Genomic DNA, 72089 nt, shown 5'->3' with positions numbered 1-72089 from the left:
ATGTGACTCACTGCCGCTTTCAGTACTTGGCATATGTTGGGTATAAAATCGTAATATTAAACTGTGAATACGTGCAGAGAGCCAGAATTTGGCTCCCAAATATTGCTCAGGCCTCGAAATTGGGATATTTGGGATATTTTGAAAACTGCAGTGCAGTTTGTGTGAAATGTGTCTCACTGCCGCTTTCAGGACTTGGCATATGTTGGGTATAAAATATCGTAATTTCAAACCGCGAATACGTGCATAGAGCCAGAATTTGGCTCCAAAATAAGGCTCAGGCCTCGAAATTGGGATGTTTGGGATATTTCGAAAACTACAGGGGAGTTTGTGCAAAATGTGACTCACTGCCGCTTTCAGTACTTGGCATATGTTGGGTATAAAATCGTAATATTAAACTGCGAATACTTGGAGAGAGCCAGAATTTGGCTCCATAATATGGCTCAGGCCTCGATATTGGGATATTTGGGATATTTCGAAAACTGCAGGGGAGTTTGTACAAAATTTGACTCACTGCCGCTTTCAGGACTTGGCATATGTTGGGTATAAAAAGTCGTAATTTCAAACTGCGAATACGTGCATAAAGCCAGAATTTGGCTGAAAAATATTGCTCTGTCCTCGAAATTGGGATGTTTGGGATATTTTGAAAACTGCAGGGGGGTTTGGGACCAAAGAGACGAAACGCCGCTTTCAGAACTTGGCATATGTTGCGTATAAAAAGTTGTAATTTCAAACTGCGAATACGTGCAGAGAGCTTGAATTTGGCTCCAAAATATGGCTCAGGCCTCGAAAGTGGGATGTTTGGGATATTTTGAAAACTGCAGGGGAGTTTGTGCAAAATGTGACTCACTGCTGCTTTCAGTACTTGGCATATGTTGGGTATAAAAAGTCGTAATTTCAAACTGCGAATACGTGCAGAGAGCCAGAATTTGGCTCGAAAATATTGCTCAGGCCTCGAAATTGGGATATTTGGGATATTTCGAAAACTGGAAGGAAGTTTGTGCAAAATGTGACTTACTGCCGCTTTCAGGAATTGGCATATGTTGGGTATAAAAAGTCGTAATTTCAATCTGCGAATACGTGCATAGAGCCAGAATTTGGCTCCAAAATATGGCTCAGGCCTCGAAATTTGGATATTTGGGATATTTCGAAAACTGCAGGGGAGTTTGTGCGAAATGTGACTCACTGCCGGTTTCAGGACTTGGCATATGTTGGGTATAAAATATCGTAATTTCAAGCCTCGAATACGTGCATAGAGCCAGAATTTGGCTCCAAAATATGGCTCAGGCCTCGAAATTGCGATGTTTGAGATATTTTGAAAACTGCAGGAGGGTTTGGGACAAAGGTTACCAAACGGCGCTTTCAGTACTTGGCATAAATTGGGTATAAAAAAGTCGTAATTTCAAACTGCGAATACGTGCAGAGAGCCAGAATTTGGCTCAAAAATATGGCTCAGGCCTCAAAATTTGGATATTTATGATATTTCGAAAATTGCAGGGGAGTTTGTGCAAAATGTGACTCACTGCCGCTTTCAGTACTTGGCATATGTTGGGTATAAAAATCCTAATATCAAACTGCGAATACGTGCAGAGAGCCAGAATTTGGCTCCAAAATATGGCTGAGGCCTCGATATTGTGATGTTTGGGATATTTTGAAAACTGCAGGGTGGTTTGGGACAAATGTAACCAAACGCCGCTTTCAGTACTTGACATATATTGGGTATAAAAAAGTCGTAGTTTCAAACTGCGTATACGTGCAGAGAGCCAGAATTTGGCTCCAAAATATGGCTCAGTCCTCGAAATTGGGATATTTGGGATATTTCGAAAACTGCAGGGGAGTTTGTGCGAAATGTGACTCACTGCCGCTTTCAGGGCTTGGCATATGTTGGGTATAAAATGTCGTCATTTCAAACCACGAATACATGCATAGAGCCAGAATTTGGCTCCAAAATTTGGCTCAGGCCTCGAAATAGGGATGTTTGGGATATTTTGAAAACTACAGTGGGGGGATTGGGACAAATGTGACCAAATGCCGCGTTCAGTACTTGGCATATGTTAGGCATAAAAAAGTCGTAATTTCAAACTGCGAATACGTGCAGAGAGCCAGCATTTGGCTCCAAAATATGGCTCAGTCCTCGAAATTGGGATATTTGGGATATTTCGAAAACTGCAGGGGAGTTTGTGCGAAATGTGACTCACTGCCGCTTTCAAGATTTGGCATATGTTGGGTATAAAATGTCGTAATTTCAAACCGCGAATACGTGCATAGAGCCAGAATTAGGCTCCAAAATATGGCTCAGGCCTCAAAATTGGGATGTTTGGGATATTTTGAAAACTGCTGGGAGGTTTGGGACAGATATAACCAAACGCCACTTTCAACACTTGGCATATGTTGGGTATAAAAAATTCGTAATTTCATACTGCGAATACGTGCATAGAGCCAGAATTTGGCTCCAAAATATTGCTCAGTCCTCGAAATTGGGTAGTTTGGGATATTTTGAAAACTGCAGGGGGGTTTGGGACAAATATGACCAAACGCTGCTTACAGAACTTGGCATATGTTGGTTATAAAAAGTAGGAATTTCAAACTGCGAATACGTGCAGAGAGCTTGAATTTGGCTCCAAAATATGGCTCAGGCCTTGAAAGTGGGATGTTTGGGATATTTTGAAAACTGCAGGGGAGTTTGAGCAAAATGTGACTCACTGCCGCTTTCAGTATTTGGCATATGTTGGGTATAAAAAGTCGTAATTTCATACTGCGAATACGTGCAGAGAGCCAGAATTTGGCTCCAAAATATTGCTCAGTCCTTGAAATTGGGATGTTTGGGATATTTTGAAAACTTCACGGACGGTTTGGGAAAAATGTGACCAAACGCCGCATTCAGTACTTGGCATATGTTGGGCATAAAAAAGGTCGTAATTTCAAACTGCGAATACGTACAATGAGCCAGAATTTGGCTCCAAAATATTGCTCAAGCCTCGAAATTGGGATATTTGGGATATTTCGAAAACTGCAGGGGAATTTGTGCGAAATGTGACTCACTGCCACTTTCAGTACTTGACATATGTTGGGTATAAAAAAGTCGTAATTTCAAACTGTGAATACGTGCAGAGAGCCTGAGTTTGGCTCCAAAATATGGCTCTCGCCTCGAAATTGGGATTTTTGGGGTATTTCGAAAACTGCAGGGGAATTTGTGCAAAATGTGACTCACTGGCGCTTTCAGTACTTGGCATATGTTGGGTATAAAAATCGTAATATCAAACTGCGAATACGTGCAGAGAGCCAGAATTTGGCTCCAAAATATGGCTCAGGCCTCGATATTGTGATGTTTGGGATATTTTGAAAACTGCAGGGAGGTTTGGGACAAATATAACCAAACGCCACTTTCAACACTTGGCATATGTTGGGTATAAAAAGTCGTAATTTCAAACTGCGAATACGTGCATAGAGCCAGAATTTGGCACCAAAATATTGCTCAGTCCTCGAAATTGGGTAGTTTGGGATATTTCGAAAACTGCAGGGGAGTTTGTGGGAAATGTGACTCACTGCCGCTTTCAGGACTTGGCATATGTTGGGTATAAAAATCGTAATTTTATTCTGCGAATACGTGCATAGAGCCAGAATTTGACTCCAAAATATGGCTCAGGCCTTGAAATTGGGATGTTTGGGATATTCTAAACTGCAGGGAGGTTTGGGACAAAAGTGACGAAACGCCGCTTTCAGTACTTGGCATATGATGGGTATATAAATTCATAATTTCAAACTGCGAATACGTGCAGAGAGCCAGAATTAGGCTCCAAAATATGGCTCAGGCCTCAAAATTGGGATGTTTGGGATATTTTGAAAACTGCTGGGAGGTTTGGGACAGATATAACCAAACGCCACTTTCAACACTTGGCATATGTTGGGTATAAAAAATTCGTAATTTCATACTGCGAATATGTGCATAGAGCCAGAATTTGGCTCCAAAATATTGCTCAGTCCTCGAAATTGGGTAGTTTGGGATATTTTGAAAACTGCAGGGGGGTTTGGGACAAATATGACCAAACGCTGCTTACAGAACTTGGCATATGTTGGTTATAAAAAGTAGGAATTTCAAACTGCGAATACGTGCAGAGAGCTTGAATTTGGCTCCAAAATATGGCTCAGGCCTTGAAAGTGGGATGTTTGGGATATTTTGAAAACTGCAGGGGAGTTTGAGCAAAATGTGACTCACTGCCGCTTTCAGTATTTGGCATATGTTGGGTATAAAAAGTCGTAATTTCATACTGCGAATACGTGCAGAGAGCCAGAATTTGGCTCCAAAATATGGCTCAGGCCTCAAAATTGGGATGTTTGGGATATTTTGAAAACTGCAGGGGGGTTTGGGACAAATGTGACCAAACGCCGCTTTCAGTACTTGGCATACGTTGGGTATAAAAAAGTCGTAATTTCAAACTGCGAATACGTGCAGAGAGCCAGAGTTTGGCTCAAAAATATGGCTCACACCTCGATATTGGGATGTTTGGGATATTTCGAAAACTGCAGGGGAGTTTGTGCAAAATGTGACTCACTGCCCCTTGCAGTACTTGGCATATGTTGGGTATAAAAATCGTAATATTAAACTGCGAATACGTGCAGAGAGCCAGAATTTGGCTCCAAAATATGGCTCAGGCCTTGATATGTGATGTTTGGGATATTTTGAAAACTGCTGGGAGGTTTGGGACAAATGTTACCAAACGCCGCTTTCAGTACTTGGCATATGTTGGGTATAAAAAATTCGTAATTTCATACTGCGAATACGTGCAGAGAGCCAGAATTTGGCTCCAAAATATTGCTCAGTCCTTGAAATTGGGATGTTTGGGATATTTTGAAAACTTCACGGACGGTTTGGGAAAAATGTGACCAAACGCCGCATTCAGTACTTGGCATATGTTGGGCATAAAAAAGGTCGTAATTTCAAACTGCGAATACGTACAATGAGCCAGAATTTGGCTCCAAAATATTGCTCAAGCCTCGAAATTGGGATATTTGGGATATTTCGAAAACTGCAGGGGAATTTGTGCGAAATGTGACTCACTGCCACTTTCAGTACTTGACATATGTTGGGTATAAAAAAGTCGTAATTTCAAACTGTGAATACGTGCAGAGAGCCTGAGTTTGGCTCCAAAATATGGCTCTCGCCTCGAAATTGGGATTTTTGGGGTATTTCGAAAACTGCAGGGGAATTTGTGCAAAATGTGACTCACTGGCGCTTTCAGTACTTGGCATATGTTGGGTATAAAAATCGTAATATCAAACTGCGAATACGTGCAGAGAGCCAGAATTTGGCTCCAAAATATGGCTCAGGCCTCGATATTGTGATGTTTGGGATATTTTGAAAACTGCAGGGAGGTTTGGGACAAATATAACCAAACGCCACTTTCAACACTTGGCATATGTTGGGTATAAAAAGTCGTAATTTCAAACTGCGAATACGTGCATAGAGCCAGAATTTGGCACCAAAATATTGCTCAGTCCTCGAAATTGGGTAGTTTGGGATATTTCGAAAACTGCAGGGGAGTTTGTGGGAAATGTGACTCACTGCCGCTTTCAGGACTTGGCATATGTTGGGTATAAAAATCGTAATTTTAATCTGCGAATACGTGCATAGAGCCAGAATTTGACTCCAAAATATGGCTCAGGCCTTGAAATTGGGATGTTTGGGATATTCTAAACTGCAGGGAGGTTTGGGACAAAAGTGACGAAACGCCGCTTTCAGTACTTGGCATATGATGGGTATATAAATTCATAATTTCAAACTGCGAATACGTGCAGAGAGCCAGAATTTGGCTCCAAAATATAGCTCAGGCCTCGAAATTAGGATATTTGGGATATTTCGAAAACTGCAGGGGAGTTTGTGCAAAATGTGACTCACTGCCGCTTTCAGTACTTGGCATATGTTGGGTATAAAAAACGTAATATCAAACTGCGAATACGTGCATAGAGCCAGAATTTGGCTCCAAAATATGGCTCATGCCGCGAAATTGGGATGTTTGGGATATTTTGAAAACTGCAATGAGGTTTGGGACAAATGTGACCAAACGCCACTTTCAGTACTTGGCATATGTTGGGTATAAAAAGTCGTAATTTCAAACTGTGTATACGTGCAGAGAGCCAGAATTTGGCTCCAAAATATGGCTCAGGCCTCAAAATAGGGATATTTAGTATATTTCGAAAAATGCAGTGGAGTTTGTGCGAAATGTGACTCACTGCCGCTTTCAGGGCTTGGCATATGTTGGGTATAAAATATCGTAATTTCAAACCTCGAATACGTGCATAGAGCCAGAATTTGGCTCCAAAATATGGCTCAGGCCTCGAAATTGGGATGTTTGGGATATTTCGAAAACTGCTGGGGAGTTTGCGAATACGTGCAGAGAGCCAGAATTTGGCTCAAAAATATGGCTCAGGCCTCAAAATTGGGATATTTATGATATTTCGAAAATTGCAGGGGAGTTTTTGCAAAATGTGACTCACTGCCGCTTTCAGTACTTGGCATATGTTGGGTATAAAAATCGTAATATCAAACTGCGAATACGTGCAGAGAGCCAGAATTTGGCTCCAAAATATGGCTGAGGCCTCGATATTGTGATGTTTGGGATATTTTGAAAACTGCAAAGAGGTTTGGGACAAATGTAACCAAACGCCGCTTTCAGTACTTGGCATATGTTGGGTATAAAAAAGTTGTAGTTTCAAACTGCGAATACGTGCAGAGAGCCAGAATTTGGCTCCAAAATATAGCTCAGGCCTCGAAATTAGGATATTTGGGATATTTCGAAAACTGCAGGGGAGTTTGTGCAAAATGTGACTCACTGCCGCTTTCAGTACTTGGCATATGTTGGGTATAAAAATCGTAATATCAAACTGCGAATACGTGCATAGAGCCAGAATTTGGCTCCAAAATATGGCTCATGCCTCGAAATTGGGATGTTTGGGATATTTTGAAAACTGCAGGGGGGTTTGGGACAAATGTGACCAAACGCCACTTTCAGTACTTGGCATATGTTGGGTATAAAAAAATCGTAATTTCAAACTGTGTATACGTGCAGAGAGCCAGAATTTGGCTCCAAAATATGGCTCCAAAATATGGCTCAGGCCTCAAAATAGGGATATTTAGTATATTTCGAAAAATGCAGTGGAGTTTGTGCGAAATGTGACTCACTGCCGCTTTCAGGGCTTGGCATATGTTGGGTATAAAATGTCGTAATTTCAAACCGCGAATACGTGCATAGAGCCAGAATTTGGCTCCAAAATATGGCTCAGTCCTCGAAATTGGGATATTTGGGATATTTCGAAAACTGCAGGGGAGTTTGTGCGAAATGTGACTCTCTGCCGCTTTCAAGACTTGGCATATGTTGGGTATAAAATGTCGTAATTTCAAACCGCGAATACGTGCATAGAGCCAGAATTTGGCTCCAAAATATGGCTCAGGCCTTGAAATTGGGATGTTTGGGATATTTTGAAAACTGCAGGGGGGTTTGGGACAAATGTTACCAAACGCCGCTTTCAGTACTTGGCATATGTTGGGTATAAAAAGTCCTAATTTCAAACTGCGAATACGTGCAGAGTGCTTGAATTTGGCTCCAAAATATGGCTCAGGTGTCGAAATTGAGATATTTGGGATATTTCGAAAACTGCAAGGGAGTTTGTGCAAAATGTGACTCACTGCCGCTTTCAGGACTTGGCATATGTTTGAATAAATAGTCGTAATTTCAAACTGCGAATACGTGCAGAGAGCCAGAATTTGGCTCCAAAATATGGCTCAGGCGTCGAAATTGGGATGTTTGAGATATTTTGAAAACTGCAGTGAGGTTTGGGACAAATATGACCAAACGTCGCTTACAGTACTTGGCATATGTTGGGTATATAAAGTCGTAATTTCAATCTGCGAATACGTGTAGAGAGCCAGAATTTGGCTCCCAAATATTGCTCAGGCCTCGAAATTGGGATATTTGGGATATTTTGAAAACTGCAGTGCAGTTTGTGTGAAATGTGACTCACTGCCGCTTTCAGGACTTGGCATATGTTGGGCATAAAATGTCGTAATTTCAAACCGCGAATACATGCATAGAGCCAGAATTTGGCTCCAAAATATGGCTCAGGCCTCAAAATTGGGATGTTTGGGATATTTTGAAACTGCAGGGAGGTTTGGGACAAATGTAACCAAACGCCACTTTCAGGACTTGGCATATGTTGCGTATAAAAAGTCGTAATTTCAAACTGCGAATACGTGCAGAGAGCCAGAATTTGGCTCGAAAATATTGCTCAGGCCTCGAAATTGGGATATTTGGGATATTTCGAAAACTGGAAGGAAGTTTGTGCAAAATGTGACTTACTGCCGCTTTCAGGAATTGGCATATGTTGGGTATAAAAAGTCGTAATTTCAATCTGCGAATACGTGCATAGAGCCAGAATTTGGCTCCAAAATATGGCTCAGGCCTCGAAATTTGGATATTTGGGATATTTCGAAAACTGCAGGGGAGTTTGTGCGAAATGTGACTCACTGCCGGTTTCAGGACTTGGCATATGTTGGGTATAAAATATCGTAATTTCAAGCCTCGAATACGTGCATAGAGCCAGAATTTGGCTCCAAAATATGGCTCAGGCCTCGAAATTGCGATGTTTGGGATATTTTGAAAACTGCAGGGAGGTTTGGGACAAAGGTTACCAAACGCCGCTTTCAGTACTTGGCATAAATTGGGTATAAAAAAGTCGTAATTTCAAACTGCGAATACGTGCAGAGAGCCAGAATTTGGCTCAAAAATATGGCTCAGGCCTCAAAATAGGGATATTTAGTATATTTCGAAAAATGCAGTGGAGTTTGTGCGAAATGTGACTCACTGCCGCTTTCAGGGCTTGGCATATGTTGGGTATAAAATATCGTAATTTCAAACCTCGAATACGTGCATAGAGCCAGAATTTGGCTCCAAAATATGGCTCAGGCCTCGAAATTGGGATGTTTGGGATATTTCGAAAACTGCTGGGGAGTTTGCGAATACGTGCAGAGAGCCAGAATTTGGCTCAAAAATATGGCTCAGGCCTCAAAATTGGGATATTTATGATATTTCGAAAATTGCAGGGGAGTTTTTGCAAAATGTGACTCACTGCCGCTTTCAGTACTTGGCATATGTTGGGTATAAAAATCGTAATATCAAACTGCGAATACGTGCAGAGAGCCAGAATTTGGCTCCAAAATATGGCTGAGGCCTCGATATTGTGATGTTTGGGATATTTTGAAAACTGCAAAGAGGTTTGGGACAAATGTAACCAAACGCCGCTTTCAGTACTTGGCATATGTTGGGTATAAAAAAGTTGTAGTTTCAAACTGCGAATACGTGCAGAGAGCCAGAATTTGGCTCCAAAATATAGCTCAGGCCTCGAAATTAGGATATTTGGGATATTTCGAAAACTGCAGGGGAGTTTGTGCAAAATGTGACTCACTGCCGCTTTCAGTACTTGGCATATGTTGGGTATAAAAATCGTAATATCAAACTGCGAATACGTGCATAGAGCCAGAATTTGGCTCCAAAATATGGCTCATGCCTCGAAATTGGGATGTTTGGGATATTTTGAAAACTGCAGGGGGGTTTGGGACAAATGTGACCAAACGCCACTTTCAGTACTTGGCATATGTTGGGTATAAAAAAATCGTAATTTCAAACTGTGTATACGTGCAGAGAGCCAGAATTTGGCTCCAAAATATGGCTCCAAAATATGGCTCAGGCCTCAAAATAGGGATATTTAGTATATTTCGAAAAATGCAGTGGAGTTTGTGCGAAATGTGACTCACTGCCGCTTTCAGGGCTTGGCATATGTTGGGTATAAAATGTCGTAATTTCAAACCGCGAATACGTGCATAGAGCCAGAATTTGGCTCCAAAATATGGCTCAGTCCTCGAAATTGGGATATTTGGGATATTTCGAAAACTGCAGGGGAGTTTGTGCGAAATGTGACTCTCTGCCGCTTTCAAGACTTGGCATATGTTGGGTATAAAATGTCGTAATTTCAAACCGCGAATACGTGCATAGAGCCAGAATTTGGCTCCAAAATATGGCTCAGGCCTTGAAATTGGGATGTTTGGGATATTTTGAAAACTGCAGGGGGGTTTGGGACAAATGTTACCAAACGCCGCTTTCAGTACTTGGCATATGTTGGGTATAAAAAAGTCGTAATTTCAAACTGCGAATACGTGCAGAGAGCCAGAATTTGGCTCAAAAATATGGCTCAGGCCTCAAAATTGGGATATTTATGATATTTCGAAAATTGCAGGGGAGTTTGTGCAAAATGTGACTCACTGGCGTTTTCAGTACTTGGCATATGTTGGGTATAAAAATCCTAATATCAAACTGCGAATACGTGCAGAGAGCCAGAATTTGGCTCCAAAATATGGCTGAGGCCTCGATATTGTGATGTTTGGGATATTTTGAAAACTGCAGGGAGGTTTGGGACAAATGTAACCTAACGGCGCTTTCAGTACTTGGCATATGTTGGGTATAAAAAAGTCGTAGTTTCAAACTGCGTATACGTGCAGAGAGCCAGAATTTGGCTCCAAAATATGGCTCAGTCCTCGAAATTGGGATATTTGGGATATTTCGAAAACTGCAGGGGAGTTTGTGCGAAATGTGACTCACTGCCGCTTTCAAGACTTGGCATATGTTGGGTATAAAATGTCGTAATTTCAAACCGCGAATACGTGCATAGAGCCAGAATTTGGCTCCAAAATATGGCTCAGGCCTCGAAATTGGGATGTTTGGGATATTTTGAAAACTGCAGGGGGGTTAGGGACAAATGTTACCAAACGCCGCTTTCAGTACTTGGCATATATTGGGTATAAAAAAATCGTAATTTCAAACTGCAAATACGTGCAGAGAGCCAGAGTTTGGCCCAAAATATGGCTCAGGTCTCGAAATTGGGATATTTGGGATATTTTGAAAACTGCAGGGGGGTTTGGGACAAATTTGACCAAAAGCCGCTTTCAGAACTTTGCATATGTTGGGTATAAAAAGTCCTAATTTCAAACTGCGAATACGTGCAGAGTGCTTGAATTTGGCTCCAAAATATGGCTCAGGTGTCGAAATTGAGATATTTGTTATATTTCGAAAACTGCAAGGGAGTTTGTTCAAAATGTGACTTACTGCCGCTTTCAGGACTTGGCATATGTTTGGATAAATAGTCGTAATTTCAAACTGCGAATACGTGCAGAGAGCCAGAATTTGGCTCCAAAATATGGCTCAGGCGTCGAAATTGGGATGTTGGAGATACTTTGAAAACTGCAGTGAGGTTTGGGACAAATATGACCAAACGTCGCTTACAGTACTTGGCATATGTTGGGTATATAAAGTCGTAATTTCAATCTGCGAATACGTGCAGAGAGCCAGAATTTGGCTCCCAAATATTGCTCAGGCCTCGAAATAGGGATATTTGGGATATTTTGAAAACTGCAGTGCAGTTTGTGTGAAATGTGACTCACTGCCGCTTTCAGGACTTGGCATATGTTGGGCATAAAATGTCGTAATTTCAAACCGCGAATACATGCATAGAGCCAGAATTTGGCTCCAAAATATGGCTCAGGCCTCGAAATTGGGATGTTTGGGATATTTTGAAACTGCAGGGAGGTTTGGGACAAATGTAACCAAACGCCACGTTCAGTACTTGGCATATGTTGGGTATATAAAGACGTAATTTCAAACTGCGAATACGTGCAGAGAGCCAGAATTTTGCTCCAAAATACGGATCAGGCCTCAAAATTGGGATATATGGGATATTTCGAAAACTGCAGGGGAGTTTGTGTGAAATGTGACTCACTGCCGCTTTCAGGGCTTGGCATATGTTATGTATAAAATATCGTAATTTCAAACCGCGAATACGTGCATAGAGCCAGAATTTGGCTCCATAATATTGCTCAGGCCTCGAAATTGGGATGTTTGGGATATTTTGAAAACTGCAGGGGGGGGGGGGGGGTTTGGGACAAATGTGACCAAACACCGCTTTCAGTACGTGGCATATGTTGGGCATAAAAAAGTCGTAATTTCAAACTGTGAATACTTGCAGAGAGCCAGAATTTGGCTCCCAAATATTGCTCAGGCCTCGAAATTGGGATATTTGGGATATTTTGAAAACTGCAGTGCAGGTTGTGTGAAATGTGTCTCACTGCCGCTTTCAGAACTTGGCATATGTTGGGTATAAAATATCGTAATTTCAAACCGCGAATACATGCATAGAGCCAGAATTTGGCTCCAAAATAAGGCTCAGGCCTCGAAATTGGGATGTTTGGGATATTTCGAAAACTACAGGGGAGTTTGTGCAAAATGTGACTCACTGCCGCTTTCAGTACTTGGCATATGTTGGGTATAAAATCGTAATATTAAACTGCGAATACTTGGAGAGAGCCAGAATTTGTCTCCATAATATGGCTCAGGCCTCGATATTGGGATATTTGGGATATTTCGAAAACTGCAGGGGAGTTTGTACAAAATTTGACTCACTGCCGCTTTCAGGACTTGGCATATGTTGGGTATAAAAAGTCGTAATTTCAAACTGCGAATACGTGCATAAAGCCAGAATTTGGCTGAAAAATATTGCTCTGTCCTCGAAATTGGGATGTTTGGGATATTTTGAAAACTGCAGGGGGGTTTGGGACCAAAGAGACGAAACGCCGCTTTCAGAACTTGGCATATGTTGCGTATAAAAAGTTGTAATTTCAAACTGCGAATACGTGCAGAGAGCTTGAATTTGGCTCCAAAATATGGCTCAGGCCTCGAAAGTGGGATGTTTGGGATATTTTGAAAACTGCAGGGGAGTTTGTGCAAAATGTGACTCACTGCTGCTTTCAGTACTTGGCATATGTTGGGTATAAAAAGTCGTAATTTCAAACTGCGAATACGTGCAGAGAGCCAGAATTTGGCTCGAAAATATTGCTCAGGCCTCGAAATTGGGATATTTGGGATATTTCGAAAACTGGAAGGAAGTTTGTGCAAAATGTGACTTAGTGCCGCTTTCAGGAATTGGCATATGTTGGGTATAAAAAGTCGTAATTTCAATCTGCGAATACGTGCATAGAGCCAGAATTTGGCTCCAAAATATGGCTCAGGCCTCGAAATTTGGATATTTGGGATATTTCGAAAACTGCAGGGGAGTTTGTGCGAAATGTGACTCACTGCCGGTTTCAGGACTTGGCATATGTTGGGTATAAAATATCGTAATTTCAAGCCTCGAATACGTGCATAGAGCCAGAATTTGGCTCCAAAATATGGCTCAGGCCTCGAAATTGCGATGTTTGAGATATTTTGAAAACTGCAGGAGGGTTTGGGACAAAGGTTACCAAACGCCGCTTTCAGTACTTGGCATAAATTGGGTATAAAAAAGTCGTAATTTCAAACTGCGAATACGTGCAGAGAGCCTGAATTTGGCTCAAAAATATGGCTCAGGCCTCAAAATTGGGATATTTATGATATTTCGAAAATTGCAGGGGAGTTTGTGCAAAATGTGACTTACTGCCGCTTTCAGTACTTGGCATATGTTGGGTATAAAAATTCTAATATCAAACTGCGAATACGTGCCGAGAGCCAGCATTTGGCTCCAAAATTTGGCTCAGGGCTCGAAATAGGGATGTTTGGGATATTTTGAAAACTACAGTGGGGGGATTGGGACAAATGTGACCAAATGCCGCGTTCAGTACTTGGCATATGTTAGGCATAAAAAAGTCGTAATTTCAAACTGCGAATACGTGCAGAGAGCCAGCATTTGGCTCCAAAATATGGCTCAGTCCTCGAAATTGGGATATTTGGGATATTTCGAAAACTGCAGGGGAGTTTGTGCGAAATGTGACTCACTGCCGCTTTCAAGACTTGGCATATGTTGGGTATAAAATGTCGTAATTTCAAACCGCGAATACGTGCATAGAGCCAGAATTAGGCTCCAAAATATGGTTCAGGCCTCAAAATTGGGATGTTTGGGATATTTTGAAAACTGCTGGGAGGTTTGGGACAAATATAACCAAATGCCGCTTTCAACACTTGGCATATGTTGGGTATGAAAAATTTGTAATTTCATACTGCGAATACGTGCATAGAGCCAGAATTTGGCTCCAAAATATTGCTCAGTCCTCGAAATTGGGTAGTTTGGGATATTTTGAAAACTGCAGGGGGGTTTGGGACAAATATGACCAAACGCTGCTTACAGAACTTGGCATATGTTGGTTATAAAAAGTAGGAATTTCAAACTGCGAATACGTGCAGAGAGCTTGAATTTGGCTCCAAAATATGGCTCAGGCCTTGAAAGTGGGATGTTTGGGATATTTTGAAAACTGCAGGGGAGTTTGAGCAAAATGTGACTCACTGCCGCTTTCAGTATTTGGCATATGTTGGGTATAAAAAGTCGTAATTTCATACTGCGAATACGTGCAAAGAGCCAGAATTTGGCTCCAAAATATGGCTCAGGCCTCAAAATTGGGATGTTTGGGATATTTTGAAAACTGCAGGGGGGTTTGGGACAAATGTGACCAAACGCCGCTTTCAGTACTTGGCATACGTTGGGTATAAAAAAGTCGTAATTTCAAACTGCGAATACGTGCAGAGAGCCAGAGTTTGGCTCAAAAATATGGCTCACACCTCGAAATTGGGATGTTTGGGATATTTCGAAAACTGCAGGGGAGTTTGTGCAAAATGTGACTCACTGCCCCTTTCAGTACTTGGCATATGTTGGGTATAAAAATCGTAATATTAAACTGCGAATACGTGCAGAGAGCCAGAATTTGGCTCCAAAATATGGCTCAGGCCTTGATATGTGATGTTTGGGATATTTTGAAAACTGAAGGGGGGATTGGGACAAATGTGACTAAACACCGCTTACAGTACTTGGCATATGTTGGGTATAAAAGAGTCGTTATTTCAAACTGTGAATAAGTGCAGAGAGCCAGAATTTGGCTCCAAAATATGGCTCAGGCCTCGAAATTGGGATATTTGGGATATTTTGAAAACTGCAGGGGAGTTTGTGCAAAATGTGGCTCACTGCCGCTTTCAGTACTTGGCATATGTTGGATATAAATAGTCGTAATATCAAACTGCGAATACGTGCAGAGAGCCAGAATTTGGCTCCAAAATATGGCTCAGGCCTCGAAATTGGGATATTTGGGATATTTTGAAAACTGCAGGGGAGTTTGTGCAAAATGTGACTCACTGCCGCTTTCAGTACTTGGCATATGCTGGCTATAAAAAGTCGTAATATCGAACTGCGAATACGTGCAGAGAGCCAGAATTTGGCTATAAAATATAGCTCAGGCCTCGAAATTGGGATATTTGGGATATTTTGAAAACTGCAGGGAGGTTTGGGACAAATGTGACCAAATGCCGCTTTCAGTACTTGGCATATTTTGGGTATAAAAAGTCGTAATTTCAAACTGCGAATACGTGCAGAGAGCCTGAATTTGGCTCCAAAATATGACTCAGGCCTCAAAATTGGGATGTTTGGGATATTTTGAAAATGGCAGGGGGGATTGGGACAAATGTGACCAAACGGCGCATTCAGTACTTGGCATATGTTGGGTATAAAAAAGTTGTAATTTCAAACTGCGAATACGTGCAGAGAGCCAGAATTTGGCTCCAAAATATGGCTCAGGCCTCGAAATTGGGAAGTTTGGGATATTTTGAAAACTGCAGGGGAGTTTGTGCAAAATGTGGCTCACTGCCCCTTTCAGTACTTGGCATATGTTGGGTATAAAAAGTCGTAATTTAAAACTGCGAATACGTGCAGAGAGCCAGAATTTGGCTCCAAAATATGGTTCAGGCCTCAATATTGGGATGTTTGGGATATTTTGAAAACTGCAGGGAGGTTTGGGACAAATGTGACCATATGCCGCTTTCAGTACTTCGAATATGTTGGGTATAAAAAAGTCGCAATTTCAAAAAGCGAATAGGTGCAGAGAGCCAGAATTTGGCTCTAAAATATGGCTCAGGCCTCGAAATTGGAATGTTTGGGATATTTTGAAAACTGCAGGGGAGTTTGTGCAAAATGTGACTCACTGCCTCGTCCAGTACTTGGCATATGTTGGGTATAAAAAGTCGTAATATCAAACTGCGAATACGTGCAGAGAGCCAAAATTTGGCTCCAAAATATGGCTCAGGCCTCGAAATTGAGATATTTGAGATATTTTGAAAACTGCAAGGAAGTTTGGGACAAATGTGACCAAACGCCGCTTTCAGTACTTGGCATATGTTGGGTATAAAAAGTCGGAATTTCAAACTGCGTTTAAGTGCAGAGAGCCAGAATTTTGCTCCAAAATATGGCTCAGGCCTCGAAATTGGGATATTTTGGATATTTCGAAGACTGCAGGGGAGTTTGTGCAAAATGTGACTCACTGCCGCTTTCAGTACTTGGCATATGTTGGGTATAAAAAGTCGTAATATCGAAATGCGAATACGTGCAGAGAGCCAGAATTTGTCTATAAAATATAGCTCAGGCCTCGAAATTGGGATATTTGGGATATTTTGAAAACTGCAGGGAGGTTTGGGTCAAATGTGACCAAACGCCGCTTTCAGTACTTGGCATATGTTGGGTATAAAAAGTAGTAATTTCAAACTGCGAATACATGCATAGAGCCAGAATTTGGCTCTAAAATATGGCTCAGGCCTCGAAATTGGGATGTTTGGGATATTTTAAAAACTGCGGGTGGGTTTGGGACAAATATGACCAAACGCCGCTTTCAGAACTTGGCAAATGTTGGGTATAAAAAGTCGTAATTTCAAAGTGCGAATACGTGCAGAGAGCCAGAATTTGGCTCCAAAATGTGAATCAGGCCATAAAATTGGGATGTTTGGGATATTTGGAAAACTGAAGGGGGGATTGGGCTAAATGTGACCAAACGCCGTTTTCAAGACTTGTCATATGTTGGGTATAAAAAAGTCGCAATTTTAAACTGCGAATATGTGCAGAGAGCCAGAATTTGGCTCCAAAATACGGCTCAGGCCTCGATATTGGGATATTTAGGATATTTCAAAAACTGAAGGGGGGTTTGGGACAAATGTGACCAAACACCGCATTCAGTACTTGGCATATGTTGGGTATAAAAAAGTCGAAATATCAAACTGCGAATACGTGCAGAGAGCCAAAATTTGGCTCCAAAATATGGCTCAGGCCTCGAAATTGAGATATTTGGGATATTTTGAAAACTGCAAGGAAGTTTGGGACAAATGTGACCAAACGCCGCTTTCAGTACTTGGCATATGTTGGGTATAAAAAGTCGGAATTTCAAACTGCGAATAAGTGCAGAGAGCCAGAATTTTGCTCCAAAATATGGCTCAGGCCTCGAAATTGGGATATTTTGGATATTTCGAAGACTGCAGGGGAGTTTGTGCAAAATGTGACTCACTGCCGCTTTCAGTACTTGGCATATGTTGGGTATAAAAAGTCGTAATATCGAAATGCGAATACGTGCAGAGAGCCAGAATTTGTCTATAAAATATAGCTCAGGCCTCGAAATTGGGATATTTGGGATATTTTGAAAACTGCAGGGAGGTTTGGGACAAATGTGACCAAACGCCGCTTTCAGTACTTGGCATATGTTGGGTATAAAATAGTCGATATTTCAAACTGCGAATACGTGCAGAGAGCCAGAAATTGTCTATAAAATATGGCTCAGGCCTCGAAATTGGGATATTTGGGATTTTTCGAAAACTGCAGGGGAGTTTGTGCAAAATGTGACTCACTGCCGCTTTCAGGACTTGTCATATGTTGGGTATAAAAAGTCATAATTTCAAACTGCGAATACGTGCAGTGAGCCATAATTTTGCTCAAAAATATAGCTCAGGCCTCGAAATTGGGATGTTTGGGATATTTTGAAAACTGCAGGGGGGGTTTGGGACAAATGTGACCAAACGCCGCAGATCAGTACTTGGCATATGTTGGGTATAAAAAAGTTGAAATTTCAAACTGCGAATACGTGCAGAGAGCCAGAATTTGGCTCCAAAATATGGCTCAGGCCTCGAAATTGGGATATTTAGGATATTTCGAATACTGCAGGGGAGTTTGTTCGAAATGTGACTCACTGCCGCTTTCAGGACTCGGCATATGTTCTGTATAAAATGTCGTAATTTCAAACCGCGAATACGTGCATAGAGCCAGAATTTGGCTCCAAAATATTGCTGAGGCCTCGAAATTGGGATATTTGGGATATTTCGAAAACTGCGGGGGGGTTTGGGACAAATGTGACCAAACGCATTGGCATATGTTGGTTATAAAAAGTCGTAATTTTAAACTGCGAGTATGTGCAGAGAGCCAGAATTTTGCTCCAAAATATGGCTCAGGCCTCGAAATTGGGATGTTTGGGATATTTTGAAAACTGCGGGGGGGTTTGGGACAAATGTGACCAAACGCCGCTTTCAGTACTTGCCATATGTTGGGTATAAAAAAGTCGCAATTTCAAACTGCGAATACGTGCAGAAAGCCAGAATTTGGCTCCAAAATATGGCTCAGGCCTCGAAATTGGGATATTTGGGATATTTCGAAAACAGCAGGGGAGTTCGTGCAAAATGTGACTCACTGCCGCTTTCAGTACTTGGCATATGTTGGGTATAAAAAGTCGTAATATCGAAATGCGAATACGTGCAGAGAGCCAGAATTTGTCTATAAAATATAGCTCAGGCCTCAAAATTGGGATATTTGGGATATTTTGAAAACTGCAGGGAGGTTTGGGACAAATGTGACCAAACGCCGCTTTCAGTACTTGGCATATGTTGGGTATAAAAAGTAGTAATTTCAAACTGCGAGTACGTGCAGAGAGCCAGAATTTGGGTCCAAAATATGGCTCAGGCTTCGAAATTGGGATATTTAGGATATTTCGAAAATTGCAGGGGAGTTTGTGCAAAATGTGACTCACTGCCACTTTCAGGACTTGGCAAATGTTGGGTATAAAAAGTCGTAATTTTAAACTGCGAATACATGCATAGAGCCAGAATTTGGCTCTAAAATATGGCTCAGGCCTCGAAATTGGGATGTTTGGTATATTTTAAAAACTGCGGGGGGGTTTGGGACAAATGTGACCAAACGCCGCTTTCAGAACTTGGCAAATGTTGGGTATAAAAAGTCGTAATTTCAAAGTGCGAATACGTGCAGAGAGAGAGAATTTGGCTCCAAAATGTGAATCAGACCATAAAATTGGTGTGTTTGGGATATTTGGAAAACTGAAGGAGGGATTGGGCTCAATGTGACCAAACGCCGTTTTCAAGACTTGTCATATGTTGGGTATAAAAAAGTCGCAATTTTAAACTGCGAATATGTGCAGAGAGCCAGAATTTGGCTCCAAAATACGGCTCAGGCCTCGATATTGGGATATTTAGGATATTTCGAAAACTGAAGGGGGGTTTGGGACAAATGTGACCAAACGCCGCATTCAGTACTTGGCATATGTTGGGTATAAAAAAGCCGAAATTTCAAACTGCGAATACGTGCAGAGAGCCAGAATTTGGCTCCAAAATATGGCTCAGGCCTCGAAATTGGGATGTTTGGGATATTTTGAAAACTGCAGGGGAATTTGTGCAAAATGTGACTCACTGCCGCTTTAAGTACTTGGCATATGTTGGGTATAAAATGTCGTAATATCAAACTGCGAATACGTGCAGAGATCCAGAATTTGGCTCCAAAATATGGCTCAGGCCTCGAAATTGGAATGTTTGGGATATTTTGAAAACTGCAGGGTGGGTTTGGGACAAATGTGACCAAACGCCGTTTTCAGTACTTGGCATATGTTGGGTATAACAAAGTCATAATTTCAAACTGCGAATACGTGCAGAGAGCCAAAATTTGGCTCCAAAATATGGCTCAGTCCTTGAAACTGGGATGTTTGGGATATTTTGAAAACTGCAGGGGGGTTTGGGACAAATGTGACCAAACGCCGCTTTTAGTGCTTGGCATATGTTGGGTATAAAATAGTCGATATTTCAAACTGCGAATACGTGCAGAGAGCCAGAAATTGTCTATAAAATATGGCTCAGGCCTCGAAATTGGGATATTTGGGATTTTTCGAAAACTGCAGGGGAGTTTGTGCAAAATGTGACTCACTGCCGCTTTCAGGACTGGCATATGTTGGGTATAAAAAGTAATAATTTCAAACTGCGAATACGTGCATAGAGCCAGAATTTGGCTCCAAAATATTGCTGAGGCCTCGAAATTGGGATATTTGCGATATTTCGAGAACTGCGGGGGGGGTTTGGGACAAATGTGACCAAACGCATTGGCATATGTTGGGTATAAAAAGTCGTAATTTTAAACTGCGAGTATGTGCAGAGAGCCAGAATTTTGCTCCAAAATATGGCTCAGGCCTCGAAATTGGGATGTTTGGGATATTTTGAAAACTGCGGGGGGTTTGGGACAAATGTGACCAAACGCCGCTTTCAGTACTTGCCATATGTTGGGTATAAAAAAGTAGCAATTTCAAACTGCGAATACGTTCAGAAAGCCAGAATTTGGCTCCAAAATATGGCTCAGGCCTCAAAATTGGGATATTTGGGATATTTCGAAAACAGCAGGGAAGTTTGTGCAAAATGTGACTCACTGCCACTCACAGGACTTGGTATATGTTGGGTATAAAAAGTCTTAATTTCAAACTGCGAATACGTGCATAGAGCCAGAATTTGGCTCCAAAATATGGCTCAGTCCTTGATATTGGGATTTTTGGGATATTTTGAAAACTGCAGGGAAGTTTGGGACAAATGTGACCAAACGCCGCTTTCAGTACTTGGCATATGTTGGGTATAAAAAGTCGTAATTTCAAACTGCGAATACGTTCAGAGAGCCTGAATTTGGCTCCAAAGAATGGCTCAGGCCTCGAAATTGGGATGTTTGGGATATTTTGAAAACTGCAGGGGGGATTGAGACAAATGTGACCAAACGCATTGGCATATGTTGGGTATAAAAAAGTCGTAATTTCAAAATGCAAATACGTGCATAGAGCCAGAATTTAGCTCCAAAATATGGCTCAGGCCTCGAAATTGAGATGTTTGGGATATTTTGAAAACTGCAGGGGGGATTGGGACAGATGTGACCAAACGCCGCTTTTAGTACTTGGCATATGTTGGGTATAAAAAGTCGTAATTTCAAACTGCGAATACGTGCAGAGAGCCAGACGTTGGCTCCAAAATATGACTCAGGCCTCGATATTGGGATGTTTGGGATATTTAGAAAACTGCAGGGAGGTTTGGGACAAATGTGACCAAACGCCGCTTTCAGTACTTGGCATATGTAAGGTATAAAAAAGTCGTAATTTCAAACTGCGAATACGTGCAGAGAGCCAGAATTTGGCTCCAAAATATGGCTCAGGCCTCGAAATTGGGATGTTTGGGATATTTTGAAAATTGCAGGGGGGATTGAGACAAATGTGACCAAACGCATTGGCATATGTTGGGTATAAAAAGTCGTAATTTTAAACTGCGAGTATGTGCAGAGAGCCAGAATTTGGCTCCAAAATATGGCTCAGGCCTCGAAATTGGGATATTTAGGATATTTCGAAAACTGCAGGGGAGTTTGTTCGAAATGTGACTCACTGCCGCTTTCAGGACTCGGCATATGTTGGGTATAAAAAGTCATAAATTCAATCTGCGAATACGTGCAGAGAGCCAGCATTTTGCTCCAAAATATGGCTCAGGCCTTGAAATTGAGATGTTTGGGATATTTTGAAAACTGCAGGGGGGATTGGGACAGATGTGACCAAACGCCGCTTTTAGTACTTGGCATATGTTGGGCATAAACAAGTCGCAATTTCAAACTGTGAATACGTGCAGAGAGCCAGCATTTTGCTCCAAAACATGGCTAAGGCCTCGAAATTGGGATATTTAGGATATTTCGAAAACTGCAGGGGAGTTTGTTCGAAATGTGACTCTCTGCCGCTTTCAGGACTCGGCATATGTTCTGTATAAAATGTCGTAATTTCAAACCGCGAATACGTGCATAGAGCCAGAATTTGGCTCCAAAATATTGCTGAGGCCTCGAAAGTGGGATATTTGGGATATTTCGAAAACTGCGGGGGGGTTTGGGACAAATGTGACCAAACGCATTGGCATATGTTGGGTATAAAAAGTCGTAATTTTAAACTGCGAGTATGTGCAGAGAGCCAGAATTTTGCTCCAAAATATGGCTCAGGCCACGAAATTGGGATGTTTGGGATATTTTGAAAACTGCGGGGGGGTTTGGGACAAATGTGACCAAACGCCGCTTTCAGTACTTGCCATATGTTGGGTATAAAAAAGTCGCAATTTCAAACTGCGAATACGTGCAGAAAGCCAGAATTTGGATCCAAAATATGGCTCAGGCCTCGAAATTGGGATATTTGGGATATTTCGAAAACAGCAGGGGAGTTTGTGCAAAATGTGACTCACTGCCGCTTTCAGTACTTGGCATATGTTGGGTATAAAAAGTCGTAATATCGAAATGCGAATACGTGCAGAGAGCCAGAATTTGTCTATAAAATATAGCTCAGGCCTCAAAATTGGTATATTTGGGATATTTTGAAAACTGCAGGGAGGTTTGGGACAAATGTGACCAAACGTTGCTTTCAGTACTTGGCATATGTTGGGTATAAAAAGTAGTAATTTCAAACTGCGAGTACGTGCAGAGAGCCAGAATTTGGGTCCAAAATATGGCTCAGGCTTCGAAATTGGGATATTTAGGATATTTCGAAAACTGCAGAGGAGTTTGTGCAAAATGTGACTCTGCCACTTTCAGGACTTGGCAAATGTTGGGTATAAAAAGTCGTAATTTTAAACTGCTAATACATGCATAGAGCCAGAATTTGGCTCTAAAATATGGCTCAGGCCTCGAAATTGGGATGTTTGGGATATTTTAAAAACTGCGGGTGGGTTTGGGACAAATATGACCAAACGCCGCTTTCAGAACTTGGCAAATGTTGGGTATAAAAAGTCGTAATTTCAAAGTGCGAATACGTGCAGAGAGCCAGAATTTGGCTCCAAAATGTGAATCAGGCCATAAAATTGGGATGTTTGGGATATTTGGAAAACTGAAGGGGGGATTGGGCTAAATGTGACCAAACGCCGCTTTCAGTACTTGCCATATGTTGGGTATAAGAAAGTCGCAATTTCAAACTGCGAATACGTGCAGAAAGCCAGAATTTGGCTCCAAAATATGGCTCAGGCCTCGAAATTGGGATATTTGGGATATTTCGAAAACAGCAGGGAAGTTTGTGCAAAATGTGACTCACTGCCACTCTCAGACTTGGTATATGTTGGGTATAAAAAGTCTTAATTTCAAACTGCGAATACGTGCATAGAGCCAGAATTTGGCTCCAAAATATGGCTCAGTCCTTGATATTGGGATTTTTGGGATATTTTGAAAACTGCAGGGAAGTTTGGGACAAATGTGACCAAACGCCGCTTTCAGTACTTGGCATATGTTGGGTATAAAAAGTCGTAATTTCAAACTGCGAATACGTGCAGAGAGCCTGAATTTGGCTCCAAAGAATGGCTCAGGCCTCGAAATTGGGATGTTTGGGATATTTTGAAAACTGCAGGGGGGATTGAGACAAATGTGACCAAACGCATTGGCATATGTTGCGTATAAAAAAGTCGTAATTTCAAAATGCGAATACGTGCATAGAGCCAGAATTTGGCTCCAAAATATGGCTCAGGCATCGAAATTGGGATGTTCGGGATATTTTGAAAACTGCAGGGAGGTTTGGGACAAATATGACCAAACGTCGCTTTCAGTACTTTGCATATGTTGGGTATATAAAACCGTAATTTCAAACTGCGAATACGTGCAGAGAGCCAGCATTTGGCTCCAAAATATGGCTCAGGCCTTAAAATTAGCATGTTTGGGATATTTTGAAAACTGCAGGGAGCTTTGGGACAAATGTGAGCAAACGCCGCTTTCAGTACTTGGCATAAGTTGGGTATAAAAATTGGTAATTTCAAACTGCGAATACGTGCAGAGAGCCAGAATTTGGCTCCAAAATATGGCTCAGGCCTTGAAATTGAGATGTTTGGGATATTTTGAAATCTGCAGGGGGGATTGGGACAGATGTGACCAAAAGCCGCTTTTAGTACTTGGCATATGTTGGGTATAAAAAGTCGTAATTGCAAACTGCGAATACGTGCAGAGAGCCAAAATTTGGCTACAAAATATGGCTCAGGCCTCGAAATTGGGATGTTTGGGATATTTTGAAAACTGCAGGGGAGTTTGCGCAAAATGTGACTCACTGCCACTTTTAGTACTTGGCATATGTTGGGTATAAAAAGTCGTAATTTCAAACTGCGAATACGTGCAGAGAGCCAGACGTGTGCTCCAAAATATGACTCAGGCCTCGATATTGGGATGTTTGAGATATTTAGAAAACTGCAGGGAGGTTTGGGACAAATGTGACCAAACGCCGCTTGCAGTACTTGGCATATGTTGGGTATATAAAGCCATAATTTCAAACTGCGAATACGTGGAGAGAGCCAGAATTTGGCTCCAAAATATGGCTCAGGCCTCGAAATTGGGATGTTTGGGATATTTTGAAAACTGCAGGGGGGATTGAGATAAATGTGACCAAACGCATTGGCATATGTTGGGTTTAAAAAAGTCCTAATTTCAAAATGCGATTACGTGCAGAGAGCCAGAATTTGGCTCCAAAATATGGCTCAGGCCTCGAAATTGGGATATTTTGGATATTTCGAAAACTGCAGGGGAGTTTGTGCAAAATGTGACTCACTGCCGCTTTCAGGACTTGGCATATGTTGGGTATAAAAATCCGTAATATCAATCTGCGAATACGTGCATAGAGCCAGAATTTGGCTCCAAAATATGGCTCAGGCCTCGAAATTGGGATGTTTGGGATATTTTGAAAACTGCTCGGGGGGTTTGGGACAAATGTGACCAAACGCCGCTTTCAGTACTTGGCATATGTAAGGTATAAAAAAGTCGTAATTTCAAACTGCGAATACGTGCAGAGAGCCAGAATTTGGCTCCAAAATATGGCTCAGGCCTCGAAATTGGGATGTTTGGGATATTTTGAAAATTGCAGGGGGGATTGAGACAAATGTGACCAAACGCATTGGCATATGGTGGGTATAAAAAGTCGTAATTTTAAACTGCGAGTATGTCCAGAGAGCCAGAATTTGGCTCCAAAATATGGCTCAGGCCTCGAAATTGGGATATTTAGGATATTTCGAAAACTGCAGGGGAGTTTGTTCGAAATGTGACTCACTGCCGCTTTCAGGACTCGGCATATGTTGGGTATAAAATGTCGTAATTTCAAACCGCGAATACGTGCATAGAGCCAGAATTTGGCTCCAAAATATTGCTGAGGCCTCGAAATTGGGATGTTTGGGATATTTTGAAAACTGCAGGGGGGGATTGGGACAAATGTGACCAAACGCCGCTTTCAGTACTTGGCATATGTTGTGTATAAAAATTCGTAATTTCAAACTGCGAATACGTGCTGAGAGCCAGAATTTTGCTCCAAAATATTGCTCAGGCCTCGAAATTAGGATGTTTGGGATATTTTGAAAACTGCGGGGGGGTTTGGGACAAATATGACCAAACGCCGCTTTCAGTACTTGGCATATGTTGTGTATAAAAATTCGTAATTTCAAACTGCGAATACGTGCTGAGAGCCTGAGTTTGGCTCCAAAATATAGCTCAGGCCTCGAAATAGGAATATTTGGGATATTTTGAAAACTGCAGGGGAGTTTCTGCAAAATGTGCCTCTCTGCCTCTTTCAGTACTTGGCTTATGTTGGGTATAAAAAGTAGAAATTTCAAACTGCGAATATGTGCAGAGAGCCAGAATTAGGCTCCAAAATATGGCTCAGGCCTCGAAATTGGGATATTTGGGATATTTCGAAAACTGCAGGGGAGTTTGTGCAAAATGTGACTCACTCCCACTTTAAGGACTTGGCATATGTTGGGTATAAAAAGTCATAAATTCAATCTGCGAATACGTGCAGAGAGCCAGCATTTTGCTCGAAAATATGGCTCAGGCCTTGAAATTGAGATGTTTGGGATATTTTGAAAACTGCAGGGGGGATTGGGACAGATGTGACCAAACGCCGCTTTTCGTACTTGGCATATGTTGGGCATAAACAAGTCGCAATTTCAAACTGCGAATATGTGCAGAGAGCCAGAATTAGGCTCCAAAACATGGCTAAGGCCTCGAAATTGGAATATTTGGGATATTTCGAAAACTGCAGGGGAGTTTGTGCAAAATGTGACTCACTGCCGCTTTCAGGACTTGGCATATGTTGGGTATATAAAGTCGTAATTTCAAACTGCGAATACGTGCAGAGAGCCAGAATTTTGCTCCAAACTATGGGTCAGGCCTCGAAATTAGCATGTTTAGGATATTTTGAAAGTTGCAGGGAGGTTTAGGACAAATGTGTCCAAACACCGCTTTCAGTACTTGGCATTTGTTGGGTATAAAAAGTCATAATTTCAAACTGCGAATACGAGCTGAGAGCCAGAATTTGGCTCCAAAATATGGCTCAGGGCTCGAAATTGAGATGTTTAGGATATTTTGAAAAATGCAGGAGAGTTTAGCAAAATGTGAGTCACTGCCACTTTCAGTACTTGGCATATGTTGCGTATAAAAAAGTCGTAATTTCAAACTGCGAGTACGTGCAGAAAGCCAGAATTTGGCTCGAAAATATGGCTCAGGCCTCGAAATTGGGATATTTGGGATATTTTGAAAACTGCAGGGGAGTTTGTGCAAAATGTGACTCACTGCCGCTTTCAGGACTTGGCATATGTTGGGTATAAAAATTCGTAATATCAATCTGCGAATACGTGCATAGAGCCAGAATTTGGCTCCAAAATATGGCTCAGGCCTCGAAATTGGGATGTTTGGGATATTTTGAAAACTGCTCGGGGGGTTTGGGACAAATGTGACCAAACGCCGCGTTCAGTACTTGGCATATGTTGGGAATAAAAAAACTCGTAATTTCAAACTGCGAATACGTGCAGAGAGCCAGAATTTGGCTCCATAATATGGTTTAGGCCTCGAAGTTGGGATGTTTGGGATATTTTGAAAACTGCAGGATAGTTTGTGCTAAATGTGACTCACTGCCGCTTTCAGTACTTGGCATATGTTGGGTATAATAATCGTAATATCAAACTTCGAATACTTGCAGAGAGCGAAAATTTGGTTCCAAAATAAGACTCAGGCCTCGAAATTGGGATATTGGGGATATTTTGAAAACTGCAGGGGAGTTTGTGCAAAATGTGACTCGCTGCTGCTTTCAGTACCTGGAATATGTTGGGTATAAAAAGTCGTAATTTCAAACTGCGAATACGTGCAGAGAGCCAGAATTTGGCTTCAAAATATTTCTCAGGCCTCGAAATTAGCATGTTTGGGATATTTTGAAAACTGCAGGGAGGTTTGGGACAAATGTGACCAAATGCCGCTTTCAGTACTTGGCATATGTTGGGTATATAAATTCATAATTTCAAACTGCGAATACGTGCAGAGAGCCAGAATTTGGCTCCAAAATATAGCTCATGCCTCGAAATTAGGATATTTGGGATATTTCGAAAACTGCAGGGGAGTTTGTGCAAAATGTGACTCACTGCCGCTTTCAGTACTTGGCATATGTTGGGTACAAAAATCGTAATATCAAACTGCGAATACGTGCATAGAGCCAGAATTTGGCTCCAAAATATGGCTCATGCCTCGAAATTGGGATGTTTGGGATATTTTGAAAACTGCAGGGAGGTTTGGGACAAATGTGACCAAACGCCACTTTCAGTACATGGCATATGTTGGGTATAAAAAGTCGTAATTTCAAACTGTGTATACGTGCAGAGAGCCAGAATTTGGCTCCAAAATATGGCTCAGGCCTCAAAATAGGGATATTTAGTATATTTCGAAAAATGCAGTGGAGTTTGTGCGAAATGTGACTCACTGCCGCTTTCAGGGCTTGGCATATGTTGGGTATAAAATATCGTAATTTCAAACCTCGAATACGTGCATAGAGCCAGAATTTGGCTCCAAAATATGGCTCAGGCCTCGAAATTGGGATGTTTGGGATATTTCGAAAACTGCTGGGGAGTTTGCGAATACGTGCAGAGAGCCAGAATTTGGCTCAAAAATATGGCTCAGGCCTCAAAATTGGGATATTTATGATATTTCGAAAATTGCAGGGGAGTTTGTGCAAAATGTGACTCACTGCCGCTTTCAGTACTTGGCATATGTTGGGTATAAAAATCGTAATATCAAACTGCGAATACGTGCAGAGAGCCAGAATTTGGCTCCAAAATATGGCTGAGGCCTCGATATTGTGATGTTTGGGATATTTTGAAAACTGCAGGGAGGTTTGGGACAAATGTAACCAAACGCCGCTTTCAGTACTTGGCATATGTTGGGTATAAAAAAGTTGTAGTTTCAAACTGCGAATACGTGCAGAGAGCCAGAATTTGGCTCCAAAATATAGCTCAGGCCTCGAAATTAGGATATTTGGGATATTTCGAAAACTGCAGGGGAGTTTGTGCAAAATGTGACTCACTGCCGCTTTCAGTACTTGGCATATGTTGGGTATAAAAATCGTAATATCAAACTGCGAATACGTGCATAGAGCCAGAATTTGGCTCCAAAATATGGCTCATGCCTCGAAATTGGGATGTTTGGGATATTTTGAAAACTGCAGGGAGGTTTGGAACAAATGTGACCAAACGCCGCGTTTAGTACTTGGCATATGTTGGGCATAAAAAAGTCGTAATTTCAAACAGCGAATACGTGCAGAGAGCCAGCATTTGGCTCCAAAATATGGCTCAGTCCTCGAAATTGGGATATTTGGGATATTTCGAAAACTGCAGGGGAGTTTGTGCGAAATGTGACTCACTGCCGCTTTCAGGGCTTGGCATATGTTATGTATAAAATATCGTAATTTCAAACCGCGAATACGTGCATAGAGCCAGAATTTGGCCCAAAATATGGCTCAGGTCTCGAAATTGGGATATTTGGGATATTTTGAAAACTGCAGGGGGGTTTGGGACAAATTTGACCAGAAGCCGCTTTCAGAACTTTGCATATGTTGGGTATAAAAAGTCCTAATTTCAAACTGCGAATACGTGCAGAGTGCTTGAATTTGGCTCCAAAATATGGCTCAGGCCTCGAAATTGGGATGTTTGGGATATTTTGAAACTGCAGGGAGGTTTGGGACAAATGTAACCAAACGCCACTTTCAGTACTTGGCATATGTTGGGTATATAAAGTCGTAATTTCAAACTGCGAATACGTGCAGAGAGCCAGAATTTTGCTCCAAAATATGGATCAGGCCTCAAAATTGGGATATTTGGGATATTTCGAAAACTGCAGGGGAGTTTGTGTGAAATGTGACTCACTGCCGCTTTCAGGGCTTGGCATATGTTATGTATAAAATATCGTAATTTCAAACCGCGAATACGTGCATAGAGCCAGAATTTGGCTCCATAATATTGCTCAGGCCTCGAAATTGGGATGTTTGGGATATTTTGAAAACTGCAGGGGGGGGGGGGGGGTTGGGACAAATGTGACCAAACACCGCTTTCAGTACGTGGCATATGTTGGGCATAAAAAAGTCGTAATTTCAAACTGTGAATACGTGCAGAGAGCCAGAATTTGGCTCCCAAATATTGCTCAGGCCTCGAAATTGGGATATTTGGGATATTTTGAAAACTGCAGTGCAGTTTGTGTGAAATGTGTCTCACTCCCGCTTTCAGGACTTGGCATATGTTGGGTATAAAATCGTAATATTAAACTGCGAATACTTGGAGAGAGCCAGAATTTGGCTCCATAATATGGCTCAGGCCTCGATATTGGGATATTTGGGATATTTCGAAAACTGCAGGGGAGTTTGTACAAAATTTGACTCACTGCCGCTCTCAGGACTTGGCATATGTTGGGTATAAAAAGTCGTAATTTCAAACTGCGAATACGTGCATAGAGCCAGAATTTGGCTGAAAAATATTGCTCTGTCCTCGAAATTGGGATGTTTGGGATATTTTGAAAACTGCAGGGGGGTTTGGGACCAAAGAGACGAAACGCCGCTTTCAGAACTTGGCATATGTTGCGTATAAAAAGTTGTAATTTCAAACTGCGAATACGTGCAGAGAGCTTGAATTTGGCTCCAAAATATGGGTCAGGCCTCGAAAGTGGGATGTTTGGGATATTTTGAAAACTGCAGGGGAGTTTGTGCAAAATGTGACTCACTGCTGCTTTCAGTACTTGGCATATGTTGGGTATAAAAAGTCGTAATTTAAAACTGCGAATACGTGCATAGAGCCAGAATTTGGCTCCAAAATATGGCTCAGGCCTCGAAATTGCGATGTTTGAGATATTTTGAAAACTGCAGGAGGGTTTGGGACAAAGGTTACCAAACGCCGCTTTCAGTACTTGGCATAAATTGGGTATAAAAAATTCGTAATTTCAAACTGCGAATACGTGCAGAGAGCCAGAATTTGGGCTCGAAAATATTGCTCAGGCCTCGAAATTGGGATATTTGGGATATTTCGAAAACTGGAAGGAAGTTTGTGCAAAATGTGACTTACTGCCGCTTTCAGGAATTGGCATATGTTGGGTATAAAAGTCGTAATTTCAATCTGCGAATACGTGCATAGAGCCAGAATTTGGCTCCAAAATATGGCTCAGGCCTCGAAATTTGGATATTTGGGATATTTCGAAAACTGCAAGGGAGTTTGTGCGAAATGTGACTCACTGCCGGTTTCAGGACTTGGCATATGTTGGGTATAAAATATCGTAATTTCAAGCCTCGAATACGTGCATAGAGCCAGAATTTGGCTCCAAAATATGGCTCAGGCCTCGAAATTGCGATGTTTGAGATATTTTGAAAACTGCAGGAGGGTTTGGGACAAAGGTTACCAAACGCCGCTTTCAGTACTTGGCATAAATTGGGTATAAAAAATTCGTAATTTCAAACTGCGAATACGTGCAGAGAGCCAGAATTTGGCTCAAAAATATGGCTCAGGCCTCAAAATTGGGATATTTATGATATTTCGAAAATTGCAGGGGAGTTTGTGCAAAATGTGACTCACTGCCGCTTTCAGTACTTGGCATATGTTGGGTATAAAAATCCTAATATCAAACTGCGAATACGTGCAGAGAGCCAGAATTTGGCTCCAAAATATGGCTGAGGCCTCGATATTGTGATGTTTGGGATATTTTGAAAACTGCAGGGAGGTTTGGGACAAATGTAACCAAACGCCGCTTTCAGTACTTGGCATATGTTGGGTATAAAAATCCTAATATCAAACTGCGTATACGTGCAGAGAGCCAAAATTTGGCTCCAAAATATGGCTCAGTCCTCGAAATTGGGATATTTGGGATATTTCGAAAACTGCAGGGGAGTTTGTGCGAAATGTGACTCACTGCCGCTTTCAGGGCTTGGCATATGTTGGGTATAAAATGTCGTCATTTCAAACCACGAATACATGCATAGAGCCAGAATTTGGCTCCAAAATTTGGCTCAGGCCTCGAAATAGGGATGTTTGGGATATTTTGAAAACTACAGTGGGGGGATTGGGACACATGTGACTAAATGCCGCGTTCAGTACTTGGCATATGTTAGGCATAAAAAAGTTGTAATTTCAAACTGCGAATACGTGCAGAGAGCCAGCATTTGGCTCCAAAATATGGCTCAGTCCTCGAAATTAGGATATTTGGGATATTTCGAAAACTGCAGGGGAGTTTGTGCGAAATGTGACTCTCTGCCGCTTTCAAGACTTGGCATATGTTGGGTATAAAATGTCGTAATTTCAAACCGTGAATACGTGCATAGAGCCAGAATTTGGCTCCAAAATATGGCTCAGGCCTCGAAATTGGGATGTTTGGGATATTTTGAAAACTGCTGGGAGGTTTGGGACAAATATAACCAAACGCCGCTTTCAACACTTGGCATATGTTGGGTATAAAAAATTCGTAATTTCATACTGCGAATACGTGCATAGAGCCAGAATTTGGCTCCAAAATATTGCTCAGTCCTCGAAATTGGGTAGTTTGGAATATTTTGAAAACTGCAGGGGGGTTTGGGACAAATATGACCAAACGCTGCTTACAGAACTTGGCATATGTTGGTTATAAAAAGTAGGAATTTCAAACTGCGAATACGTGCAGAGAGCTTGAATTTGGCTCCAAAATATGGCTCAGGCCTTGAAAGTGGGATGTTTGGGATATTTTGAAAACTGCAGGGGAGTTTGAGCAAAATGTGACTCACTGCCGCTTTCAGTATTTGGCATATGTTGGGTATAAAAAGTCGTAATTTCATACTGCGAATACGTGCAGAGAGCCAGAATTTGGCTCCAAAATATGGCTCAGGCCTCAAAATTGGGATGTTTGGGATATTTTGAAAACTGCAGGGGGGTTTGGGACAAATGTGACCAAACGCCGCTTTCAGTACTTGGCATACGTTGGGTATAAAAAAGTCGTAATTTCAAACTGCGAATACGTGCAGAGAGCCAGGGTTTGGCTCAAAAATATGGCTCACACCTCGAAATTGGGATGTTTGGGATATTTCGAAAACTGCAGGGGAGTTTGTGCAAAATGTGACTCACTGCCGCTTTCAGTACTTGACATATGTTGGGTATAAAAAAGTCGTAATTTCAAACTGTGAATACGTGCAGAGAGCCTGAGTTTGGCTCCAAAATATGGCTCTCGCCTCGAAATTGGGATTTTTGGGGTATTTCGAAAACTGCAGGGGAATTTGTGCAAAATGTGACTCACTGGCGCTTTCAGTACTTGACATATGTTGGGTATAAAAAGTCGTAATTTCATACTGCGAATACGTGCAGAGAGCCAGAATTTGGCTCCAAAATATGGCTCAGGCCTCAAAATTGGGATATTTGGGATATTTCGAAAACTGCAGGGGAGTTTGTGGGAAATGTGACTCACTGCCGCTTTCAGGACTTGGCATATGTTGGGTATAAAAATCGTAATTTTAATCTGCGAATACGTGCATAGAGCCAGAATTTGACTCCAAAATATGGCTCAGGCCATGAAATTGGGATGTTTGGGATATTCTGAAAACTGCAGGGAGGTTTGGGACAAAAGTGACGAAACGCCGCTTTCAGTACTTGGCATATGTTGGGTATATAAATTCATAATTTCAAACTGCGAATACGTGCAGAGAGCCAGAATTTGGCTCCAAAATATAGCTCAGGCCTCGAAATTAGGATATTTGGGATATTTCGAAAACTGCAGGGGAGTTTGTGCAAAATGTGACTCACTGCCGCTTTCAGTACTTGGCATATGTTGGGTATAAAAATCGTAATATCAAACTGCGAATACGTGCATAGAGCCAGAATTTGGCTCCAAAATATGGCTCATGCCTCGAAATTGGGATGTTTGGGATATTTTGAAAACTGCAGGGAGGTTTGGGACAAATGTGACCAAACGCCACTTTCAGTACTTGGCATATGTTGGGTATAAAAAGTCGTAATTTCAAACTGTGTATACGTGCAGAGAGCCAGAATTTGGCTCCAAAATATGGCTCAGGCCTCAAAATAGGGATATATAGTATATATCGAAAAATGCAGTGGAGGTTGTGCGAAATGTGACTCACTGCCGCTTTCAGGGCTTGGCATATGTTAGGTATAAAATATCGTAATTTCAAACCTCGAATACGTGCATAGAACCTGAATTTGGCTCCAAAATATGGCTCAGGCCTCGAAATTGGGATGTTTGGGATATTTCGAAAACTGCTGGGGAGTTTGCGAATACGTGCAGAGAGCCAGAATTTGGCTCAAAAATATGGCTCAGGCCTCAAAATTGGGATATTTATGATATTTCGAAAATTGCAGGGGAGTTTGTGCAAAATGTGACTCACTGCCGCTTTCAGTACTTGGCATATGTTGGGTATAAAAATCGTAATATCAAACTGCGAATACGTGCAGAGAACCAGAATTTGGCTCCAAAATATGGCTGAGGCCTCGATATTGTGATGTTTGGGATATTTTGAAAACTGCAGGGAGGTTTGGGACAAATGTAACCAAACGCCGCTTTCAGTACTTGGCATATGTTGGGTATAAAAAAGTTGTAGTTTCAAACTGCGAATACGTGCAGAGAGCCAGAATTTGGCTCCAAAATATAGCTCAGGCCTCGAAATTAGGATATTTGGGATATTTCGAAAACTGCAGGGGAGTTTGTGCAAAATGTGACTCACTGCCGCTTTCAGTACTTGGCATATGTTGGGTATAAAAATCGTAAAATCAAACTGCGAATACGTGCATAGAGCTAGAATTTGGCTCCAAAATATGGCTCATGCCTCGAAATTGGGATGTTTGGGATATTTTGAAAACTGCAGGGAGGTTTGGGACAAATGTGACCAAACGCCACTTTCAGTACTTGGCATATGTTGGGTATAAAATGTCGTAATTTCAAACCACGAATACGTGCATAGAGCCAGAATTTGGCTCCAAAATTTGGCTCAGGCCTCGAAATAGGGATGTTTGGGATATTTTGAAAACCACAGGGGGGGGGGGGACAAATGTGACCAAACGCCGCGTTTAGTACTTAGCATATGTTGGGCATAAAAAAGTCGTAATTTCAAACAGCGAATACGTGCAGAGAGCCAGCATTTGGCTCCAAAATATGGCTCAGTCCTCGAAATTGGGGTATTTGGGATATTTCGAAAACTGCAGGGGAGTTTGTGCGAAATGTGACTCTCTGCCGCTTTCAAGACTTGGCATATGTTGGGTATAAAATGTCGTAATTTCAAACCGTGAATACGTGCATAGAGCCAGAATTTGGCTCCAAAATATGGCTCAGGCCTCGAAATTGGGATGTTTGGGATATTTTGAAAACTGCAGGGGGGTTTGGGACAAATGTTACCAAACGCCGCTTTCAGTACTTGGCATATATTGGGTATAAAAAATTCGTAATTTCAAACTGCGAATACGTGCAGAGAGCCAGAGTTTGGCCCAAAATATGGCTCAGGTCTCGAAATTGGGATATTTGGGATATTTTGAAAACTGCAGGGGGGTTTGGGACAAATTTGACCAAAAGCCGCTTTCAGAACTTTGCATATGTTGGGTATAAAAAGTCCTAATTTCAAACTGCGAATACGTGCAGAGTGCTTGAATTTGGCTCCAAAATATGGCTCAGGTGTCGAAATTGAGATATTTGGGATATTTCGAAAACTGCAAGGGAGTTTGTGCAAAATGTGACTCACTGCCGCTTTCAGGACTTGGCATATGTTTGAATAAATAGTCGTAATTTCAAACTGCGAATACGTGCAGAGAGCCAGAATTTGGCTCCAAAATATGGCTCAGGCGTCGAAATTGGGATGTTTGAGATATTTTGAAAACTGCAGTGAGGTTTGGGACAAATATGACCAAACGTCTCTTACAGTACTTGGCATATGTTGGGTATATAAAGTCGTAATTTCAATCTGCGAATACGTGCAAAGAGCCAGAATTTGGCTCCCAAATATTGCTCAGGACTCGAAATTGGGATATTTGGGATATTTTGAAAACTGCAGGGGGGGGGGGGGGTTTGGGACAAATGTGACCAAACACCGCTTTCAGTACGTGGCATATGTTGGGCATAAAAAAGTCGTAATTTCAAACTGTGAATACGTGCAGAGAGCCAGAATTTGGCTCCCAAATATTGCTCAGGCCTCGAAATTGGGATATTTGGGATATTTTGAAAACTGCAGTGCAGTTTGTGTGAAATGTGTCTCACTGCCGCTTTCAGGACTTGGCATATGTTGGGTATAAAATATCGTAATTTCAAACCGCGAATACGTGCATAGAGCCAGAATTTGGCTCCATAATATTGCTCAGGCCTCGAAATTGGGAAGTTTGTGATATTTTGAAAACTGCAGGGGGGGTTTGGGACAAATGTTACCAAACGCCGCTTTCAGTACTTGGCATATATTGGGTATAAAAAATTCGTAATTTCAAACTGCGAATACGTGGAGAGAGCCAGAGTTTGGCTCCAAAATAAGGCTCAGGCCTCGAAATTGGGATGTTTGGGATATTTCGAAAACTACAGGGGAGTTTGTGCAAAATGTGACTCACTGCCGCTTTCAGTACTAGGCATATGTTGGGTATAAAATCGTAATATTAAACTGCGAATACTTGGAGAGAGCCAGAATTTGGCTCCATAATATGGCTCAGGCCTCGATATTGGGATATTTGGGATATTTCGAAAACTGCAGGGGAGTTTGTACAAAATTTGACTCACTGCCGCTTTCAGGACTTGGCATATGTTGGGTATAAAAAGTCGTAATTTCAAACTGCGAATACGTGCATAGAGCCAGAATTTGGCTGAAAAATATTGCTCTGTCCTCGAAATTGGGATGTTTGGGATATTTTGAAAACTGCAGGGGGGTTTGGGACCAAAGAGACGAAACGCCGCTTTCAGAACTTGGCATATGTTGCGTATAAAAAGTTGTAATTTCAAACTGCGAATACGTGCAGAGAGCTTGAATTTGGCTCCAAAATATGGCTCAGGCCTCGAAAGTGGGATGTTTGGGATATTTTGAAAACTGCAGGGGAGTTTGTGCAAAATGTGACTTACTGCCGCTTTCAGGAATTGGCATATGTTGGGTATAAAAAGTCGTAATTTCAATCTGCGAATACGTGCATAGAGCCAGAATTTGGCTCCAAAATATGGCTCAGGCCTCGAAATTTGGATATTTGGGATATTTCGAAAACTGCAGGGGAGTTTGTGCGAAATGTGACTCACTGCCGGTTTCAGGACTTGGCATATGTTGGGTATAAAATATCGTAATTTCAAGCCTCGAATACGTGCATAGAGCCAGAATTTGGCTCCAAAATATGGCTCAGGCCTCGAAATTGCGATATTTGAGATATTTTGAAAACTGCAGGAGGGTTTGGGACAAAGGTTACCAAACGCCGCTTTCAGTACTTGGCATAAATTGGGTATAAAAAATTCGTAATTTCAAACTGCGAATACGTGCAGAGAGCCAGAATTTGGCTCAAAAATATGGCTCAGGCCTCAAAATTGGGATATTTATGATATTTCGAAACTTGCAGGGGAGTTTGTGCAAAATGTGACTCACTGCCGCTTTCAGTACTTGGCATATGTTGGGTATAAAAATCCTAATATCAAACTGCGAATACGTGCAGAGAGCCAGAATTTGGCTCCAAAATATGGCTGAGGCCTCGATATTGTGATGTTTGGGATATTTTGAAAACTGCAGGGAGGTTTGGGACAAATGTAACCAAACGCCGCTTTCAGTACTTGGCATATGTTGGGTATAAAAAAGTCGTAGTTTCAAACTGCGTATACGTGCAGAGAGCCAGAATTTGGCTCCAAAATATGGCTCAGTCCTCGAAATTGGGATATTTGGGATATTTCGAAAACTGCAGGGGAGTTTGTGCGAAATGTGACTCACTGCCGCTTTCAGGGCTTGGCATATGTTGGGTATAAAATGTCGTCATTTCAAACCACGAATACATGCATAGAGCCAGAATTTGGCTCCAAAATTTGGCTCAGGCCTCGAAATAGGGATGTTTGGGATATTTTGAAAACTACAGTGGGGGGATTGGGACAAATGTGACCAAATGCTGCGTTCAGTACTTGGCATATGTTGGGCATAAAAAAGTCGTAATTTCAAACTGCGAATACGTGCAGAGAGCCAGCATTTGGCTCCAAAATATGGCTCAGTCCTCGAAATTAGGATATTTGGGATATTTCGAAAACTGCAGGGGAGTTTGTGCGAAATGTGACTCACTGCCGCTTTCAAGACTTGGCATATGTTGGGTATAAAATGTCGTAATTTCAAACCGCGAATACGTGCATAGAGCCAGAATTAGGCTCCAAAATATGGCTCAGGCCTCAAAATTGGGATGTTTGGGATATTTTGAAAACTGCTGGGAGGTTTGGGACAAATATAACCAAACGCCGCTTTCAACACTTGGCATATGTTGGGTATAAAAAATTCGTAATTTCATACTGCGAATACGTGCATAGAGCCAGAATTTGGCTCCAAAATATTGCTCAGGCCTTGAAAGTGGGATGTTTGGGATATTTTGAAAACTGCAGGGGAGTTTGAGCAAAATGTGACTCACTGCCGCTTTCAGTATTTGGCATATGTTGGGTATAAAAAGTCGTAATTTCATACTGCGAATACGTGCAGAGAGCCAGAATTTGGCTCCAAAATATGGCTCAGGCCTCAAAATTGGGATGTTTGGGATATTTTGAAAACTGCAGGGGGGTTTGGGACAAATGTGATCAAACGCCGCTTTCAGTACTTGGCATATGTTGGGTATAAAAATTCGTAATTTCAAACTGCGAATACGTGCATAGAGCCAGAATTTGGCTCCAAAATATTGCTCAGTCCTTGAAATTGGGATGTTTGGGATATTTTGAAAACTGCACGGACGGTTTGGGAAAAATGTGACCAAACGCCGCATTCAGTACTTGGCATATGTTGGGCATAAAAAAGGTCGTAATTTCAAACTGCGAATACGTACAATGAGCCAGAATTTGGCTCCAAAATATTGCTCAAGCCTCGAAATTGGGATATTTGGGATATTTCGAAAACTGCAGGGGAGTTTGTGCGAAATGTGACTCACTGCCGCTTTCAGTACTTGACATATGTTGGGAATAAAAAAGTCGTAATTTCAAACTGTGAATACGTGCAGAGAGCCTGAGTTTGGCTCCAAAATATGGCTCAGGCCTCGAAATTGGGATATTTGGGATATTTCGAAAACTGCAGGGGAATTTGTGCAAAATGTGACTCACTGCCACTCTCAGGACTTGGTATATGTTGGGTATAAAAAGTCTTAATTTCAAACTGCGAATACGTGCATAGAGCCAGAATTTGGCTCCAAAATATGGCTCAGTCCTTGATATTGGGATTTTTGGGATATTTTGAAAACTGCAGGGAAGTTTGGGACAAATGTGACCAAATGCCGCTTTCAGTACTTGGCATATGTTGGGTATAAAAAGTCGTAATTTCAAACTGCGAATACGTGCAGAGAGCCTGAATTTGGCTCCAAAGAATGGCTCAGGCCTCGAAATTGGGATGTTTGGGATATTTTGAAAACTGCAGGGGGGATTGAGACAAATGTGACCAAACGCATTGGCATATGTTGGGTATAAAAAAGTCGTAATTTCAAAATGCGAATACGTGCATAGAGCCAGAATTTGGCTCCAAAATATGGCTCAGGCATCGAAATTGGGATGTTCGGGATATTTTGAAAACTGCAGGGAGGTTTGGGACAAATATGACCAAACGTCGCTTTCAGTACTTTGCATATGTTGGGTATATAAAACCGTAATTTCAAACTGCGAATACGTGCAGAGAGCCAGCATTTGGCTCCAAAATATGGCTCAGGCCTTAAAATTAGCATGTTTGGGATATTTTGAAAACTGCAGGGAGCTTTGGGACAAATGTGACCAAACGCCGCTTTCAGTACTTGGCATAAGTTGGGTATAAAAAGTCGTAATTTCAAACTGCGAATACGTGCAGAGAGCCAGAATTTGGCTCCAAAATATGGCTCAGGCCTTGAAATTGAGATGTTTGGGATATTTTGAAATCTGCAGGGGGGATTGGGACAGATGTGACCAAACGCCGCTTTTAGTACTTGGCATATGTTGGGTATAAAAAGTCGTAATTGCAAACTGCGAATACGTGCAGAGAGCCAAAATTTGGCTACAAAATATGGCTCAGGCCTCGAAATTGGGATGTTTGGGATATTTTGAAAACTGCAGGGGAGTTTGCGCAAAATGTGACTCACTGCCACTTTTAGTACTTGGCATATGTTGGGTATAAAAAGTCGTAATTTCAAACTGCGAATACGTGCAGAGAGCCAGACGTGTGCTCCAAAATATGACTCAGGCCTCGATATTGGGATGTTTGAGATATTTAGAAAACTGCAGGGAGGATTGAGACAAATGTGACCAAACGCATTGACATATGTTGGGTTTAAAAAAGTCCTAATTTCAAACTGCGAATACGTGGAGAGAGCCAGAATTTGGCTCCAAAATATGGCTCAGGCCTCGAAATTGGGATGTTTGGGATATTATGAAAACTGCAGGGGGGATTGAGACAAATGTGACCAAACGCATTGGCATATGTTGGGTTTAAAAAAGTCCTAATTTCAAAATGCGATTACATGCAGAGAGCCAGAATTTGGCTCCAAAATATGGCTCAGGCCTCGAAATTGGGATATTTTGGATATTTCGAAAACTGCAGGGGAGTTTGTGCAAAATGTGACTCACTGCCGCTTTCAGGACTTGGCATATGTTGGGTATAAAAATTCGTAATATCAATCTGCGAATACGTGCATAGAGCCAGAATTTGGCTCCAAAATATGGCTCAGGCCTCGAAATTGGGATGTTTGGGATATTTTGAAAACTGCTCGGGGGGTTTCGGACAAATGTGACCAAACGCCGCTTTCAGTACTTGGCATATGTAAGGTATAAAAAAGTCGTAATTTCAAACTGCGAATACGTGCAGAGAGCCAGAATTTGGCTCCAAAATATGGCTCAGGCCTCGAAATTGGGATGTTTGGGATATTTTGAAAATTGCAGGGGGGATTGAGACAAATGTGACCAAACGCATTGGCATATGGTGGGTATAAAAAGTCGTAATTTTAAACTGCGAGTATGTCCAGAGAGCCAGAATTTGGCTCCAAAATATGGCTCAGGCCTCGAAATTGGGATGTTTGGGATATTTTGAAAACTGCGGGGGGGTTTGGGACAAATATGACCAAACGCCGCTTTCAGTACTTGGCATATGTTGTGTATAAAAATTCGTAATTTCAAACTGCGAATACGTGCTGAGAGCCAGAGTTTGGCTCCAAAATATAGCTCAGGCCTCGAAATAGGAATATTTGGGATATTTTGAAAACTGCAGGGGAGTTTCTGCAAAATGTGACTCTCTGCCTCTTTCAGTACTTGGCTTATGTTGGGTATAAAAAGTAGAAATTTCAAACTGCGAATACGTGCAGAGAGCCAGAATTTGACTCCAAAATATGGCTCAGGCCTCGAAATTGGGATGTTTGGGATATTTTGAAAACTGCAAGGGGAGTTTCTGCAAAATGTGACTCACTGCCTCTTTCAGTACTTGGCATATGTTGGGTATAAAAATTCGTAATTTCAAACTGCGAATATGTGCAGAGAGCCAGAATTAGGCTCCAAAATATGGCTCAGGCCTCGAAATTGGGATATTTGGGATATTTCGAAAACTGCAGGGGAGTTTGTGCAAAATGTGACTCACTCCCACTTTAAGGACTTGGCATATGTTGGGTATAAAAAGTCATAAATTCAATCTGCGAATACGTGCAGAGAGCCAGCATTTTGCTCGAAAATATGGCTCAGGCCTTGAAATTGAGATGTTTGGGATATTTTGAAAACTGCAGGGGGGATTGGGACAGATGTGACCAAACGCCGCTTTTAGTACTTGGCATATGTTGGGCATAAACAAGTCGCAATTTCAAACTGCGAATATGTGCAGAGAGCCAGAATTAGGCTCCAAAACATGGCTAAGGCCTCGAAATTGGAATATTTGGGATATTTCGAAAACTGCAGGGGAGTTTGTGCAAAATGTGACTCACTGCCGCTTTCAGGACTTGGCATATGTTGGGTATATAAAGTCGTAATTTCAAACTGCGAATACGTGCAGAGAGCCAGAATTTTGCTCCAAACTATGGGTCAGGCCTCGAAATTAGCATGTTTAGGATATTTTGAAAGTTGCAGGGAGGTTTAGGACAAATGTGTCCAAACACCGCTTTCAGTACTTGGCATTTGTTGGGTATAAAAAGTCATAATTTCAAACTGCGAATACGAGCTGAGAGCCAGAATTTGGCTCCAAAATATGGCTCAGGGTTCGAAATTGAGATGTTTAGGATATTTTGAAAAATGCAGGGGAGTTTAGCAAAATGTGAGTCACTGCCACTTTCAGTACTTGGCATATGTTGGGTATAAAAAAGTCGTAATTTCAAACTGCGAGTACGTGCAGAAAGCCAGAATTTGGCTCGAAAATATGGCTCAGGCCTCGAAATTGGGATATTTGGGATATTTTGAAAACTGCAGGGGAGTTTGTGCAAAATGTGACTCACTGCCGCTTTCAGGACTTGGCATATGTTGGGTATAAAAATTCGTAATATCAATCTGCGAATACGTGCATAGAGCCAGAATTTGGCTCCAAAATATGGCTCAGGCCTCGAAATTGGGATGTTTGGGATATTTTGAAAACTGCTCGGGGGGTTTGGGACAAATGTGACCAAACGCCGCGTTCAGTACTTGGCATATGTTGGGCATAAAAAAAGTCGTAATTTCAAACTGCGAATACGTGCAGAGAGCCAGAATTTGGCTCCAAAATATGGTTTAAGCCTCGAAGTTGGGATGTTTGGGATATTTTGAAAACTGCAGGATAGTTTGTGCTAAATGTGACTCACTGCCGCTTTCAGTACTTGGCATATGTTGGGTATAAAAATCGTAATATCAAACTTCGAATACTTGCAGAGAGCGAAAATTTGGTTCCAAAATAAGACTCAGGCCTCGAAATTGGGATATTGGGGATATTTTGAAAACTGCAGGGGAGTTTGTGCAAAATGTGACTCACTGCTGCTTTCAGTACCTGGAATATGTTGGGTATAAAAAGTCGTAATTTAAAACTGCGAATACGTGCAGAGAGCCAGAATTTGGCTTCAAAATATTTCTCAGGCCTCGAAATTAGCATGTTAGGGATATTTTGAAAACTGCAGGGAGGTTTGGGACAAATGTGACCAAATGCCGCTTTCAGTACTTGGCATATGTTGAGTATAAAATTTGCAATTAAAAACTGCTAATACGTGCAGAGACCCAGAATTTGGCTCCAAATTATGGTTCAGGCCTCGAAATTGGGATATTTGGGATATTTCGAAAACTGCAGGGGAGTTTGTGGGAGATGTGACTCACTGCCGCTTTCAGGACTTGGCATATGTTGGGTATAAAAAGTCGTAATTTTAATCTGCGAATACGTGCATAGAGCCAGAATTTGACTCCAAAATATGGCTCAGGCCTTGAAATTGGGATGTTTGGGATATTCTGAAAACTGCAGGGAGGTTTGGGACAAAAGTGACGAAACGCCGCTTTCAGTACTTGGCATATGTTGGGTATATAAATTCATAATTTCAAACTGCGAATACGTGCAGAGAGCCAGAATTTGGCTCCAAAATATAGCTCAGGCCTCGAAATTAGGATATTTGGGATATTTCGAAAACTGCAGGGGAGTTTGTGCAAAATGTGACTCACTGCCGCTTTCAGTACTTGGCATATGTTGGGTATAAAAATCGTAATATCAAACTGCGAATACGTGCATAGAGCCAGAATTTGGCTCCAAAATATGGCTCATGCCTCGAAATTGGGATGTTTGGGATATTTTGAAAACTGCAGGGAGGTTTGGGACAAATGTGACCAAACGCCACTTTTAGTACTTGGCATATGTTGGGTATAAAAAGTCGTAATTTCAAACTGTGTATACGTGCAGAGAGCCAGAATTTGGCTCCAAAATATGGCTCAGGCCTCAAAATAGGGATATTTAGTATATTTCGAAAAATGCAGTGGAGTTTGTGCGAAATGTGACTCACTGCCGCTTTCAGGGCTTGGCATATGTTGGGTATAAAATATCGTAATTTCAAACCTCGAATACGTGCATAGAGCCAGAATTTGGCTCCAAAATATGGCTCAGGCCTCGAAATTGGGATGTTTGGGATATTTCGAAAACTGCTGGGGAGTTTGCGAATACGTGCAGAGAGCCAGAATTTGGCTCAAAAATATGGCTCAGGTCTCAAAATTGGGATATTTATGATATTTCGAAAATTGCAGGGGAGTTTGTGCAAAATGTGACTCACTGCCGCTTTCAGTACATGGCATATGTTGGGTATAAAAATCGTAATATCAAACTGCGAATACGTGCAGAGAGCCAGAATTTGGCTCCAAAATATGGCTGAGGCCTCGATATTGTGATGTTTGGGATATTTTGAAAACTGCAGGGAGGTTTGGGACAAATGTAACCAAACGCCGCTTTCAGTACTTGGCATATGTTGGGTATAAAAAAGTTGTAGTTTCAAACTGCGAATACGTGCAGAGAGCCAGAATTTGGCTTCAAAATATAGCTCAGGCCTCGAAATTAGGATATTTGGGATATTTCGAAAACTGCAGGGGAGTTTGTGCAAAATGTGACTCACTGCCGCTTTCAGTACTTGGCATATGTTGGGTATAAAAATCGTAATATCAAACTGCGAATACGTGCATAGAGCCAGAATTTGGCTCCAAAATATGGCTCATGCCTCGAAATTGGGATGTTTGGGATATTTTGAAAACTGCAGGGAGGTTTGGGACAAATGTGACCAAACGCCACTTTCAGTACTTGGCATATGTTGGGTATAAAAAATTCGTAATTTCAAACTGTGTATACGTGCAGAGAGCCAGAATTTGGCTCCAAAATATGGCTCAGGCCTCAAAATAGGGATGTTTGGGATATTTTGAAAACCACGGGGGGGGGGGGGGGGGGACAAATGTGACCAAACGCCGCGTTTAGTACTTGGCATATGTTGGGCATAAAAAAGTCGTAATTTCAAACAGCGAATACGTGCAGAGAGCCAGCATTTGGCTCCAAAATATGGCTCAGGTCTCGAAATTGGGATATTTGGGATATTTCGAAAACTGCAGGGGAGTTTGTGCGAAATGTGACTCTCTGCCGCTTTCAAGACTTGGCATATGTTGGGTATAAAATGTCGTAATTTCAAACCGCGAATACGTGCATAGAGCCAGAATTTGGCTCCAAAATATGGCTCAGGCCTCGAAATTGGGATGTTTGGGATATTTTGAAAACTGCAGGGGGGTTTGGGACAAATGTTACCAAACGCCGCTTTCAGTACTTGGCATATATTGGGTATAAAAAATTCGTAATTTCAAACTGCGAATACGTGCAGAGAGCCAGAGTTTGGCCCAAAATATGGCTCAGGTCTCGAAATTGGGATATTTGGGATATTTTGAAAACTGCAGGGGGGTTTGGGACAAATTTGACCAGAAGCCGCTTTCAGAACTTTGCATATGTTGGGTATAAAAAGTCCTAATTTCAAACTGCGAATACGTGCAGAGTGCTTGAATTTTGCTCCAAAATATGGCTCAGGCCTCGAAATCGGGATGTTTGGGATATTTTGAAACTGCAGGGAGGTTTGGGACAAATGTAACCAAACGCCACTTTCAGTACTTGGCATATGTTGGGTATATAAAGTCGTAATTTCAAACTGCGAATACGTGCAGAGAGCCAGAATTTGGCTCCATAATATTGCTCAGGCTTCGAAATTGGGATGTTTGGGATATTTTGAAAACTGCAGGGGGGGGTGGAGGTTTGGGACAAATGTGACCAAACACCGCTTTCAGTACGTGGCATATGTTGGGCATTAAAAAGTCGTAATTTCAAACTGTGAATACGTGCAGAGAGCCAGAATTTGGCTCCCAAATATTGCTCAGGCCTCGAAATTGGGATATTTGGGATATTTTGAAAACTGCAGTGCAGTTTGTGTGAAATGTGTCTCACTGCCGCTTTCAGGACTTGGCATATGTTGGGTATAAAATATCGTAATTTCAAACTGCGAATACGTGGAGAGAGCCAGAGTTTGGCTCCAAAATAAGGCTCAGGCCTCGAAATTGGGATGTTTGGGATATTTCGAAAACTACAGGGGAGTTTGTGCAAAATGTGACTCACTGCCGCTTTCAGTACTTGGCATATGTTGGGTATAAAATCGTAATATTAAACTGCGAATACTTGGAGAGAGCCAGAATTTGGCTCCATAATATGGCTCAGGCCTCGATATTTGGATATTTGGGATATTTCGAAAACTGCAGGGGAGTTTGTACAAAATTTGACTCACTGCCGCTTTCAGGACTTGGCATATGTTGCGTATAAAAAGTTGTAATTTCAAACTGCGAATACGTGCAGAGAGCTTGAATTTGGCTCCAAAATATGGCTCAGGCCTCGAAAGTGGGATGTTTGGGATATTTTGAAAACTGCAGGGGAGTTTGTGCAAAATGTGACTCACTGCTGCTTTCAGTACTTGGCATATGTTGGGTATAAAAAGTCGTAATTTCAAACTGCGAATACGTGCAGAGAGCCAGAATTTGGCTCGAAAATATTGCTCAGGCCTCGAAATTGGGATATTTGGGATATTTCGAAAACTGGAAGGAAGTTTGTGCAAAATGTGACTTACTGCCGCTTTCAGGAATTGGCATATGTTGGGTATAAAAAGTCGTAATTTCAATCTGCGAATACGTGCATAGAGCCAGAATTTGGCTCCAAAATATGGCTCAGGCCTCGAAATTTGGATATTTGGGATATTTCGAAAACTGCAATGGAGTTTGTGCGAAATGTGACTCACTGCCGGTTTCAGGACTTGGCATATGTTGGGTATAAAATATCGTAATTTCAAGCCTCGAATACGTGCATAGAGCCAGAATTTGGCTCCAAAATATGGCTCAGGCCTCGAAATTGCGATGTTTGAGATATTTTGAAAACTGCAGGAGGGTTTGGGACAAAGGTTACCAAACGCCGCTTTCAGTACTTGGCATAAATTGGGTATAAAAAAGTCGTAATTTCAAACTGCGAATACGTGCAGAGAGCCAGAATTTGGCTCAAAAATATGGCTCAGGCCTCAAAATTGGGATATTTATGATATTTCGAAAATTGCAGGGGAGTTTGTGCAAAATGTGACTCACTGCCGCTTTCAGTACTTGGAATATGTTGGGTATAAAAATCCTAATATCAAACTGCGAATACGTGCAGAGAGCCAGAATTTGGCTCCAAAATATGGCTGAGGCCTCGATATTGTGATGTTTGGGATATTTTGAAAACTGCAGTGCAGTTTGTGTGAAATGTGTCTCACTGCCGCTTTCAGGACTTGGCATATGTTGGGTATAAAATATCGTAATTTCAAACTGCGAATACGTGGAGAGAGCCAGAGTTTGGCTCCAAAATAAGGCTCAGGCCTCGAAATTGGGATGTTTGGGATATTTCGAAAACTACAGGGGAGTTTGTGCAAAATGTGACTCACTGCCGCTTTCAGTACTTGGCATATGTTGGGTATAAAATCGTAATATTAAACTGCGAATACTTGGAGAGAGCCAGAATTTGGCTCCATAATATGGCTCAGGCCTCGATATTTGGATATTTGGGATATTTCGAAAACTGCAGGGGAGTTTGTACAAAATTTGACTCACTGCCGCTTTCAGGACTTGGCATATGTTGCGTATAAAAAGTTGTAATTTCAAACTGCGAATACGTGCAGAGAGCTTGAATTTGGCTCCAAAATATGGCTCAGGCCTCGAAAGTGGGATGTTTGGGATATTTTGAAAACTGCAGGGGAGTTTGTGCAAAATGTGACTCACTGCTGCTTTCAGTACTTGGCATATGTTGGGTATAAAAAGTCGTAATTTCAAACTGCGAATACGTGCAGAGAGCCAGAATTTGGCTCGAAAATATTGCTCAGGCCTCGAAATTGGGATATTTGGGATATTTCGAAAACTGGAAGGAAGTTTGTGCAAAATGTGACTTACTGCCGCTTTCAGGAATTGGCATATGTTGGGTATAAAAAGTCGTAATTTCAATCTGCGAATACGTGCATAGAGCCAGAATTTGGCTCCAAAATATGGCTCAGGCCTCGAAATTTGGATATTTGGGATATTTCGAAAACTGCAATGGAGTTTGTGCGAAATGTGACTCACTGCCGGTTTCAGGACTTGGCATATGTTGGGTATAAAATATCGTAATTTCAAGCCTCGAATACGTGCATAGAGCCAGAATTTGGCTCCAAAATATGGCTCAGGCCTCGAAATTGCGATGTTTGAGATATTTTGAAAACTGCAGGAGGGTTTGGGACAAAGGTTACCAAACGCCGCTTTCAGTACTTGGCATAAATTGGGTATAAAAAAGTCGTAATTTCAAACTGCGAATACGTGCAGAGAGCCAGAATTTGGCTCAAAAATATGGCTCAGGCCTCAAAATTGGGATATTTATGATATTTCGAAAATTGCAGGGGAGTTTGTGCAAAATGTGACTCACTGCCGCTTTCAGTACTTGGAATATGTTGGGTATAAAAATCCTAATATCAAACTGCGAATACGTGCAGAGAGCCAGAATTTGGCTCCAAAATATGGCTGAGGCCTCGATATTGTGATGTTTGGGATATTTTGAAAACTGCAGGGAGGTTTGGGACAAATGTAACCAAACGCCGCTTTCAGTACTTGGCATATGTTGGGTATAAAAAAGTCGTAGTTTCAAACTGCGTATACGTGCAGAGAGCCAGAATTTGGCTCCAAAATATGGCTCAGTCCTCGAAATTGGGATATTTGGGATATTTCGAAAACTGCAGGGGAGTTTGTGCGAAATGTGACTCACTGCCGCTTTCAGGGCTTGGCATATGTTGGGTATAAAATGTCGTCATTTCAAACCACGAATACATGCATAGAGCCAGAATTTGGCTCCAAAATTTGGCTCAGGCCTCGAAATAGGGATGTTTGGGATATTTTGAAAACTACAGTGGGGGGATTGGGACAAATGTGACCAAATGCCGCGTTCAGTACTTGGCATATGTTAGGCATAAAAAAGTCGTAATTTCAAACTGCGAATACGTGCAGAGAGCCAGCATTTGGCTCCAAAATATGGCTCAGTCCTCGAAATTAGGATATTTGGGATATTTCGAAAACTGCAGGGGAGTTTGTGCGAAATGTGACTCACTGCCGCTTTCAAGACTTGGCATATGTTGGGTATAAAATGTCGTAATTTCAAACCGCGAATACGTGCATAGAGCCAGAATTAGGCTCCAAAATATGGCGCAGGCCTCAAAATTGGGATGTTTGGGATATTTTGAAAACTGCTGGGAGGTTTGGGACAAATATAACCAAACGCCGCTTTCAACACTTGGCTTATGTTGGGTATAAAAAATTCGTAATTTCATACTGCGAATACGTGCATAGAGCCAGAATTTGGCTCCAAAATATTGCTCAGTCCTCGAAATTGGGTAGTTTGGAATATTTTGAAAACTGCAGGGGGGCTTGGGACAAATATGACCAAACGCTGCTTACAGAACTTGGCATATGTTGGTTATAAAAAGTAGGAATTTCAAACTGCGAATACGTGCAGAGAGCTTGAATTTGGCTCCAAAATATGGCTCAGGCCTTGAAAGTGGGATGTTTGGGATATTTTGAAAACTGCAGGGGAGTTTGAGCAAAATGTGACTCACTGCCGCTTTCAGTATTTGGCATATGTTGGGTATAAAAAGTCGTAATTTCATACTGCGAATACGTGCAGAGAGCCAGAATTTGGCTCCAAAATATGGCTCAGGCCTCAAAATTATGATGTTTGGGATATTTTGAAAACTGCAGGGGGGTTTGGGACAAATGTGACCAAACGCCGCTTTCAGTACTTGGCATACGTTGGGTATAAAAAAGTCGTAATTTCAAACTGCGAATACGTGCAGAGAGCCAGGGTTTGGCTCAAAAATATGGCTCACACCTCGAAATTGGGATGTTTTGGGATATTTCGAAAACTGCAGGGGAGTTTGTGCAAAATGTGACTCACTGCCGCTTTCAGTACTTGACATATGTTGGGTATAAAAAAGTCGTAATTTCAAACTGTGAATACGTGCAGAGAGCCTGAGTTTGGCTCCAAAATATGGCTCTCGCCTCGAAATTGGGATTTTTGGGGTATTTCGAAAACTGCAGGGGAATTTGTGCAAAATGTGACTCACTGGCGCTTTCAGTACTTGGCATATGTTGGGTATAAAAATCGTAATATCAAACTGCGAATACGTGCAGAGAGCCAGAATTTGGCTCCAAAATATGGCTCAGGCCTCGATATTGTGATGTTTGGGATATTTTGAAAACTGCAGGGAGGTTTGGGACAAATATAACCAAACGCCACTTTCAACACTTGGCATATGTTGGGTATAAAAAGTCGTAATTTCAAACTGCGAATACGTGCATAGAGCCAGAATTTGGCACCAAAATATTGCTCAGTCCTCGAAATTGGGTAGTTTGGGATATTTTGAAAACTGCAGGGGGGTTTGGGGCAAATATGACCAAACGCTGCTTACAGAACTTGACATATGTTGGGTATAAAAAGTCATAATTTCAAACTGCGAATACGTGGAGAGAGCTTGAATTTGGCTCCAAAATATGGCTCAGGCCATGAAAGTGGGATGTTTGGGATATTTTGAAAACTGCAGGGGAGTTTGAGCAAAATGTGACTCACTGCCGCTTTCAGTATTTGGCATATGTTGGGTATAAAAAGTCGTAATTTCATACTGCGAATACGTGCAGAGAGCCAGAATTTGGCTCCAAAATATGGCTCAGGCCTCAAAATTGGGATATTTGGGATATTTCGAAAACTGCAGGGGAGTTTGTGGGAAATGTGACTCACTGCCGCTTTCAGGACTTGGCATATGTTGGGTATAAAAATCGTAATTTTAATCTGCTAATACGTGCATAGAGCCAGAATTTGACTCCAAAATATGGCTCAGGCCTTGAAATTGGGATGTTTGGGATATTCTGAAAACTGCAGGGAGGTTTGGGACAAAAGTGACGGAACGCCGCTTTCAGTACTTGGCATATGTTGGGTATATAAATTCATAATTTCAAACTGTGAATACGTGCAGAGAGCCAGAATTTGGCTCCAAAATATAGCTCAGGCCTCGAAATTAGGATATTTGGGATATTTCGAAAATTGCAGGGGAGTTTGTGCAAAATGTGACTCACTGCCGCTTTCAGTACTTGGCATATGTTGGGTATAAAAATCGTAATATCAAACTGCGAATACGTGCATAGAGCCAGAATTTGGCTCCAAAATATGGCTCATGCCTCGAAATTGGGATGTTTGGGATATTTTGAAAACTGCAGGGAGGTTTGGGACAAATGTGACCAAACGCCACTTTCAGTACTTGGCATATATTGGGTATAAAAACTCGTAATTTCAAACTGTGTATACGTGCAGAGAGCCAGAATTTGGCTCCAAAATATGGCTCAGGCCTCAAAATAGGGATATTTAGTATATTTCGAAAAATGCAGTGGAGTTTGTGCGAAATGTGACTCACTGCCGCTTTCAGGGCTTGGCATATGTTGGGTATAAAATATCGAAATTTCAAACCTCGAATACGTGCATAGAGCCTGAATTTGGCTCCAAAATATGGCTTAGGCCTCGAAATTGGGATGTTTGGGATATTTCGAAAACTGCTGGGGAGTTTGCGAATACGTGCAGAGAGCCAGAATTTGGCTCAAAAATATGGCTCAGGCCTCAAAATTGGGATATTTATGATATTTCGAAAATTGCAGGGGAGTTTGTGCAAAATGTGACTCACTGCTGCTTTCAGTACTTGGCATATGTTGGGTATAAAAATCGTAATATCAAACTGCGAATACGTGCAGAGAACCAGAATTTGGCTCCAAAATATGGCTGAGGCCTCGATATTGTGATGTTTGGGATATTTTGAAAACTGCAGGGAGGTTTGGGACAAATGTAACCAAACGCCGCTTTCAGTACTTGGCATATGTTGGGTATAAAAAAGTTGTAGTTTCAAACTGCGAATACGTGCAGAGAGCCAGAATTTGGCTCCAAAATATAGCTCAGGCCTCGAAATTAGGATATTTGGGATATTTCGAAAACTGCAGGGGAGTTTGTGCAAAATGTGACTCACTGCCGCTTTCAGTACTTGGCATATGTTGGGTATAAAAATCGTAATATCAAACTGCGAATACGTGCATAGAGCCAGAATTTGGCTCCAAAATATGGCTCATGCCTCGAAATTGGGATGTTTGGGATATTTTGAAAACTGCAGGGAGGTTTGGGACAAATGTGACCAAACGCCACTTTCAGTACTTGGCATATGTTGGGTATAAAATGTCGTAATTTCAAACCACGAATACGTGCATAGAGCCAGAATTTGGCTCCAAAATTTGGCTCAGGCCTCGAAATAGGGATGTTTGGGATATTTTGAAAACCACAGGGGGGGGGGGGGTTGGGACAAATGTGACCAAACGGCGCGTTTAGTACTTAGCATATGTTGGGCATAAAAAAGTCGTAATTTCAAACAGCGAATACGTGCAGAGAGCCAGCATTTGGCTCCAAAATATGGCTCAGTCCTCGAAATTTGGGTATTTGGGATATTTCGAAAACTGCAGGGGAGTTTGTGCGAAATGTGACTCTCTGCCGCTTTCAAGACTTGGCATATGTTGGGTATAAAATGTCGTAATTTCAAACCGTGAATACGTGCATACAGCCAGAATTTGGCTCCAAAATATGGCTCAGGCCTCGAAATTGGGATGTTTGGGATATTTTGAAAACTGCAGGGGGGTTTGGGACAAATGTTACCAAACGCCGCTTTCAGTACTTGGCATATATTGGGTATAAAAAATTCGTAATTTCAAACTGCGAATACGTGCAGAGAGCCAGAGTTTGGCCCAAAATATGGCTCAGGTCTCGAAATTGGGATATTTGGGATATTTTGAAAACTGCAGGGGGGTTTGGGACAAATTTGACCAAAAGCCGCTTTCAGAACTTTGCATATGTTGGGTATAAAAAGTCCTAATTTCAAACTGCGAATACGTGCAGAGTGCTTGAATTTGGCTCCAAAATATGGCTCAGGTGTCGAAATTGAGATATTTGGGATATTTCGAAAACTGCAAGGGAGTTTGTGCAAAATGTGACTCACTGCCGCTTTCAGGACTTGGCATATGTTTGAATAAATAGTCGTAATTTCAAACTGCGAATACGTGCAGAGAGCCAGAATTTGGCTCCAAAATATGGCTCAGGCGTCGAAATTGGGATGTTTGAGATATTTTGAAAACTGCAGTGAGGTTTGGGACAAATATGACCAAACGTCTCTTACAGTACTTGGCATATGTTGGGTATATAAAGTCGTAATTTCAATCTGCGAATACGTGCAAAGAGCCAGAATTTGGCTCCCAAATATTGCTCAGGACTCGAAATTGGGATATTTGGGATATTTTGAAAACTGCAGTGCAGTTTGTGTGAAATGTGACTCACTGCCGCTTTCAGGACTTGGCATATGTTGGGCATAAAATGTCGTAATTTCAAACCGCGAATACATGCATAGAGCCAGAATTTGGCTCCAAAATATGGCTCAGGCCTCGAAATTGGGATGTTTGGGATATTTTGAAACTGCAGGGAGGTTTGGGACAAATGTAACCAAACGCCACTTTCAGTACTTGGCATATGTTGGGTATATAAAGTCGTAATTTCAAACTGCGAATACGTGCAGAGAGCCAGAATTTTGCTCCAAAATATGGATCAGGCCTCAAAATTGGGATGTATGGGATATTTCGAAAACTGCAGGGGAGTTTGTGTGAAATGTGACTCACTGCCGCTTTCAGGGCTTGGCATATGTTATGTATAAAATATCGTAATTTCAAACCGCGAATACGTGCATAGAGCCAGAATTTGGCTCCATAATATTGCTCAGGCCTCGAAATTGGGATGTTTGGGATATTTTGAAAACTGCAGGGGGGGGGGGGGGGGGTTTGGGACAAATGTGACCAAACACCGCTTTCAGTACGTGGCATATGTTGGGCATAAAAAAGTCGTAATTTCAAACTGTGAATACGTGCAGAGAGCCAGAATTTGGCTCCCAAATATTGCTCAGGCCTCGAAATTGGGATATTTGGGATATTTTGAAAACTGCAGTGCAGTTTGTGTGAAATGTGTCTCACTGCCGCTTTCAGGACTTGGCATATGTTGGGTATAAAATATCGTAATTTCAAACCGCGAATACGTGCATAGAGCCAGAATTTGGCTCCAAAATATTGCTCAGGCCTCGAAATTGGGAAGTTTGTGATATTTTGAAAACTGCAGGGGGGGTTTGGGACAAATGTTACCAAACGCCGCTTTCAGTACTTGGCATATATTGGGTATAAAAAATTCGTAATTTCAAACTGCGAATACGTGCAGAGAGCCAGAATTTGGCTCCAAAATAAGGCTCAGGCCTCGAAATTGGGATGTTTGGGATATTTCGAAAACTACAGGGGAGTTTGTGCAAAATGTGACTCACTGCCGCTTTCAGTACTTGGCATATGTTGGGTATAAAATCGTAATATTAAACTGCGAATATTTGGAGAGAGCCAGAATTTGGCTCCATAATATGGCTCAGGCCTCGATATTGGGATATTTGGGATATTTCGAAAACTGCAGGGGAGTTTGTACAAAATTTGACTCACTGCCGCTTTCAGGACTTGGCATATGTTGGGTATAAAAAGTCGTAATTTCAAACTGCGAATACGTGCATAGAGCCAGAATTTGGCTGAAAAATATTGCTCTGTCCTCGAAATTGGGATGTTTTGGATATTTTGAAAACTGCAGGGGGGTTTGGGACCAAAGAGACGAAACGCCGCTTTCAGAACTTGGCATATGTTGCGTATAAAAAGTTGTAATTTCAAACTGCGAATACGTGCAGAGAACTTGAATTTGGCTCCAAAATATGGCTCAGGCCTCGAAAGTGGGATGTTTGGGATATTTTGAAAACTGCAGGGGAGTTTGTGCAAAATGTGACTTACTGCCGCTTTCAGGAATTGGCATATGTTGGGTATAAAAAGTCGTAATTTCAATCTGCGAATACGTGCATAGAGCCAGAAATTGGCTCCAAAATATGGCTCAGGCCTCGAAATTGCGATGTTTGAGATATTTTGAAAACTGCAGGAGGGTTTGGGACAAAGGTTACCAAACGCCGCTTTCAGTACTTGGCATAAATTGGGTATAAAAAATTCGTAATTTCAAACTGCGAATACGTGCAGAGAGCCAGAATTTGGCTCAAAAATATGGCTCAGGCCTCAAAATTGGGATATTTATGATATTTCGAAACTTGCAGGGGAGTTTGTGCAAAATGTGACTCATTGCCGCTTTCAGTACTTGGCATATGTTGGGTATAAAAATCCTAATATCAAACTGCGAATACGTGCAGAGAGCCAGAATTTGGCTCCAAAATATGGCTGAGGCCTCGATATTGTGATGTTTGGGATATTTTGAAAACTGCAGGGAGGTTTGGGACAAATGTAACCAAACGCCGCTTTCAGTACTTGGCATATGTTGGGTATAAAAAAGTCGTAGTTTCAAACTGCGTATACGTGCAGAGAGCCAGAATTTGGCTCCAAAATATGGCTCAGTCCTCGAAATTGGGATATTTGGGATATTTCGAAAACTGCAGGGGAGTTTGTGCGAAATGTGACTCACTGCCGCTTTCAGGGCTTGGCATATGTTGGGTATAAAATGTCGTCATTTCAAACCACGAATACATGCATAGAGCCAGAATTTGGCTCCAAAATTTGGCTCAGGCCTCGAAATAGGGATGTTTGGGATATTTTGAAAACTACAGTGGGGGGATTGGGACAAATGTGACCAAATGCCGCGTTCAGTACTTGGCATATGTTGGGCATAAAAAAGTCGTAATTTCAAACTGCGAATACGTGCAGAGAGCCAGCATTTGGCTCCAAAATATGGCTCAGTCCTCGAAATTAGGATATTTGGGATATTTCGAAAACTGCAGGGGAGTTTGTGCGAAATGTGACTCACTGCCGCTTTCAAGACTTGGCATATGTTGGGTATAAAATGTCGTAATTTCAAACCGCGAATACGTGCATAGAGCCAGAATTAGGCTCCAAAATATGGCTCAGGCCTCAAAATTGGGATGTTTGGGATATTTTGAAAACTGCTGGGAGGTTTGGGACAAATATAACCAAACGCCGCTTTCAACACTTGGCATATGTTGGGTATAAAAAATTCGTAATTTCATACTGTGAATACGTGCATAGAGCCAGAATTTGGCTCCAAAATATTGCTCAGGCCTTGAAAGTGGGATGTTTGGGATATTTTGAAAACTGCAGGGGAGTTTGAGCAAAATGTGACTCACTGCCGCTTTCAGTATTTGGCATATGTTGGGTATAAAAAGTCGTAATTTCATACTGCGAATACGTGCAGAGAGGCAGAATTTGGCTCCAAAATATGGCTCAGGCCTCAAAATTGGGATGTTTGGGATATTTTGAAAACTGCAGGGGGGTTTGGGACAAATGTGATCAAACGCCGCTTTCAGTACTTGGCATATGTTGGGTATAAAAATTCGTAATTTCAAACTGCGAATACGTGCATAGAGCCAGAATTTGGCTCCAAAATATTGCTCAGTCCTTGAAATTGGGATGTTTGGGATATTTTGAAAACTGCACGGACGGTTTGGGAAAAATGTGACCAAACGCCGCATTCAGTACTTGGCATATGTTGGGCATAAAAAAGGTCGTAATTTCAAACTGCGAATACGTACAATGAGCCAGAATTTGGCTCCAAAATATTGCTCAAGCCTCGAAATTGGGATATTTGGGATATTTCGAAAACTGCATTGGAGTTTGTGCGAAATGTGACTCACTGCCGCTTTCAGTACTTGACATATGTTGGGAATAAAAAAGTCGTAATTTCAAACTGTGAATACGTGCAGAGAGCCTGAGTTTGGCTCCAAAATATGGCTCAGGCCTCGAAATTGGGATATTTGGGATATTTCGAAAACTGCAGGGGAATTTGTGCAAAATGTGACTCACTGGCGCTTTCAGTACTTGGCATATGTTGGGTATAAAAATCGTAATATCAAACTGCGAATACGTGCAGAGAGCCAGAATTTGGCTCCAAAATATGGCTCAGGCCTCAAAATTGGGATGTTTGGGATATTTCGAAAACTGCAGGGGAGTTTGTGGGAAATGTGACTGACTGCCGCTTTCAGGACTTGGCATATGTTGGGTATAAAATGTCGTAATTTCAAACCACGAATACGTGCATGGAGCAAGAATTTGGCTCCAAAATATGGCTAAGGCCTCGAAATTGGGATGTTTGGGATATTTTGAAAATTGCAGGGGGGTTTGGGACAAATGTGACCAAACGCCGCTTTCAGTACTTGGCATACGTTGGGTATAAAAAAGTCGTAATTTCAAACTGCGAATACGTGCAGAGAGCCAGAGTTTGGCTCAAAAATATGGCTCACACCTCGAAATTGGGATGTTTGGGATATTTCGAAAACTGCAGGGGAGTTTGTGCAAAATGTGACTCACTGCCTCTTTCAGTACTTGGCATATGTTGGGTATAAAAATCGTAATATTAAACTGCGAATACGTGCAGAGAGCCAGAATTTGGCTCCAAAATATGGCTCAGGCCTCGATAGGTGATGTTTGGGATATTTTGAAAACTGCAGGGAGGTTTGGGACAAATGTTACCAAACGCCGCTTTCAGTACTTGGCATATGTTGGGTATAAAAAATTCGTAATTTCATACTGCGAATACGTGCAGAGAGCCAGAAGTTGGCTCCAAAATATGGCTCAGGCCTCGAAATTGGGATATTTGGGATATTTCGAAAACTGTAGGGGAGTTTGTGCAAAATTTGACTCACTGCCGCTTTCAGGACTTGGCATATGTTGGGTATAAAAATTCGTAATTTCAAACTGCGAATACGTGCATAGAGCCAGAATTTGGCTCCAAAATATTGCTCAGTCCTTGAAATTGGGATGTTTGGGATATTTTGAAAACTGCACGGACGGTTTGGGAAAAATGTGACCAAACGCAGCATTCAGTACTTGGCATATGTTGGGCATAAAAATGGTCGTAATTTCAAACTGCGAATACGTGCAATGAGCCAGAATTTGGCTCCAAAATATTGCTCAAGCCTCGAAATTGGGATATTTGGGATATTTCGAAAACTGCAGGGGAGTTTGTGCGAAATGTGACTCACTGCCGCTTTCAGTACTTGACCTATGTTGGGTATAAAAAAGTCGTAATTTCAAACTGTGAATACGTGCAGAGAGCCTGAGTTTGGCTCCAAAATATGGCTCTCGCCTCGAAATTGGGATTTTTGGGGTATTTCGAAAACTGCAGGGGAATTTGTGCAAAATGTGACTCACTGGCGCTTTCAGTACTTGGCATATGTTGGGTATAAAAATCGTAATATCAAACTGCGAATACGTGCAGAGAGCCAGAACTTGGCTCCAAAATATGGCTCAGGCCTCGATATTGTGATGTTTGGGATATTTTGAAAACTGCAGGGAGGTTTGGGACAACTATAACCAAACGCCACTTTCAACACTTGGCATATGTTGGGTATAAAAAGTCGCAATTTCAAACTGCGAATACGTGCATAGAGCCAGAATTTGGCACCAAAATATTGCTCAGTCCTCGAAATTGGGTAGTTTGGGATATTTTGAAAACTGCAGGGGGGATTGGGACAAATATGACCAAACGCTGCTTACAGAACTTGGCATATGTTGGGTATAAAAAGTCATAATTTCAAACTGCGAATACTTGCAGAGAGCTTGAATTTGGCTCCAAAATATGGCTCAGGCCATGAAAGTGGGATGTTTGGGATATTTTGAAAACTGCAGGGGAGTTTGAGCAAAATGTGACTCACTGCCGCTTTCAGTACTTGGCATATGTTGGGTATAAAAAGTCGTAAATTCAAACTGCGAATACGTGCAGAGAGCCAGAATTTGGCTCCAAAATATGGCTAAGGCCTCGAAATTGGGATGTTTGGGATATTTTGAAAACTGCAGAGGGGGTTTGGGACAAATGTGACCAAACGCTGCTTTCAGTACTTGGCATATGTTGGGTATAAAAAAGTCGTAATTTCAAACTGCGAATACGTGCAGAGAGCCAGAATTTGGCTCCAAAATATGGCTCAGGCCTCGAAATTGGGATGTTTGGGATATTTTGAAAACTGCAGGGGAGTTTGTGCGAAATGTGACTCACTGCCGCTTTCAAGACTTGGCATATGTTGGGTATAAAAAAGTCGTAATTTCAAACTGCGAATACGTGCAGAGAGCCAGAATATGGCTCCAAAATATGGCTCAGGCCTCGAAATTGGGATATTTGGGGTATTTCGAAAACTCCAGGGGAGTTTGTGCGAAATGTGACTCACTGCCGCTTTCAAGACTTGGCATATGTTGGGTATAAAATGTGGTAATTTCAAACCGCGAATACGTGCATAGACCCAGAATTTGGCTCTAAAATATGGCTAAGGCCTCGAAATTGGGATGTTTGGGATATTTTGAAAACTGCAGGGGGGGGGGGGGGGGTTTGGGACAAATGTGACCAAACACCGCTTTCAGTACTTGGCATATGTTGGGTATAAAAAATTCGTAATTTCATACTGTGAATATGTGCAGAGAGCCAGAAGTTGGCTCCAAAATATGGCTCAGGCCTCGAAATTGGGATATTTGCGATATTTCGAAAACTGTAGGGGAGTTTGTGCAAAATTTGACTCACTGCTGCTTTCAGGACTTAGCATATGTTGGGTATAAAATGTCGTAATTTCAAACCGCGAATACGTGCATGGAGCCAGAATTTGGCTCCAAAATATTGCTCAGTCCTCGAAATTGGGATGTTTGGGATATTTTGAAAACTGAAGGAGGGTTTGGGACAAATATGACCAAACGCCGCTTTCAGAACTTGGCATATGTTGGGTATAAAAAGTCGTAATTTCAAACTGCGAAAACGTGCAGAGAGCTTGAATTTGGCTTTTAAAATATGGCTCAGGCCTTAAAAGTGGGATGTTTGGGATATTTTGAAAACTGCAGGGGGGGTTTGCGACAAATGTGACCAAACGCTGCTTTCAGTACTTGGCATACGTTGGGTATAAAAAAGTCGTAATTTCAAACTGCGAATACGTGCAGAGAGCCAGAGTTTGGCTCCAAAATATGGCTCACACCTCGAAATTGGGATGTTTGGGATATTTCGAGAACTGCAGGGGAGTTTGTGCAAAATGTGACTCACTGCCCCTTTCAGTACTTGGCATATGTTGGGTATAAAAATCGTAATATCAAACTGCGAATACGTGCAGAGAGCCAGAAGTTGGCTCCAAAATATGGCTCAGGCCTCGAAATTGGGATATTTGGGATATTTCGAAAACTGTAGGGGAGTTTGTGCAAAATTTGATTCGCCGCCGCTTTCAGGACTTGGCATATGTTGGGTATAAAAAGTCGTAATTTCAAACTGCGAAAACGTGCAGAGAGCTTGAATTTGGCTTTTAAAATATGGCTCAGGCCTTGAAAGTGGGATGTTTGGGATATTTTGAAAACTGCTGGGAGGTTTGGGACAAATATAACCAAACGCCGCTTTCAACACTTGTCATACGTTGGGTATAAAAAATTCGTAATTTCATACTGCGAATACGTGCATAGAGCCAGAATTTGGCTCCAAAATATTGCTCAGTCCTCGAATTTGGGATGTTTGGGATATTTTGATAACTGCAGGGGAGTTTGAGCAAAATGTGACTCACTGCCGCTTTCAGGGCTTGGCATATGTTGGGTATAAAATGTCGTCATTTCAAACCACGAATACATGCATAGAGCCAGAATTTGGCTCCAAAATTTGGCTCAGGCCTCGAAATAGGGATGTTTGGGACATTTTGAAAACTACAGTGGGGGGATTGGGACAAATGTGACCAAATGCCGCGTTCAGTACTTGGCATATGTTGGGCATAAAAAAGTCGTAATTTCAAACTGCGAATACGTGCAGAGAGCCAGCATTTGGCTCCAAAATATGGCTCAGTCCTCGAAATTAGGATATTTGGGATATTTCGAAAACTGCAGGGGAGTTTGTGCGAAATGTGACTCACTGCCGCTTTCAAGACTTGGCATATGTTGGGTATAAAATGTCGTAATTTCAAACTGCGAATACGTGCATAGAGCCAGAATTAGGCTCCAAAATATGGCTCAGGCCTCAAAATTGGGATGTTTGGCATATTTTGAAAACTGCTGGGAGGTTTGGGACAAATATAACCAATCGCCGCTTTCAACACTTGGCATATGTTGGGTATAAAAAATTCGTAATTTCATACTGCGAATACGTGCATAGAGCCAGAATTTGGCTCCAAAATATTGCTCAGGCCTTGAAAGTGGGATGTTTGGGATATTTTGAAAACTGCAGGGGAGTTTGAGCAAAATGTGACTCACTGCCGCTTTCAGTATTTGGCATATGTTGGGTATAAAAAGTCGTAATTTCATACTGAGAATACGTGCAGAGAGCCAGAATTTGGCTCCAAAATATGGCTCAGGCCTCAAAATTGGGATGTTTGGGATATTTTGAAAACTGCAGGGGGGTTTGGGACAAATGTGATCAAACGCCGCTTTCAGTACTTGGCATACGTTGGGTATAAAAAAGTCGTAATTTCAAACTGCGAATACGTGCAGAGAGCCAGAGTTTGGCTCAAAAATATGGCTCACACCTCGAAATTGGGATGTTTGGGATATTTCGAAAACTGCAGGGGAGTTTGTGCAAAATGTGACTCACTGCCCCTTTCAGTACTTGGCATATGTTGGGTATAAAAATCGTAATATTAAACTGCGAATACGTGCAGAGAGCCAGAATTTGGCTCCAAAATATGGCTCAGGCCTTGATATATGATGTTTGGGATATTTTGAAAACTGCAGGGAGGTTTGGGACAAATGTTACCAAACGCCGCTTTCAGTACTTGGCATATGCTGGGTATAAAAAATTCGTAATTTCATACTGCGTATAAAAAATTCGTAATTTCATACTGCGAATACGTGCAGAGAGCCAGAAGTTGGCTCCAAAATATGGCTCAGGCCTCGAAATTGGGATATTTGGGATATTTCGAAAACTGTAGGGGAGTTTGTTCAAAATTTGACTCACTGCCGCTTTCAGGACTTGGCATATGTTGGGTATAAAAATTCGTAATTTCAAACTGCGAATACGTGCATAGAGCCAGAATTTGGCTCAAAAATATTGCTCAGTCGTTGAAATTGGGATGTTTGGGATATTTTGAAAACTGCACGGACGGTTTGCGAAAAATGTGACCAAACGCCGCCCGCATTCAGTACTAGGCATATATTAAATGTACTTGGTATAAAAAATTCGTAATTTCATACTGCGAATACGTGCAGAGAGCCAGAAGTTGGCTCCAAAATATGGCTCAGGCCTCGAAATTGGGACATTTGGGATATTTCGAAAACTGTAGGGGAGTTTGTGCAAAATTTGACTCACTGCCGCTTTCAGGACTTGGCATATGTTGGGTATAAAAATTCGTAATTTCAAACTGCGAATACGTGCATAGAGCCAGAATTTGGCTCCAAAATATTGCTCAGTCCTTGAAATTGGGATGTTTGGGATATTTTGAAAACTGCACGGACGGTTTGGGAAAAATGTGACCAAACGCCGCATTCAGTACTTGGCATATGTTGAGCATAAAAAAGGTCGTAATTTCAAACTGCGAATACGTACAATGAGCCAGAATTTGGCTCCAAAATATGGCTCAGTCCTCGAAATTGGGATATTTGGGATATTTCGAAAACTGCAGGGGAGTTTGTGCGAAATGTGACTCACTGCCGCTTTCAGTACTTGACATATGTTGGGTATAAAAAAGTCGTAATTTCAAACTGTGAATACGTGCAGAGAGCCTGAGTTTGGCTCCAAAATATGGCTCAGGCCTCGAAATTGGGATATTTGGGATATTTCGAAAACTGCAGGGGAATTTGTGCAAAATGTGACTCACTGGCGCTTTCAGTACTTGGCATATGTTGGGTATAAAAATCGTAATATCAAACTGCGAATACGTGCAGAGAGCCAGAATTTGGCTCCAAAATATGGCTCAGGCCTCAAAATTGGGATGTTTGGGATATTTCGAAAACTGCAGGGGAGTTTGTGGGAAATGTGACTCACTGCCGCTTTCAGGACTTGGCATATGTTGGGTATAAAATGTCGTAATTTCAAACCACGAATACGTGCATGGAGCAAGAATTTGGCTCCAAAATATGGCTAAGGCCTCGAAATTGGGATGTTTGGGATATTTTGAAAATTGCAGGGGGGTTTGGGACAAATGTGACCAAACGCCGCTTTCAGTACTTGGCATACGTTGGGTATAAAAAAGTCGTAATTTCAAACTGCGATTACGTGCAGAGAGCCAGAGTTTGGCTCAAAAATATGGCTCACACCTCGAAATTGGGATGTTTGGGATATTTCGAACACTGCAGGGGAGTTTGTGCAAAATGTGAATCACTGCCTCTTTCAGTACTTGGCATATGTTGGGTATAAAAATCGTAATATTAAACTGCGAATACGTGCAGAGAGCCAGAATTTGGATCCAAAATATGGCTCAGGCCTCGATATGTGATGTTTGGGATATTTTGAAAACTGCAGGGAGGTTTGGGACAAATGTTACCAAACGCCGCTTTCAGTACTTGGCATATGTTGGGTATAAAAAATTCGTAATTTCATACTGCGAATACGTGCAGAGAGCCAGAAGTTGGCTCCAAAATATGGCTCAGGCCTCGAAATTGGGATATTTGGGATATTTCGAAAACTGTAGGGGAGTTTGTGCAAAATTTGACTCACTGCCGCTTTCAGGACTTGGCATATGTTGGGTATAAAAATTCGTAATTTCAAACTGGGAATACGTGCATACAGCCAGAATTTGGCTCCAAAATATTGCTCAGTCCTTGAAATTGGGATGTTTGGGATATTTTGAAAACTGCACGGACGGTTTGGGAAAAATGTGACCAAACGCCGCATTCAGTACTTGGCATATGTTGGGCATAAAAATGGTCGTAATTTCAAACTGCGAATACGTGCAATGAGCCAGAATTTGGCTCCAAAATATTGCTCTAGCCTCGAAATTGGGATATTTGGGATATTTCGAAAACTGCAGGGGAGTTTGTGCGAAATGTGACTCACTGCCGCTTTCAGTACTTGACATATGTTGGGTATAAAAAAGTCGTAATTTCAAACTGTGAAAACGTGCAGAGAGCCTGAGTTTGGCTCCAAAATATGGCTCTCGCCTCGAAATTGGGATTTTTGGGGTATTTCGAAAACTGCAGGGGAATTTGTGCAAAATGTGACTCACTGGCGCTTTCAGTACTTGGCATATGTTGGGTATAAAAATCGTAATATCAAACTGCGAATACGTGCAGAGAGCCAGAACTTGGCTCCAAAATATGGATCAGGCCTCGATATTGTGATGTTTGGGATATTTTGAAAACTGCAGGGAGGTTTGGGACAACTATAACCAAACGCCACTTTCAACACTTGGCATATGTTGGGTATAAAAAGTCGTAATTTCAAACTGCGAATACGTGCATAGAGCCAGAATTTGGCACCAAAATATTGCTCAGTCCTCGAAATTGGGTAGTTTGGGATATTTTGAAAACTGCAGGGGGGTTTGGGACAAATATGACCAAACGCTGCTTACAGAACTTGGCATATGTTGGGTATAAAAAGTCATAATTTCAAACTGCGAATACTTGCAGAGAGCTTGAATTTGGCTCCAAAATATGGCTCAGGCCATGAAAGTGGGATGTTTGGGATATTTTGAAAACTGCAGGGCAGTTTGAGCAAAATGTGACTCACTGCCGCTTTCAGTACTTAGCATATGTTGGGTATAAAAAGTCGTAATTTCAAACCGCGAATACGTGCATAGAGCCAGAATTTGGCTCTAAAATATGGCTAAGGCCTCGAAATTGGGATGTTTGGGATATTTTCAAAACTGCAGGGGGGGGTTTTGGGACAAATGTGACCAAACACCGCTTTCAGTACGTGGCATATGTTGGGTATAAAAAAATCGTAATTTCAAACTGCGAATACGTGCAGAGAGCCAGAATATGGCTCCAAAATATGGCTCAGGCCTCGAAATTGGGATATTTGGGATATTTCGAAAACTCCAGGGGAGTTTGTGCGAAATGTGACTCACTGCCGCTTTCAAGACTTGGCATATGTTGGGTATAAAATGTCATAATTTCAAACCGCGAATACGTGCATTGAGCCAGAATTTGGCTCTAAAATATGGCTAAGGCCTCGAAATTGGGATGTTTGGGATATTTTGAAAACTGCAGGGGGGGGGGGTTTTGGGACAAATGTGACCAAACACCGCTTTCAGTACTTGGCATATGTTGGGTATAAAAAATTCGTAATTTCATACTGTGAATATGTGCAGAGAGCCAGAATTTGGCTCCAAAATATTGCTCAGTCCTCGAAATTGGGATGTTTGGGATATTTTGAAAACTGAAGGAGGGTTTGGGACAAATATGACCAAACGCCGCTTTCAGAACTTGGCATATGTTGGGTATAAAAAGTCGTAATTTCAAACTGCGAAAACGTGCAGAGAGCTTGAATTTGGCTTTTAAAATATGGCTCAGGCCTTGAAAGTGGGATGTTTGGGATATTTTGAAAACTGCAGGGGGGGTTTGGGACAAATGTGACCAAACGCTGCTTTCAGTACTTGGCATACGTTGGGTATAAAAAAGTCGTAATTTCAAACTGCGAATTCGTGCAGACAGCCAGAGTTTGGCTCCAAAATATGGCTCACACCTCGAAATTGGGATGTTTGGGATATTTCGAAAACTGCAGGGGAGTTTGTGCAAAATGTGACTCACTGCCCCTTTCAGTACTTGGCATATGTTGGGTATAAAAATCGTAATGTCAAACTGCGAATACGTGCAGAGAGCCAGAATTTGGTTCCAAAATATGGCTCAGGCCTCGATATTGTGATGTTTGGGATATTTTGAAAACTGCAGGGAGGTTTGGGACAAATGTAACCAAACGGCGCTTTCAGTACTTGGCATATGTTAGGTATTAAAAATTCGTAATTTCATACTGCGAATACGTGCAGAGAGCCAGAAGTTGGCTCCAAAATATGGCTCAGGCCTCGAAATTGGGATATTTGGGATATTTCGAAAACTGTAGGGGAGTTTGTGCAAAATTTGATTCGCCGCCGCTTTCAGGACTTGGCATATGTTGGGTATAAAAAAGTCGTAATTTCAAACTGCGAATACGTGCAGAGAGCCAGAATATGGCTCCAAAATATGGCTCAGGCCTCGAAATTGGGATGTTTGGGATATTTTGAAAACTGCTGGGAGGTATTGGACAAATATAACCAAACGCCGCTTTCAACACTTGTCATACGTTGGGTATAAAAAATTCGTAATTTCATACTGCGAATACGTGCATAGAGCCAGAATTTGGCTCCAAAATATTGCTCAGTCCTCGAAATTGGGATGTTTGGGATATTTTGATAACTGCAGGGGAGTTTGAGCAAAATGTGACTCACTGCCGCTTTCAGTTCTTGGCATATGTGGGGTATAAAAATTGGTAATTTCAAACTGCGAATACGTGCAGAGAGCCAGAATTTGGCTCCAAAATATGGCTCAGGCCTCAAAATTGGGATATTTGGGATATTTCGAAAACTGCAGGGGAGTTTGTGCGAAATGTGACTCACTGTCGCTTTCAGGACTTGGCATATGTTGGGTTAAAAATGTCGTAATTTCAAACTGCGAATACGTGCATAGAGCCAGAATTTGGCTCCAAAATATGGATCAGGCCTCGAAATTGGGATGTTTGGGATATTTTGCAAACTGCAAGGGGGTTTGGGACAAATGTGACCAAACGCTGCTTTCAGTACTTGGTATATGTTGGGTAAAAAAAAGTCGTAATTTCAAACTGCGAATACGTGCAGAGATCCAGAATTTGGCTCCAAAATATGGTTCAGGCCTCGAAATTATGATGTTTGGGATATTTTGAAAACTGCAGGGAGGTTTGAAACAAATGAGACCAAACGCCGCTAACAGTACTTGGCATATGTTGGGTATAAAAAAGTGGTAATTTTAAACTGCGAATACGTGCAGAGCGCCAGAATTTGGCTCCAAAATATGGCTCATGCCTTAAAAATTGGGATATTTGGGATATTTCGAAAACTGCAGGGGAGTTTGTGCGAAATGTGACTCACTGCCGCTTTCAGGACTTGGCATATGTTGGGTATAAAATGTCGTAATTTCAAACCGCGAATACGTGCATAGAGCCAGAATTTGCCTCCAAAATATGGCTTAGGCTTCGAAATTGGGATGTTTGGGATATTTTGAAAACTGCAGGGGGGGTTTGGGACAAATGTGACCAAACGCTGCTTTCAGTACTTGACATATGTTGGGTATAAAAAAGTCGTAATTTCAAACTGCGAATACGTGCAGAGAGCCAGAATTTGGCTCCAAAATATGGCTCAGGCCTCGAAATTGGGATGTTTGGGATATTTTGAAAACTGCAGGGGGTTTGGGACAAATGTGACCAAACACTGCTTTCAGTACTTGGTATATGTTGGGTATAAAAATCGTAATATCAAACTGCGAATATGTGCAGAGAGCTAGAATTTGGCTCCAAAATATGGCTCAGGCCTCGATATTGTGATGTTTGGGATATTTTGAAAACTGCTGGGAGGTTTGGGACAAATATAACCAAACGCCGCTTTCAACACTTGGCATATGTTGGGTATAAAAAATTCGTAATTTCATACTGCGAATACGTGCATAGAGCCAGAATTTGGCTCCAAAATATTGCTCAGTCCTCGAAATTGGGTAGTTTGGGATATTTTCGATTCTTTGAACGATTCTTCGCGGCAGGTTAACGATTCTTCGCGGCAGGGGATCGTATTCCAGGGACCATAGTATTAAGGACTTGCCCGAAACGCTACGCGTACTAGTGGCTGTACAAGAATGTAACGACTCTTGTATATATCTCAAAAAAAAAAAAAAAAAAAAAAAAAAAATTTGAAAACTGCAGTTGAGTTTGAGCAAAATGTGACTCACTGCCGCTTTTAGTATTTGGCATATGTTGGGTATAAAAAATTCGTAATTTCATACTGCGAATACGTGCAGAGAGCCAGAAGTTGGCTCCAAAATATGGCTCAGGCCTCGAAATTGGGATATTTGGGATATTTCGAAAACTGTAGGGGAGTTTGTGCAAAATTTGATTCGCCGCCGCTTTCAGGACTTGGCATATGTTGGGTATAAAAAAATCGTAATTTCAAACTGCGAATACGTGCAGAGAGCCAGAATATGGCTCCAAAATATGGCTCAGGCCTCGAAATTGGGATGTTTGGGATATTTTGAAAACTGCTGGGAGGTTTGGGACAAATATAACCAAACGCCGCTTTCAACACTTGTCATACGTTGGGTATAAAAAATTCGTAATTTCATACTGCGAATACGTGCATAGAGCCAGAATTTGGCTCCAAAATATTGCTCAGTCCTCGAAATTGGGATGTTTGGGATATTTTGATAACTGCAGGGGAGTTTGAGCAAAATGTGACTCACTGCCGCTTTCAGTTCTTGGCATATGTGGGGTATAAAAATTGGTAATTTCAAACTGCGAATACGTGCAGAGAGCCAGAATTTGGCTCCAAAATATGGCTCAGGCCTCAAAATTGGGATATTTGGGATATTTCGAAAACTGCAGGGGAGTTTGTGCGAAATGTGACTCACTGTCGCTTTCAGGACTTGGCATATGTTGGGTTAAAAATGTCGTAATTTCAAACTGCGAATACGTGCATAGAGCCAGAATTTGGCTCCAAAATATGGATCAGGCCTCGAAATTGGGATGTTTGGGATATTTTGCAAACTGCAAGGGGTTTGGGACAAATGTGACCAAACGCTGCTTTCAGTACTTGGTATATGTTGGGTAAAAAAAGTCGTAATTTCAAACTGCGAATACGTGCAGAGATCCAGAATTTGGCTCCAAAATATGGTTCAGGCCTCGAAATTATGATGTTTGGGATATTTTGAAAACTGCAGGGAGGTTTGAAACAAATGTGACCAAACGCCGCTTACAGTACTTGGCATATGTTGGGTATAAAAAAGTGGTAATTTTAAACTGCGAATACGTGCAGAGCGCCAGAATTTGGCTCCAAAATATGGCTCATGCCTTAAAAATTGGGATATTTGGGATATTTCGAAAACTGCAGGGGAGTTTGTGCGAAATGTGACTCACTGCCGCTTTCAGGACTTGGCATATGTTGGGTATAAAATGTCGTAATTTCAAACCGCGAATACGTGCATAGAGCCAGAATTTGGCTCCAAAATATGGCTTAGGCTTCGAAATTGGGATGTTTGGGATATTTTGAAAACTGCAGGGGGGGTTTGGGACAAATGTGACCAAACGCTGCTTTCAGTACTTGGCATATGTTGGGTATAAAAAAGTCGTAATTTCAAACTGCGAATACGTGCAGAGAGCCAGAATTTGGCTCCAAAATATGGCTCAGGCCTCGAAATTGGGATGTTTGGGATATTTTGAAAACTGCAGGGGGTTTGGGACAAATGTGACCAAACACTGCTTTCAGTACTTGGTATATGTTGGGTATAAAAATCGTAATATCAAACTGCGAATATGTGCAGAGAGCTAGAATTTGGCTCCAAAATATGGCTCAGGCCTCGATATTGTGATGTTTGGGATATTTTGAAAACTGCTGGGAGGTTTGGGACAAATATAACCAAACGCCGCTTTCAACACTTGGCATATGTTGGGTATAAAAAATTCGTAATTTCATACTGCGAATACGTGCATAGAGCCAGAATTTGGCTCCAAAATATTGCTCAGTCCTCGAAATTGGGTAGTTTGGGATATTTTCGATTCTTTGAACGATTCTTCGCGGCAGGTTAACGATTCTTCGCGGCAGGGGATCGTATTCCAGGGACCATAGGATTAAGGACTTGCCCGAAACGCTACGCGTACTAGTGGCTGTACAAGAATGAAACGACTCTTTTATATATCTCAAAAAAAAAAAAAAAAAAAAAAAAAAAAAAATTTGAAAACTGCAGTTGAGTTTGAGCAAAATGTGACTCACTGCCGCTTTCAGGACTTGGCATATGTTGGGTATAAAAATTCGTAATTTCAAACTGAGAATACGTGCATAGAGCCAGAATTTGGCTCCAAAATATTGCTCAGTCCTCAAAATTGGGATGTTTGGGATATTTTGAAAACTGCAGGGGGGTTTGGGACAAATATGACCAAACGCTGCTTTCAGAACTTGGCATATGTTGGGTATAAAAAGTCGTAATTTCAAACCGCGAATACGTGCATAGAGCCTGAATTTGGCTCCAAAATATGGCTCAGGCCTCGATATTGTGATGTTTGGGATATTTTGAAAACTGCAGGGGAGTTTGTGCAAAATGTGACTCACTGCTGCTTTCAGTACTTGGCATATGTTGGGTATAAAAAAGTCGTAATTTCAAACTGGAAATACGTGCAGAGAGCCTGAGTTTGGCTCCAAAATATGGCTCACGCCTCGAAATTGGTATATTTGGGATATTTCGAAAACTGCAGGGGAGTTTGTGCGAAATGTGACTCACTGCCGCTTTCAGTACTTGTCATATGTTGGGTATAAAAATCGTAAAATCAAACTGCGAATACTTGCAGAGAGCCAGAATTTATCTCCAAAATATGGCTCAGGCCTCGATATTGTGATGTTTGGGATATTTTGAAAACTGCTGGGAGGTTTGGGACAAATATAACCAAACGCCGCTTTCAACACTTGGCATATGTTGGGTATAAAAAGTCATAATTTCAAACTGCGAATACGTGCAGAGAGCTTGAATTTGGCTCCAAAATATGGCTCAGGCCATGAAAGTGGGATGTTTGGGATATTTTGAAAACTGCAGGGGAGTTTGAGCAAAATGTGACTCACTGCCGCTTTCAGTACTTGGCATATGTTTGGTATAAAAATTCGTAATTTCAAACTGCGAATACGTGCAGAGAGCCAGAATCTGGCTCCAAAATATGACTCAGGCCTCAAAATTGGAATATTTAGGATATTTTGATAACTGCAGGGGAGTTTGTAGGAAATGTGACTCACTGCCACTTTTAGGACTTGGCATATGTTGGGTATAAAATGTCGTAATTTCAAACCGCGAATACGTGCATGGAGCCAGAATTTGGCTCCAAAATATGGCTAAGGCCTCGAAATTGGGATGTTTGGGATATTTTGAAAACTGCAGGGGGGGTTTGGGACAAATGTGACCAAACGCCGCTTTCAGTACTTGGCATATGTTGGGTATAAAAAAGTCGTAATTTCAAACTGCGAATACGTGCAGAGAGCCTGAATTTGGCTCCAAAATATGGCTCAGGCCTCAAAATTGGGATATTTGGGATATTACGAAAACTGCAGGGGAGTTTGTGCGAAATGTGACTCACTGCCGCTTTCAGGACTTGGCATATGTTGGGTATAAAATGTCGTAATTTCAACCCGCGAATACGTGCATAGAGCCAGAATTTGGCTCCAAAATATTGCTCAGTCCTCGAAATTGGGATGTTTGGGATATTTTGAAAACTGCAGGGGGGTTTGGGACAAATATGACCAAACGCTGCTTACAGAACTTGGCATATGTTGGGTATAAAAATTCATAATTTCAAACTGCGAATACGTGCAGAGAGCTTGAATTTGGCTCCAAAATATGGCTCAGGCCATGAAAGTGGGATGTTTGGGATATTTTGAAAACTGCAGGGGAGTTTGAGCAAAATGTGACTCACTGCCGCTTTCAGTACTTGGCATATGTTGGGTATAAAAATTCGTAATTTCAAACTGCGAATGCGTGCAGAGAGCCAGAATTTGGCTCCAAAATATGGCTCAGGCCTCGAAATTGGGATATTTGGGATATTTCGAAAACTGCAGGGGGGTTTGGGACAAATGTGACCAAACACTGCTTTCAGTACTTGGTGTATGTTGGGTAAAAAAAAAGTCGTAATTTCAAACTGCGAATACGTGCAAAGAGCCAGAATTTGGCACCAAAATATGGCTCAGTCCTCGAAATTATGATGTTTGGGATATTTTGAAAACTGCTGGGGAGTTTGTGCGAAATGTGACTCACTGCCGCTTTCAGGACTTGGCATATGTTGGGTATAAAATGTCGTAATTTCAAACCGCGAATACGTGCATAGAGCCAGAATTTGGTCCCAAAATATGGCTAAGGCCTCGAAATTGGGATGTTTGGGATAGTTTGAAAACTGCAGAGGAGTTTGTGCGAAATGTGACTCACTGCCGCTTTCAGGACTTGGCATATGTTGGGTATAAAATATCGTAATTTCAAACCGCGAATACGTGAATAGAGACAGAATTTGGTTTCAAAATATGGCTCAGGCCTCGAAATTGGGATGTTTGGGATATTTTGAAAACTGCAGGTGGGTTTGGGACAATTTTGACCAAACGCCTCTTTCAGTACTTGGTAAATGTTGGGTAAAAAAGTTGTAATTTCAAACTGCGAATACGTGCAGAGAGCCAGAACTTGGCTCCAAAATATGGCTCAGGCCTCGTTATTATGATGTTTGGGATATTTTGAAAACTGCAGGGGGG

Source organism: Procambarus clarkii, chromosome 81, assembly GCF_040958095.1.
Source record: "Procambarus clarkii isolate CNS0578487 chromosome 81, FALCON_Pclarkii_2.0, whole genome shotgun sequence".
Lineage (NCBI taxonomy): Eukaryota > Metazoa > Arthropoda > Malacostraca > Decapoda > Cambaridae > Procambarus > Procambarus clarkii.
This window is presented reverse-complemented; position numbering follows the sequence as displayed.